This window comes from Bombina bombina, chromosome 3, assembly GCF_027579735.1.
Source record: "Bombina bombina isolate aBomBom1 chromosome 3, aBomBom1.pri, whole genome shotgun sequence".
In the NCBI taxonomy this organism is placed as follows: Eukaryota; Metazoa; Chordata; class Amphibia; order Anura; family Bombinatoridae; genus Bombina; species Bombina bombina.
This window is the reverse complement of record NC_069501.1, coordinates 859,314,511-859,386,599: the sequence shown is the minus strand read 5'-3', so window position 1 is coordinate 859,386,599 and position 72,089 is coordinate 859,314,511.

The window sequence follows — 72,089 nt, the reverse complement described above, 5'->3', positions numbered from 1 at the left end:
ATGAAATGTTCATGGTTGCCAAGAAACATGTTGTTTGCTTTACTTATATAAATATATCTGGAAACAACCTTCTTTCTTTTGCCAAAACTATTTCTTTTGAACACTATTTTCACATGCCCCCTAGGCATTATGATCTCGAATGCTGGAGAAGTTTGTTGGATTCTCAGTTGGCTAAAAAGTTGTGAGCTCTCATTCTGTGTTACTACAAGCACCAAACAAGTGCTTTTGACATTTTAGTAATTTAATTTCTGTCTACTGAAGTTGTTATTACAGAGCATTATGTGGCACCCTATTCATTCTTATTCTTTCAGCTTCTGTTCTAAACTTAATCATTTTCTCATGTCAACAAGAAGAGCAACATACAGTGGACTTCAATGTTATGGGCTGTCCTAAGACTACAAGTTTTGGCCAAAAGTAAACTTAGAAAAGCAGTTGAGCATGGCATGAAAGAGTGGGAGCTAGAAGAAACTGATCCAGACCATTACCATGCTGACCATGGGTATCCACAGAAATTATTCTAAACAGAGGGTGGGGGGGGGCAATATATGTATAAATATATAAAAACAGTGGTTGAAAATTATCCTAAAATGTTTCTAGTCAGAGGAATAAACTTACTAGTTTACTTGTACAAAATAAATATTTGAGTCACTATTTGCTAAACTTTACTACACATGAAAATATTTCTTTTTTTGAAAAGGGCATTTGTATGGGCATTGCCCTTAAAAGGGCAAATAGCTCATTTGCTGATGCCCAAACCCTAATCTAAAAAAAAAAACCACTAAAAAAACCCTTAAAAAAAAACACTAACCACCGACGATCCACTAACAGATTTTGAAGTCCTGCTTGAACGATCTTCATCCCGGCAGAGAAGTCCTCATCCAGGCAGCAAGAAGTCTTTATCCAGGCGACCTCTTCAATCTTCATCCAGACGGCATCTTCTATCTTGATCCCGGCGGAGCGGAGCAGGTCCATCCTAAAGACATCCGTGCAGAGCATCCTATTCATACTGTCACCGCCGTACACTGAATCTTAAATGCAAGGTACACGATTCAAGATGGCATCTCTTGCATTCCTTTTGGCTGAAAAATTTGAATCAGCCAATAGGAATAAGAGCTGCTAAATTCCTATTGGCTGTTCAAATTAGCCAATAGGATTTAAGCAGCTCTAATTCTATTGGATGATGAATCAGCCAATAGAATGAGAGCTGCTTATCCGCAGGGATGAAGATCGTTCAAGTGGGACTTCAAAAACTATAAGTGGATTGTCAGGGTTAGTGTTAGGTTTTTTTAAGGGTTTTTTGGGTGGGTTTTTTTTTTAGATTAGGGTTTGGGCAGCAAAAGATCCAAATGCCCTATTAAGGGCATTACCCATACAAATGCCCTTTTCAGGACAATGGGTAGCTTAGGTTTTTTAGATAATTTTTTTTTATTTTGTGGGTTTGGGGGGGTGGGGGTTTGTAATGTTAATAAGTATTTGTATGGTTTTTTTTTCACAAAAAGAGCTAATTTCTTTAGGGCAATGCCCTACAAAAGGCCCTTATGTGTGTTTTGTTTAATGGGTATTAGAATAGGAATAAGTTTTATTATTTTTGATAATTTGTTAAGTTATTTTGTGTAATGTATTATTTTTGGGGATGTTTGTTTTTAGAGGATGTTTTTGTAGCAAAAGAGCTGTTTAACTTAGGGCAATACCCTACAAAAGGCCCTTTTAAGGGCCCCTCAAAGGCCCTTATAAGGGCCCTTGGTAGTTTGGGGGGTGGGGGTTTGTATATTGTTAGGGGTTGTTTGTTTTTGCAGCAAAAGAGCTGTATAACTTAGGGCAATGCCCTACAAAAGGGCCCTTGGTAGTTTATTCTAGATTAGGCTTTTTTATTTTGGATGGGTTATTTTTTTAAAGGGTATTAGAATAGGAATAATTTTAATTTTTTTGGATAATTTCGTTTGTTATTTTGTAATGGTAGGTTTTTTTATTTTTTGTAATAGAAGGTTTTTTTTTTAATTTTAGGTTTTATTTCACAGGTAATTTTGTAATTATTTTAACTAGGTAGTTATTAAATAGTTCATAACTATTTACTAACTAGTCTACCTAGTTAAAGTAAATACAAACTTACCTGTGAAATAAAAATAAAACCTAAGCTAGCTACAATGTAACTATTAGTTATATTGTAGCTAGCTTAGGTTTTATTTTACAGGTATGTATTTAGTTTTAAATAGGTATTATTTAGTTAATAATTGTAAATTTAATTTATATCTATTTTAATTATGTTAAAGTTAGGGGTTGTTAGGGTTAGGGGTTGTTAGGGTTAGGTTTAGGGGTAGGGCTAGGTTTAGGGGTAGGTGTAGGGGTTAATAGTTTAATTTAGGTTGTTGCGATGTGGGGGTTGGCAGTTAAGGGGTTAATAGGTTTATTTAGTGGTAGTGATGTGGGAGGCCAGAGGTTTAGGGGTTAATAACTTTATTTAGTTGCGGCGCACACATACTTTGCATATACTGCATAGTGCACAAATACTTCGTATTTTTAATATTGGATTATATAGAGTGTGTACATACATTTGTGTGTGCGTTTGTGTGCACATGTGTATGCTCTGGAGAGTGTGTGATTGTGCGTATATGTAGATGCTATGGAGAGTGTGTGTTTGTGTGTGCATGTGTATGCTCTGTAGAGTGTCTGTTTGTGTGTACATGTGTATGTGTATGCTCTGGAGAGTGTGTGCTTGTGTGTACAAGTATATGTGTATGCTCTGGAGAGTTTGAGTTTTTGTGTACAGGTATATGTGTATGCTCTGAAGAGTGTGTGTTTATGTATATGTGTATTCTCTGGAGAGTGTGTGTTTGTGTGTACATGTATATGTGTATGCTCTGTAAAATGTGTGTGTATATGGATTAGGGGAGTTTGTTATGTTAGGCATTCCCTTGGTATTCATGAAAGTGGTAATTTTGCTGTACAGTGGCTGTCTAAACATTAAATATGTAGTGAATATCCCAAAACTGGTGAGATGCTTTTAGGGGGCCCAAAATAAATTCTTGCACTGGGGCCCTGTAAACATTAGGTCCGCCACTGATTTTTAATATGCGATGCCGTGCATGGCATTAAATATTTATGTACTTAAAAAAATATATAAAATAAATTAAAAAACAACATTTAAACAACATTTAATTAATTAATTAGTAAATATATTAAATTAATCCACAGTGGAGGAATGTATATATTTATTTACTTATTAGTTATGCTAGTGTACAGCCTGTAGAACAGTGTAAATTTGCTGTCCCCTCAAAATAACTCAACACACAGCCATTAATGTCTAAACCATTGGCAACAAAAGTGAGTACACCCCTAAGTGGAAATGTCCAAATTGGGCACAAAGTATCAATATTTTGTGTGGCCACCATTATTTTCCGGCACTGCCTTAACCCTCTTGGGCATGGAGTTCACCAGAGCTTCAGAGGTTGCCACTGGAGTCCTCTTCCACTCCTCCATGATGACATCACAGAGCTGGTGGATGTTAGAGACCTTGCGCTCCCCACCTTCCGTTTGAGGATGCCCACAGATGCTCAATAGGTTTTAGGTCTGGAGACATGCTTGACCAGTCCATCACCTTTACCCTCAGCATCTTTAGCAAGGCAGTGGTCGTCTTTGGGGTCATTATCATGTTGGAATACTGCCCTGCGGCCCAGTCTCCAAAGGGAGGGGATCATGCTCTGCTTCAGTATGTCACAGTACATATTGGCATTCATGGTTCTCTCAATGAACTGTAGCTCCCCAGTGCCGGAAACACTCATGCAGGCCCAGACCATGACACTCCTACCACCATGCTTGACTGTAAGCAAGACATACTTGTCTTTGTACTCCTCACCTGGTTGTCACTACACACACTTGACACTATCTGAACCAAATAAGTTTTTCTTGGTCTCATCGGACCATAGGACATGGTTCTAGTAATCCATGTCCTTAGTCTGCTTGTCTTCAGCAAACTGTTCGCTGGCTTTCTTGTGCATCATCTTTAGAAGAGGCTTCCTTCTGGGACGACAGCCATGCAGACCAATTTGATGCAGTGTGCGGTGTATGGTCTGAACATTTACAGGCTGACCCCCACCCCTTAAACTTCTGCAGCAATGCTAGCAGCGCTAATACGTCTATTTCCCAAAGACAACCTCTGGATATGACGCTGAGTGCATGCACTCAACTTCTTTGGTCGACCATGGTGAGGCCTGTTCTGAGAGAAACCTTTCCTATGAAACAGTTGTATGGTCTTGCCCACTGTGCTGCAGCACAGTTTCAGGATTTTGGCAATCTTCTTATTGCCTAGGCCATCTTTATGTAGAGCAACAATTCTTTTTTTCAGATCCTCAGAGAGTTCTTTGCCATGAGGTGCCATGTTGAACTTCCAGTGACCAGTATGAGAAAGTGTGAGAGCGATAACACCAAATTCAACATACCTGCTCCCAATTCACACCTGAGACCTTGTAACACTAATGAGTCACATGACACTGGGGAGGGAAAATGGCTAATTGGGCCCAATTTGAACATTTCCAATTAGGGGTGTACTTACTTTTGTTGCCAATGGTTTAGACATTAATGGCTGTGTGTTGAGTTATTTTGAGGGGACAGCAAATTTACACTGTTATACAGGCTGTGCACTCACTACTTTACATTTTAGCAAAGTGTAATTTCTTCAGTGTTGTCACAGTCACATAAACATATATAATAAAATATTTACAAAAATATGAGGGGTGTACTCACTTTTGTGACATACTGTATATACAGTATATATACATATATGTGTGTGTGTATATATAAAAAGAGAGAAGTGCTCAACCTGGGAATGAACAATAGCATAATAGCTTGTTCTATGGCTAGTTAACACCCAAGAAGCAGCCTCTTTTTGCTCAACATGTGCCTTTCCAAGAGAAGAGCCTTCCTGAAGCATATCAGTCTGATCCTGACAGTCCAGCCCCAAAATACCAGGCAATCCCTTTCTGAACAAGAGAAACAGCAAAACCCCAGACGTACATTTTGGCCTACTATGGGCCTTGTCAGTGAGGTGCAGCCATATCCCTCTAGGCAAACTGAGCAACGGGTCCACGTCTGGATTCCCGCATCACACTTAGGGAGTCTTCCCTAAGTGTCCTAATTTGCATAAATAAAAAGAGAGAAGCGCTCAACCTGGGAACAAACAATAGCGTAGTAACACCCAAGAAGTAGACTATTTTTGCTCAACATGTGCCTTTCACAGAGAAGAACTTTCCTCAAGCATATCAGTCTGATCCTGACTTCACAGTACAGTCCAGCCCGGAAATACCAGGCAATTCCTCTTTGAACAAGAGAAACAGCAAAACCCCAGATGAACGTTTCAGCCTATTGTGGGCCTCATCAGTGAGGTGCAGCCATATCCCTCTAGGCACACTGAGCAACGGGTCCACGTCTGGATTCCCTAATCACACTTAGGGAGACTTCCCTAAGTGTCATACTTTGCATAAATAAAAAGAGAGAAGCGCTCAACCTGGGAATGAACAGTAGCATAATAGCTTGAAATATGGCTAGTTACCACCCAAGAAGCAGCCTCTTTTTGCTCAACATGTGCCTTTCACAGAGAAGAACTTTCCTGAAGCATATCAGTCTGATCCTGACTTCACAGTATAGTCCAGCCCCAAAATACCAGGCAATCCCTCTCTGAACAAGAGAAAAATCAAAACCCCAGACGTATATTTTGGCCTATTGTGGGCCTCATCAGTGAGGTGCAGCCATATCCCTCTAGGCACACTGAGAAACGGGTCCACGTCTGGATTCCTGCATCACACTTAGGGAGACTTCCCTAAGTGTTATAATTTGCATACATTAAAAGAGAGAAGCGATCAACCTTGGAATAAACAGTAGCATAATAGCTTGTTCTGTGGCTAGTTACCACGCAAGAAGCAGCCTCTTTTTGCTCAACATGTGCCTTTCACAGAGAAGAACTTTCCCGAAGCATATCAGTCTGATCCTGAATTCACAGTACAGTCCAGTCCTGAAATACCAGGCAATCCCTCTTTGAACAAGAGAAACAGCAAAACCCCAGATGTATGTTTCGTAATTCTTTTATTAGAAAAATAATCATATATGCATATATACAAAATAAAATCATAATAACAAATGCAAACAAAATATATCTTGTTACAAAATAACTGAAATATTGACCCACCTTTTTGTCATCAGAAAAAATCAAAATGCAAACATAAAACTTAAATAATCACACACAAAAAAATTAAACATATTTCAAATACAGACAAAAACAAACTGGAGGGAAAAAAAACTAAAAACTAAATAATCCAATCCTTCCACTTCTTTGTTTTCCAGATGTCTTCAGAATCTAATTCCCCATATCGCCTCCTATCGAAAGAAAAATACAAAAATAACTTCCCAAGGATCATACCCACACAATTACCTACAGTAACTACCTCTTTCTTAAAAATCTAAATATTACGCACATCCCACAACACCTCCTTCACACAACATGCCAACAACCATATCAATCTTGCTTTCTCCTTTTCCACACCACTTCCACACAAACCATACATCATCATATTAAAAGTAAAAAACTGCACTCCAGTCAGACCCTTAATCATCCTTTTCAAACTTCTCCAAACATCCCTAGCATACTCCTAATTCCAAAACAAATGAATAACACTCTCGTTTTGACAACAACCATCTCTAGGACACACTTCTGAAGCCACTAAACGATGCATTCTCTAAAAAATCCCTTGTTGGCAAACACTTATGCACACTCATCCAACTAATATCTTTCTGCCTATTCATCAAATACTTATTACACACATTTTTCCATACCAACACACAAACTAGTTAACAATGGCTCAATAACACATACAAATAACACAGGAGACAAAGGACATCCTTGATGCACTCCAGATTTAACACAAAATTCCTCAGTCAAAAAACATTAACCTGGACTTGACTCACAATATCACAATACAAACATTTAAACCATCCAATAATCTTATCAGAAAAACCTAAACGTTCTAAAACATGAAACATAAAATCATGCACTACCCTATCATACGCTTTTTCAAAATCCTCAATAGCAACAGCAACAGACCTCATCCTCTCCCTCACATACCACAGTACATTACATAGTAACAACAGACTTTCAGAAATCTGACACCCAGGAACAGCACACACTTGCTCTTCACCCACAACCTTACCAATCACTCCACGTATTCTATTTGCCAACACCTTTGCAATAATCTTATAGTCAACATTCAGCAACGTAATCGGCCTCCAATTCCTCAAATCTCTCTTATCACCCTTTTTAAATAACAAAACAATCAAACCTTTTCTCATTGCAACAGGCAAAACATTCATTCTAAAAACAAACTTACAAACATCCAACATATACACCCCAATCAAATTCTAAAAACAAGCATAAAATTCAACAGGCAAACCATCACAACCAGGTACCTTCCCATACTTAAAACTCCTAACAACCTCTGCAATCTCATCCAAACTTAGATCCCTTTCTAACACATCATTATCATATGTTTCCAACTTATCCTTAATGTCTTCCAACAACTCCTTTTCCAATAAAACATCTCTTGTTTTTTCTTTATACAGCTCACTGTAAAACTCATGAACTTCACGCAAAACACCATCCGTACCATTAATTTCACACTCAACCTTTTCAAAAACACTAACGAAACCAGTCTTTCCTTCAAAAGATTTCTTAAAAATATATTTACTACAAGACTCATCCTTTTCCATTTTCTCCATTCTTGCCATAATAACAATTTTCTTTCCTTTTTCATGCATAGACTTTTTAATTATCTTTCTTGCTTCAGCAATTTCCTCATGCACATCAATACCACAATTTCACAATTCATACAAATACAACAACCTCAGATACCATTTATCATACAACTCCCTTTCCATTCTAGCTTTCTCGCAGCCTTTCTTAATAAAAAACCTCTTTATTTCCACCTTCAACCATTCCCACCACATAAGCACATTACTAAAATCACACTTTCTTTCACATCACCTTTCATACATCCAAACAAACTGACCCTTAATCTTCACATCTTCTAATAAATCCATTCAGTTTCCCCACACAGTGAGAATGTGACTACAGCTAGCAAGGAAGAAATCCCAAATTCATTAAGACAGCAACAGGCAATCTCGAGATGTTGAAGTTCATGAGCAGATTCCTACACTTCCACTGTAAGTAAATTACTGTAACAGCAAGGAATCACCACAGACCGTGCAACACCAGAGGACCGGAGCTTATGGTTACTCCCCAGCGCGAATCTGCCAATGGCCTGGGAGGTGGCCAGAGAATGGAGATTCTACCTACGGAAACTAAGATTTTAATGTAACGTTTGCTGGAATCTGTAAGCTTTGTGAGTCCCACAACAGACATTAGATACGGGACTGTCAGCTCCGCTCTCCTTACTACAGCCGTGGGACATATAATTTAATATATATCAGCTCCCTGGCCCCAGTCTGTGCCCCAAATATAAACCTACTGATACATGGACAATAACTATCAGAATTGGGGTTGCATAATGGCTGCGACTTGTGTTATGGTATGTAGGTCTGTTTGTTTAGTCCTCAGACAGACTTATAAGCTTATTTACTTATTTACCGCATTTTGGTTACCGGGCAACAAGCCCAGCTGTCATTGTATATGACGGCCGACGCACGAGACGTAGCAAAGTGATGGTCGGCTTTGGGGTTCCCCGCCTCCGGGGGGGGTTGGACAGCCTGCTGTTTTTAGTTAACAGGTGGGCGGTTACACTCCCCGACAGGCAGGCAAATTGTTAATGTGCATTATTCAGGTGGAAGGGGGTGTGTTTGTTTGCATTTATGTGATTGGCCAGCAATCCACAGGCAGGGATCCTGGCGGCCAATCAATGCTGGAGCTAGGTTTTAAAGCATGTAGATCTCGTGCTAATTTTATATGGCTACGAGTAAGGCTTAGGCCGAAACGCGTAAGCCGTGTGCTACAAGCTCCAGCACCAATCGTTATTTTCTCTCTGCTTTTTACCCGGGTAATGTGTACCCTTCACTTTGGTGATTTTGTGATTGTCCGCTTTTGGATTTACAAATAAAAACACATTCAACTGCTGCTGCTCGTGTGCTTCTCACTTCCTTTGTATGGAGACTTATAAGATCCTCTAGTCAGTTATTGTTCATTGATTCTTACCTACTTGTACACATTATTTAGATTCTTATGCATAGGATCTCTTTATTTGAAGATACCTAATCTGAAGCTCAAGGCAATCCTTCTGTATTTACTCTGGATATAAATAAAAAGAAAATAGTGTTCTCCAATATTGCAAAAATCTTCTTTTATTTCAATTCATAGGGTAGACAACAAACAGGTCACAACGTTTCAGGGTGATTCCCCTTAATCATTTGATGCATAGGCCTTCAATTTCCATTGCTTATATAGCTAATACACCTGTCATCAATTAAACACCTGTGAACACCTAAACTACAGATATCGCCATCTAGTGGATGAAAATTAATAAACACCTATATTTTAAAACAAACCAGAACAAAGATTGTCAAAATATAGTGTATACTTCTGTTACATTGTAGATGTATCATATTTGTGAACAACCATACAGACAATGTAACTAGTGATGTTGCGAACTTAAAATTTTCGGTTCGCGAACGGTGGACTCGAACTTCCGTTATTGTTCGCGAACCGCCATTGAATTCAATAGGCAGACGAACTTTAAAACCTACAAGGACTCTTTCTGGCCACAATAGTGATGGAAAAGTTGTTTCAAGGTTACTAACACCTGGACTGTGGCATGCTGGAGGGGGATCCCTGGCAAAACTCCCATGTAAAATTACATAGTTTATGCAGAGTCTGGTTTTAACCCATAAAGGGCCTAAATCACCTAACATTCCCAAATTGTTTGCAATAACGTGCTTTAAAACATCAGTAATGATGTTGTAACTATCAGGTAGTGTAAGGGTTACGGCCGCATCACAATGACAGAGCAAACTCCAAGTGTAACGCACTGCAATCAACCGCAAACAGTCCACTTGCAGAACCACGAGATAGGTAGATTTGATAGATAGATACATAGATTACATAGCTCAATTGATGCAATATACATATGATCGATACACTGCACATAGCTCAATAGATGCAATATACATTTGATAGATACAAATTACATCGATCAATAGATGCAATATACATTTGATAGATACGAATGTTATCGAATCAAAGATGCAATATACATTTTATAGATACGAATGACATTAACCAAAATATGTAATATACATTTTATAGATATGAATTACATCGATCAAAAGATGCAATCTACATTTGATCAATACGTTTGATAGTTCGATCGATTTGATATATAAATAAATCGATTTGAAATATATATAATTTCCCTGACAGAGTATAACAATAAGACATGTGGTCTGTGACCCGTGGTGTGTAAAGTAGTACTATTCTTAACATTTTACTACAACCTGTTACTCCCCCTATCGGTTAAGGTCTATATGGCCTTCATTTTTGGAACCGGGAGATGGAAGAAGATGATTGTTCTGTCCTCCTACTTCAAATTTGACAGAAACACAAGTGGCTGTCTCAAAACAGTCCGGACAGAAGATAGATCGATCGATAGGATAGATAGATATACATAGATTGATAGTTAGATAGAATCGATAGAAGAAAAATAGATAGATTTTTTAGATATATAATTACCCTGATAAAGTCTAATAATTAAACATGCGGTCTTGGACCCAACTAGGTTGTGTTAAGTAGTACTATTCTTCGCACTTTCAGCCCTGTAACTCCCCCTATTGGTGGAGGTCTATATGGCGGTTATGATTACCCTGACAAAGTATAACAAGACACGCGATCTGGGGCCCATGGTAATTTTGTTGTGTTAAGTAAAACTTTTCTTATCACTTGAATCCCTCTTACCCACCCTTTTGTTGGAGTTCTATATGGCCTGCATGATTAGCTTGACAAAGTATAATAAGAAAACATCTGGTTTGGGACCCATGGTAACTAGGTTGTTTTTAAGTAGTACTATTCTTAGAACTGTAATCCCTGTTACTCCCCCTATCAAGGGCGGTCTATATGGCCTGCATGATTACCCTGACAAAGTATAACAACAAGACACACGGTGTTGGACCCATGGTAACTAGCTTGTGTGAATTAGTACCATTCTTAGCACTTTAATCTCTGTAACTCCCCCTATTTGGGGAGGTCTATACGGCCTGGATGATTACCCATACAAAATATAATAATAAGACATCTGCTCTGGGTCTTGGACCCATGGTAACTATGTTGTGTTAAGTAGTAATGTCCTTAGCATTTTAATAGCTGTTACTCACCCTATCGGTGGCGGTCTATATGGCCTGCATGATTACCCTTACAAAATGTAATAACAAAACATGCGGTCTGGGACCCATGGTAACTAGTTTGTGTTAAGTAGTAATTTCCTTTGCATTTTAATACCTGTTAGGGGAGGTCTATATGGCCTGCATGATTACCCTTACAAAATATAATAACAAAACATGCGGTCTGGGACCCATGGTAACTAGGTTGTGTTAAGTATTACTCTTCTTAGCATTTTAATACCTGTTACTCACCCTATCGTGGGAGGTCTATACGGCCTGCATGATTACCCATACAAAATATAATAAGACATCTGCTCTGGGTCTGTGACCCATGGTAACTAGGTTGTGTTAATTAGTACTGTTCTTAGCATTTTAATACCTGTTACACCCTTTTGGGGGAGTTCTATATGGCCTGCATGATTACCCTGACAAAGTATAACAACAAGACACGCGGTGTGGGACCCATGGTAACTAGCTTGTGTTAATTAGTACTGTTCTTAGCATTTTAATACCTGTTACTCACCCTATCTGGGGAGGTCTATATGGCCTGCATGATTACCCTTACAAAATAGAATAACAAGACATGTGGTCTGGCACCCATGGTAACTAGGTTGTGTAAAGTAGTACTCTTCTTAGCATTTTAATACCTGTTACTCACCCTATCGGGGGAGGTCTATATGGCCTGCATGATTACCCTAACAAAATATAATAATAAGACATATGCTCTGGGACCCATGGTAACTTTGTGTTAAGTAGTACTGTTCTTAGCATTTCAATACCTGTTACTCACCCTATTGGTGGAGTTCTATATGGCCTGCATGATTACCCTTACAAAATATAATAACAAAACATATGCTCTGGGACCCATGGTAACTAACTAGGTTGTTGTTAAGTAGTACTGTTCTTAGCAGTTTAATACCTGTTACAACACCGAATGGTGGCAGATCTATCTGGCCTTCATGATTAGCCGCACCCAAACCCCAAAAAAAGCCAAGCGGTCTTAGACTAACACCCATGGCTAACTCGGTTGTTTCAAATAGTACTATTCTTAGCACTTTCATCCCTGTTACTTTCAGGCCTCTTGGGGGTGGTCTACATGGCCATCATGATTAGCCTAACAAAATACTACAATCCAACCTTTGCTCAGTCTTCATAGGCCCTTCATTGGCTGTATTTTGGTAGTACTGTTCTTATTATTTTAATGCCGGATACAACACCGAATGGTGGCAGCTCTATATGGCCTGCATGATTAGCCACACCCAAACCAAAAAAAAGCCAAGCGGTCTTGGATTAACACCCATGGCTAACTCAGTTGTTTCAAGTAGTACTATTCTTAGCACTTTCATCTCATCATCCCTGTTACTTCCAGGACTCTCGGTGGTGGTCTACATGGCCATCATGATTAGCCTAACCAAATACTACAATTCAACCTTGGCTCAGTCTTCATAAGGCCCTTCATTGGCTGTATTTTGGTAGTACTGTTCTTATTAGTTTAATAGCTGATACAACACCGAATGGTGGCAGCTCTATATGGCCTGCATGATTAGCCACACCCAAAACAAAAATAAAGCCAAGCGGTCTTGGATTAACACCCATGGCTAACTTGGTTGTTTCAATTAGTACTATTCTTAGCACTTTCATGTCATCATCCCTGTTACTTCCAGGACTCTCAGTGGCGGTCTACCTGGCCATCATGATTAGCCTAACCAAATACTACAATCCAACCTTGGCTCAGTCTTCATAAGGCCCTTCATTGGCTGTATTTTGGTAGTACTGTTCTTATTAGTTTAATAGCTGATACAACACCGAATGGTGGCAGCTCTATATGGCCTGCATGATTAGCCGCACCCAAAACAAAAATAAAGCCAAGCGGTCTTGGATTAACACCCATGGCTAACTCGGTTGTTTCAAGTAGTACTATTCTTAGCACTTTCATCTCATCATCCCTGTTACTTCCAGGACTCTCGGTGGTGGTCTACATGGCCATCATGATTAGCCTAACCAAATACTACAATCCAACCTTGGCTCAGTCTTCATAAGGCCCTTCATTGGCTGTATTTTGGTAGTACTGTTCTTATTAGTTTAATAGCTGATACAACACCGAATGGTGGCAGCTCTATATGGCCTGCATGATTAGCCGCACCCAAAACAAAAATAAAGCCAAGAGGTCTTGGATTAACACCCATGGCTAACTCGGTTGTTTCAAGTAGTACTATTCTTAGCACTTTCATTTCATCCCTGTTACTTCCAGGACTCTCGGTGGTGGTCTACATGGCCATCATGATTAGCCAAACCAAATACTACAATACAACCTTGGCTCAGTCTTCATAAGGCCCTTCATTGGCTGTATTTTGTTAGTTCTGTTCTTATTAGTTTAATAGATGATACAACACCGAATGGTGGCAGCTCTATATGGCCTGCATGATTAGCCGCACCCAAAACAAAAATAAAGCTAAGAGGTCTTGGATTAACACCCATACAAAAAAGAAGAGAGAGAGCGCACAAAGGATTCAAGTGTAGATTTTTATTCACAAAATTTGCACACATAAATAAGATGCACTTACTAGAAGTGAGATTAAAAAGGCAATCAAAGTTCAACTCTCTTTCCTCCACTTGAATGACCACTCCACACTGCTGCATAGGAAAGTCAGTGTCCCCGGATGTTGATCTGCACAAAACGGCTTCTGTAGCAGGGCTTTCCGGATGCCCTTGCTAGCTGCCTGTCTGCCAATGGGAGGGAGCGGGTCAAATAGAAGTCTGAGCGTCGGACCTGTCTGCTGGTTCCTAACGCGTTTCCCCCAGTCAGCGGCTGGGCTTTTTCAAAGGATAGAATCGAATATGTTTTTTCTTGCCGCCCTCTTCTTTTAAAGGGCAAGAGTCCAATTAGATTTGTGGGTATGTTTATTAGGCCAATCATAACGTCCATATAGTCCTATGTGTTGTGGTACACTGATGGCCAATCAGATAATAAAGGGCGTGATTTTTAGAACCAATAGCCATACTCCATATGTATATTTGTTTGTTTAGCCACACAGCAACAGCACTGTCATTTCTCAACAGCGTGTATTATAAAGAAAGCATTCATATTATAAACTAACATATATTTTTGAAAAGCGCAATATATAACTCACATGTAAACCTGAAATATAACATATCATATATATAATTATCGATCAGAAATATAATATATTGTTGGTCTGATATATTGCAGTGTTAATAATAATAGCTCTGGATCAGATTATGTTAGAATTGTATTATATTTCCTATTGACTATTAGAGCTAATTCTATACCTAATTGGAGATAACCTCTTTTATTTTCGATGGCCCATGATTGCCCCAAAAAAATATATATATAAGCTGTGATGTTATTGATATTATTAATATTTACAGTTTATGTCATATTGGACGCTGGCAGTCTATTTTATACTCCTGCAATAAACGTTTTTTAACCCATGTTGTCTCTTATTTGATATATATTACAACTACCTGATATGTACCATATTGTGTGTTCTAATATTAAAAATGCACATTCCTATAAAATTGATAAGTTTGGATCGTAATAAAGTTATTTAAAAGCATATATTAAACTAATGATGTTAAACATACACACATAATGAATCACATACCTGAATATAAATTATTTAAATCTAATCTATATTAAAAACATATTATTATTATTATATTATATTAATCTAAAAAATTAGAAAAATTAATAATTAGAACATTTTAAATTTTAAAATTAGTTAAGAGACAGTATAAATTAAATATTTTTATTAATTTATTTTTAATTTATTGTTTTAATTTTCATTTAAATGTTTTTATACATTTTTATACACTTTTATACAAATGCTGCTATGTCTATATTGAGACCATATGGTTGTAATGTGTTTAGTTTATAAATCCATTTAGTTTCCAACTTTCTCAATTCTAAAAGGCGATTAGGTTTAGTTGTAGGAACTCTATCAATAATTTGAACTTTGAGAGAGCTAGGGTTATGTCTGTGGCATTGTCATCTTTTTTTCTATATTGTGTATATATGTTCATTAACTCGCCGTCTTATTTGGCGTTTCGTACGGCCCACATAAAGTAGGCCGCACCCAAATTGCAATAAATAGACAACATATATAGATTCACAATTACTTCTAAATGAAATGTTAAAAGTTTCAGTTAATGAACTATTAGAAAATGTAGGAGCTCTATTGACATGTTTACACATGTTGCAACGGGATTTTCCACATCTCATGGTTCCCTTCCATTCACTCAACCAGGTTGTTCCTATTTTTTCGGTCCCTGTCTCACTAGCCTTATTTTTAATAGTGGGTTTCATTTTACTTGGAGCAAGAATATTCTTGAGGCTTTTGCCTTTCCTATAATTGATAGTCGGTTTGTCCCCCAATGATGGCCCTAAAATGGGATCTAATTGAAGTAATGGCCAGTGTTTTTTAATTATTTTTTCTAAACTTTTTGAGCCTTCATTAAAAGTTGTTATAAATCTCGGTGGATCTGGTTTCGCTTGTTCCGTTAATTTATTATGTATATGAGACCCTATTACATTTGATTTATCTATTTTAATATTTATATTTCTCTCTTTCGCAATGGCCCTATTTTTTGCAGCTTGTATTAATTTTGGTTCATAACCTTTTTCTAGGAATTTTTCTTCTAGAATTTTTGCTTCTATTTCAAAGTCAATTTCATGTGTGCAATTTCTTTTTATTCTTAGAAATTGACTATATGGAACATATATCCAACCAAGATTTTTTATGTTCGCTTTTGGCTTGTATATAACTATTTCGATCTGTGCTTTTGCGAAAAAATTTTACTGCTATTTTTCCTGTATTATCTGTGAACAGTACCAAATCTAAAAATTCTATTTTATCTTTTGAACAAGAATTTGTAAAAGTTAAATTAAAATTGTTACTATTAATATGTTTCATAAAATTATCTATTTCGGTCAAATCCCCTTTCCACAGGTTAATGACGTCATCTATATATCTACCATATGATACTATGTTACTTAAAAATGGATTATTATGCCAAATATATTCATTCTCAAACGCATTCACATAGAGATTGGCATAGGATGGGGCAAATGTTGTCCCCATCGCTGTGCCTTGGGTCTGTAGATAATATTTATCTTCAAACATAAAATAGTTATGTTGTAAAATAAAATTTATACTATCAATTAAAAACGATATATGTTTCATTGGGATTGACCATTTTAAAAGTTCCTCTTTTATCTTATTTGTGCCATTAATGTGAGGTATACACGTATAAAGGGAAGCAACATCGCAAGTTAGCCAAAACATGTCTTCTTCCCATTGTTTGCCCTCAAACCTTCTAATTACCTCCGTTGTATCTTTGATATATGCTTTCATATTTTTCACTATCGGTTGAAAGTAAAAATCAACATATTTAGATAGATTGTCACTGATTGATCCTATCCCGGAAACTATTGGCCTGCCAGGTGGATTTTTACTGTCCTTATGGATTTTAGGAAGGTGATATATAATTGCTATGTTTGGCTGGGTATTGAATATAAATTTGAACTCATTTTCTTTTATACTGCCCTCTATTTTAGCTTTATTTAAAATTTTATAAAGCTCTTTATTATATATTTCAGTGGGGTCTTTATCTAAAATTCGGTAGGTGTCCTTGTCCCTTAACAACTTAAAAGCTTCTTGCATATATTGTTCCCTTTTTTGAATTACAATACCCCCGCCCTTATCGGCGGGGCGTATTATTATCTCATCATTAGTCATACGTTTTTTAAGAGATTTCCTTTCCATAATAGTCAAGTTATCATTGTATTTATTTAAAAATTGATTTGCATTTTCCTTTTTAAATAACTCTTATATTTCATTTAAAACTAGTTTAGAAAAAGATTTCAAATGATCTCCCTGTGCCCCTACTGGATTAAAAGTTGATTTTCCTTTAAAGTGCGAGTGCTGAATTTCTGGTTCTGTTTCATGTATAGATATATCTAATGTATCGATGAGCTCATTGATATGATTTTCTGTACATTCAGCTGATGGATCATTTGAATTATGTGCTCCCAAAAATGTACTAAATGTTACATTTTCAGTTTCCAAACCCTTCAGTATGTTTAAGATACCTAGATCTGTGGCCTCCATATATGTGTTGTTAGCAACATTTTTGTTTAGGGGATTCTTAAGATAATACCTCTTCAAGGTTAACTTTCTCACATATTTGTGGATATCTACATACATCTAAAATTTATTTGGCCCTGCTTTTGGTGCAAACTTTAAGCCTTTTTGTAGGAGACTGATGTCATTAGAGTCTAAATTGACCTCTGCTAGATTAAAAATATCACTTTTGGTTTTATTTATTCTATTCTTAAGCGTCCTATTAGCCTGTATCTTTTTCCTCCTCTATTTCCTCTTATTCTCTTTCTAATGATCTTTTTCTTTGTCTTATTCGTTCTATTGGTCTTTCTTGAGGAGCATGGTTGTGTCCCTGTCCTAAAAATTTTTGATTATCACTTGCTTCTTTGGGTCTCGCTCCTTTAACTTCCCAAATGGATTCATCCTGTCTTTGAGAGTAATTGGTTAAAGGTTCATATCTGTTGTTTGTATCTATTTGTACTCGTGGGCTAGCATAAATGTTTGTTGTATAACTTGGTCTACGTCTCCATTGTGGATAATTATCCGAATAATTTGATTTATTTTGTTGGCATAAACCGCCATTGTATGTATTATTAGATTTTGTATTGTGGTATGTATTTTGTCTAGTTTGATTATTATTATTTATATGTTTGTTATATTGTCCTGAAAAAGTATTTCTACTGCTATATTGGGCATTGTACGTTCTTTCTGGATATATCCTAGTTTGTTGCATATGTATTTTTCTAGGTTCTTCATGGGACCTTGTTGAGAAATTATTTGTATTATGATTTGTTGTGGTATTAATTATACTCTCTGAATTTTTTCCATTTGTATCTTGTTTAGGATCCATTTTTTTATTGTATGTATATACCTTATTTTCTTTAAAATCCAGAATGTCCCTTTTTAATTTTTTCTGTTTACTAAATTGTAAATCCCTATCCAATTGACTCACCCTAAACTGAATACTTTTATTTCTGTTGATCCATTTCTCAACGTTTCTATATGGTTGAATTTTTGAAATAACCTCTTCCAATTCTATCTTTACCTTATTGAGTCTAAATTCTCTATATTTTATTAGTGTTTTAATGAATTTGTTAGAACACTTTTGAGCTGCTGTTTCCCACTCTGTAACAAATTCAACCTCATCTAATTCAAAAGCTGGTTGTTTTAATATACGTAAACCTCTTGGTATAACCTTATGAGTTAAGTAGTTCTCTAAAAGAATAAGATCTTGCCAATCCCTGGCATCCTGAAATTAAAGTTTTTCTAGATCTTTAAATAGTTCTTCTGGGTCTATTTCAGCTATATTGGGTTCTTCTATATTATGGTCCAGCAAATTTGTATTTCTTGTGCGGCTATCTCTATGTGGATTGTGCCCAAATTCTTTTAAAATGACATTTGCCATGACCTCTGACATAGGTTCAGACATTGGTTCAAATACTGGTTCAGACATAAGAGCAGCACTTACAGGATATATAGAATATAGAGGAAATACAACAGAAAAAAGTAAATTGTGCTATATGAACTAACTCAGTACCCAAAAGGATTATAACTGTGTATATATCTTGACAATAGTAAGTGAATCAAACACTAGTAATAATATATAAATAAATAAATATAGAAAAATATGTATAAAAATATATAAACAATCACAAATCTATCTTCTATAATAGATATTTAAAATTCTAAAATTACAAAAATTCTAAAAATACATAAGAACAAATTGATCAAAATGCAAAATCCACCATAGCACCTTAAAATAAATATATGGAGCAGCAAATATATATAGCAGTACCTTAAATATATGGAATAGCAAGTATATATAGCAGCACCTTAACTTAGCAGCTCAATATGTGCAAATTGATTATAAGGAATTTAACATTAAAAAAGCCACCTGTAGAACAAAAATATTGCACACTGTTTGTATTTGTAACAGTACCTCTAGTATTTTTCCATGAAAGTTCTCATAACTTTCCCATATAGAAAGTAAACCAAAAAAGTGCAAGATGATATGTCCCTTTAAGATGAGTAACACCACAAATCCTGTCCTGTGCAGCTCCAATCATACTGGGTAAATACAAACATCAGTCATAGGGATAGTAGTACATGCAAAAAAGAAGAGAGAGAGCGCACAAAGGATTCAAGTGTAGATTTTTATTCACAAAATTTGCACACATAAATAAGATGCACTTACTAGAAGTGAGATTAAAAAGGCACACCCATGGCTAACTCGGTTGTTTCAAGTAGTACTATTCTTAGCACTTTCATCTCATCATCCCTGTTACTTCCAGGACTATCGGTGGTGGTCTACATGGCCATCATGATTAGCCTAACCAAATACTACAATCCAACCTTGGCTCAGTCTTCATAAGGCCCTTCATTGGCTGTATTTTGGTAGTACTGTTCTTATTAGTTTAATAGCTGATACAACACCGAATGGTGGCAGCTCTATATGACCTGCATGATTAGCCGCACCCAAAACAAAAATAAATCCAAGAGGTCTTGTATTAAGACCCATGGCTAACTCGGTTGTTTCAAGTAGTACTATTCTTAGCACTTTCATGTCATCCCTGTTACTTCCAGGACTCTCGGTGGTGGTCTACATGGCCATCATAATTAGCCAAACCAAATACTACAATACAACCTTGGCTCAGTCTTCATAAGGCCCTTCATTGGCTGTATTTTGGTAGTTCTGTTTTTATTAGTTTAATAGATGATACAACACCGAATGGTGGCAGGTCTATATGGCCTGCATGATTAGCCGCACCCAAAACAAAAATAAAGCCAAGCGGTCTTGGATTAACACCCATGGCTAACTCGGTTGTTTCAATTAGTACTATTCTTAGCACTTTCATCTCATCATCCCTGTTACTTCCAGGACTCTCGGTGGTGGTCTACATGGCCATCATGATTAGCCTAACCAAATACTACAATCCAACCTTGGCTCAGTCTTCATAAGGCCCTTCATTGACTGTATTTTGGTAGTACTGTTCTTATTAGTTTAATAGCTGATACAACACCGAATGGTGGCAGGTCTATATGGCCTGCATGATTAGCCGCACCCAAAACAAAAATAAAGCCAAGCGGTCTTGGATTAACACCCATGGCTAACTCAGTTGTTTCAAGTAGTACTATTCTTAGCACTTTCATCTCATCATCCCTGTTACTTCCAGGACTCTCGGTGGTGGTCTACATGGCCATCATGATTAGCCTAACAAAATACTACAATCCAACCTTGGCTCAGTCTTCATAAGGCCCTTCATTGGCTGTATTTTGGTAGTACTGTTCTTATTAGTTTAATAGCTGATACAACACCGAATGGTGGCAGCTCTATATGGCCTGCATGATTAGCCGCACCCAAAACAAAAATAAAGCCAAGCGGTCTTAGACTAACACCCATGGCTAACTCGGTTGTTTCAAGTAGTACTATTCTTAGCACTTTCATCTCATCATCCCTGTTACTTCCAGGACTCTCGGTGGTGGTCTACATGGCCATCATGATTAGCCAAACCAAATACTACAATACAACCTTGGCTCAGTCTTCATAAGGCCCTTCATTGGCTGTATTTTGTTAGTTCTGTTCTTATTTGTTTAATAGATGATACAACACCGAATGGTGGCAGCTCTATATGGCCTGCATGATTAGCCGCACCCAAAGTCCAAAAAAAGCCAAGCGGTCTTGCACTAACACCCATGGCTCTTTGTTTTCAAGTTGTACTATTCTTAGCACTTTCATCTCATCCCTTACTTCCATGCCTCTCGGGGGTGGTCTACATGGCCATCATGATTACCCTCACCAAAATATAACAACAATACGTGCGTGCAGGGAACCATGGTAAGGTTACTTCCTTTCGCAAAATTGAGTATAACAGTTGCAGACAGAGGTTCTGACCCTGCATTATGGCTGCACCTCTCCCTAAAAGAGGCATGTGTTACAGAGTCTGTGGGCATGTATGCAAAGAGCTGGCCTGCCTAAGAGGAGCAGCAAGGCAGTACAGGTCGTTCTCCTTCAGCCGTTTTATACACTGTCCCACGGCCACGACCCTCAACAGCCACAACAGAATGAAACACCACATATGCCATCCTTTTGAACAATAGAGTACAGGTATGGCATTGATTTTAGTTACACAGGGATATTTATTATGAACCGTGAAATTGAAAACAAAAACAGGATTAGACACCCAGTACAGTACAGGTCGTTCTCCTTCTGCCTTTTTATAAGAGGGTCCCGGACCCTCAACAGAGACGACAGCAGTAAAGAGGACATATGGCATCCTTTTGAGCAATAGATGACAGGTAAGGCATTGATTTTAGAAACCCATATATAATTTTTTTGCAACTGTGAAATAAAAAAAAACATTGATTGGACACCCAGTACACTTCTTTCTCCTTAGGCCTTTTTATAAGAGGGTCCCGGAGCCTCAACAGAAACAACAGCATGAAAGAGGACATATGGCATCCTTTTGAACGATTGATTACAGTTAAGGCATTGATTTTAGAATCCCTGAGATAATTTATATGAACAGGGAAATAGAAAAAAAAAATGATTGGACACCCAGTACACTTCTTTATCCTTAGGCCTTTTTTTAAGAGGGTCCCGGACCCTCAACAGAAACGACAGCAGGAAAGAGGACATATGGCATCCTTTTGAACAATTAATTACAGGTAAGGCATTGATTTAAGAATCCCTGAGATAATTTATATGAACCGGGAAATAGAAAAAAACATTGATTGGACACCCAGTACACTTCTTTCTCCTTGGCCTTTTTATAAGAGGGTCCAAGACCCTCAAAAAAAACACCAGCAGGAAAGAGAACATATGGCATCCTTTTGAACAATAGAGTACAGGTACAGCATTGATTTTACAAACCCAGAGATAATTTTGGGCAAATGGGAAATAGAAAAAAACATTGAGTGGACACCCAGTACACTTCTTTCTCCTTAGGCCTTTTTATAAGAGGGTCCAGGACCCTCAAACAAAACACCAGCAGGAAAGAGGACATATGGCATCCTTTTGAACAATAGAGTACAGGTACAGCATTGATTTTACAAACCCAGAGATAATTTTGGGCAAATGGGAAATAGAAAAATACATTGAGTGGACACCCAGTACACTTCTTTCTCCTTAGGCCTTTTTATAAGAGGATCCAGGACCCTCCAAAAAAAACACCAGCAGGAAAGAGAACATATGGCATCCTTTTGAACAATAGAGTACAGGTACAGCATTGATTTTACAAACCCAGAGATAATTTTGGGCAAATGGGAAATAGAAAAAAACATTGAGTAGACACCCAGTACACTTCTTTCTCCTTAGGCCTTTTTATAAGAGGGTCCAGGACCCTCAAACAAAACACCAGCAGGAAAGTGAACATATGGCATCCTTTTGAACAATTGAGTACTGGTACGGCATTGATTTTAGAATCCCAGAGATAATTGTTTGGAAACGTGAAATTGCCCAAAAAAACCATGCTTGGACACCTACTCCAGGTCATTCTCCTTCAGCCTTTTTATAAGAGGGTCCAGCACCCTCAACAGAAACAACTGCAGGAAACACCACTACATATGCCATCCTTTTGCACAAGCGAGTACAGGTATGGCATCCATTTTAGAAACCCGGAGATAATTGAGAGGAACCGGGAACATTTTTCTAAAAATTTGCTGGGGCACCCATTACAGGTCATTCCCCTTCAGCCTTTTTATACCATGGGCCACGACCCGCAACAGGCACAACAGCATGAAACACCACATATGCCACCCTTTTGCACAATAGAGTACAGGTATGGCATAGATGGAACACAGAGATAATTTAGAGCAACCAAGAGATGGATAAAGATGCTTGGTCAGTCCTCCTCCTTCAAATTTGTGGCAATGCGCGTTCAATTTAATGGTCCACCAGATATGAGGGGTGTGCTAAGTTGTACTATTCGTAACAGTTTAATCACTGTTATGTGCCTTATTTATTTATTTTTTTGAGTTTTTTTCCCACAAAGCAGCAGCAGAGGCCAGAAAAATTAGGAATGTACAAATGACTGAAAAATTTGGGTATTGTTGTAGCAACTGCTGTAGCAGCGGCCAGAAAAATTGATGTTTGTAAAACATTTATAAAGTGCCCTAAAAGCTTGTGGCTTGAACACTAGTTGTTGGCGTATAAGTCAAGCAAGTCCTCCGGCTTTATAACAAAAAAAAAGGCCAGCCTGTGTACCAGTTGTAGCCCAAGCCAGCTCATCTCATCATCAGGCCTTTTTTAATCAAATGTATCGCCCAATGTCAGTCCCTTCGTGATCCATCCCTCATTCATTTTTATAAAAGTGAGATAGTCAAGGCTTTTTTGACCTAGGCGACTTCTCTTCTCAGTGACAAAACCTCCTGCTGCACTGAAAGTCCTTTCAGACAGGACACTTGAAGCGGGGCAGGCCAGAAGTTCCATTGCAAATTGGGATAGCTCAGGCCACAAGTCAAGTCTGCACACCCAGTAGTCAAGGGGTCCATCACTCCTGAGAGTGTCGAGATCCGCAGTTAAAGCTAGGTAGTCTGCTACCTGTCGATTGAGTCTTTCTCTAAAGCTGGATCCCGAAAGTCTCTGATGATGCATGGGAGTTAAAAAGTACGCATGTCCTCCATCAACAAGACGTCAGGAAAGCGTCCTGTCCTTGCCGCCGTAGTCGTGGGAGGAGGAGGAGGATTAATTTCATCTCTTCCCCTCTTACATTCCGGTGGTGCTGTGACATCACCCTTATACGCTGTGTAAAGCATAGTTTTTTATTTATTCTTAAAATGCTCCATCCTTTCCGACTTGTGGGAATTTGGTAACATTTCAGGCACTTTATGCTTATACCGGGGGTCGAGGAGCATGGACACCCAGTACAGGTCGTTCTCCTTCAGCTTTTTTATACGAGGGTCCCTCAACAGGCACGACAGCATGAAAGAACCCATTTGAACAAGGTTGGATGCCGAGCTAATCATGTCCCGTTCCTCGTCCTCACTGATCTCATTGAGGGTATCTTCTTCCCCCCAGCCACGTACAACACCATGGGTAACAGAGAGGTGACAACAACGAGCACCCTGGGATGCCTGTTGTGCTCTGTCTTCCTCCTCCTCCTCCTCCTCCTCCTCCTCCTCAAAGCCACATTCCTCCTCTGACTCCTATTCCTCACAATCCTCTTCCTGCGTTGCCGCAGGTCCAGCAAGCGATGCTGATAAGGCTGTTTGTGGGGGTGATGGACACCACAACTCTTCCTCTTCATGCTCATCTACTGCCTGATCCAGCACTCTTCGCAGGGCACGCTCCAGGAAGAAAACAAATGGTATGATGTCGCTGATGGTGCCTTCGGTGCGACTGACAAGGTTTGTCACCTCCTCAAAAGGACGCATGAGCCTACAGGCATTGCGCATGAGCGTCCAGTAATTTGGCAAAAATATCCCCAGCTCCCCAGAGGCTGTCCTAGCACCCCGGTCATACAAATACTCATTAACAGCTTTTTCTTGTTGGAGCAGGCGGTCAAACATTAGGAGTGTTGAATTCCACTGTGTCGGGCTGTCGCAAATCAAGCGCCTCACTGGCAGGTTGTTTCGACGCTGGATATCGGACAAGTGCGCCATGGCCGTGTAGGAACGCCTGAAATGGCCACACACCTTCCTGGCCTGCTTCAGGACGTCCTGTAAGCCTGGGTACTTATGGACAAATCGTTGTACAGTTAGATTACACACATGTGCCATGCACGGCACATGTGTCAACTTGCCCAATTTCAAAGCCGCCACCAAATTACTTCCATTGTCAGAAACAACCTTGCCAATCTCCAGTTGGTGCGGAGTCAGCCACTGATCCACCTGTGCGTTCAGGGCGGTCAGGAGTGCTGGTGCGGTGTGACTCTCCGCTTTCAGGCAAGTCAACCCCAAGACGGCGTGACACTGCCGTACCCGGGATGTAGCATAGAACCTGGGGAGCTGGGGGGGGTGCCATAGATGTGGTGGCACTGTGCAAGTGGGCACAGTATACGCTGTGAGACTGACAACAATAAGTCAAGCAAGTCCTCCGGCTTTATAACAAAAAAAAAGGCCAGCCTGTGTACCAGTTGTAGCCCAAGCCAGCTCATCTCATCATCAGGCCTTTTTTAATCAAATGTATCGCCCAATGTCAGTCCCTTCGTGATCCATCCCTCATTCATTTTTATAAAAGTGAGATAGTCAAGGCTTTTTTGACCTAGGCGACTTCTCTTCTCAGTGACAAAACCTCCTGCTGCACTGAAAGTCCTTTCAGACAGGACACTTGAAGCGGGGCAGGCCAGAAGTTCCATTGCAAATTGGGATAGCTCAGGCCACAAGTCAAGTCTGCACACCCAGTAGTCAAGGGGTCCATCACTCCTGAGAGTGTCGAGATCCGCAGTTAAAGCTAGGTAGTCTGCTACCTGTCGATTGAGTCTTTCTCTAAAGCTGGATCCCGAAAGTCTCTGATGATGCATGGGAGTTAAAAAGTACGCATGTCCTCCATCAACAAGACGTCAGGAAAGCGTCCTGTCCTTGCCGCCGTAGTCGTGGGAGGAGGAGGAGGATTAATTTCATCTCTTCCCCTCTTACATTCCGGTGGTGCTGTGACATCACCCTTATACGCTGTGTAAAGCATAGTTTTTTATTTATTCTTAAAATGCTCCATCCTTTCCGACTTGTGGGAATTTGGTAACATTTCAGGCACTTTATGCTTATACCGGGGGTCGAGGAGCATGGACACCCAGTACAGGTCGTTCTCCTTCAGCTTTTTTATACGAGGGTCCCTCAACAGGCACGACAGCATGAAAGAACCCATTTGAACAAGGTTGGATGCCGAGCTAATCATGTCCCGTTCCTCGTCCTCACTGATCTCATTGAGGGTATCTTCTTCCCCCCAGCCACGTACAACACCATGGGTAACAGAGAGGTGACAACAACGAGCACCCTGGGATGCCTGTTGTGCTCTGTCTTCCTCCTCCTCCTCCTCCTCCTCCTCCTCCTCCTCCTCAAAGCCACATTCCTCCTCTGACTCCTATTCCTCACAATCCTCTTCCTGCGTTGCCGCAGGTCCAGCAAGCGATGCTGATAAGGCTGTTTGTGGGGGTGATGGACACCACAACTCTTCCTCTTCACGCTCATCTACTGCCTGATCCAGCACTCTTCGCAGGGCACGCTCCAGGAAGAAAACAAATGGTATGATGTCGCTGATGGTGCCTTCGGTGCGACTGACAAGGTTTGTCACCTCCTCAAAAGGACGCATGAGCCTACAGGCATTGCGCATGAGCATCCAGTAATTTGGCAAAAATATCCCCAGCTCCCCAGAGGCTGTCCTAGCACCCCGGTCATACAAATACTCATTAACAGCTTTTTCTTGTTGGAGCAGGCGGTCAAACATTAGGAGTGTTGAATTCCACTGTGTCGGGCTGTCGCAAATCAAGCGCCTCACTGGCAGGTTGTTTCGACGCTGGATATCGGACAAGTGCGCCATGGCCGTGTAGGAACGCCTGAAATGGCCACACACCTTCCTGGCCTGCTTCAGGACGTCCTGTAAGCCTGGGTACTTATGGACAAATCGTTGTACAGTTAGATTACACACATGTGCCATGCACGGCACATGTGTCAACTTGCCCAATTTCAAAGCCGCCACCAAATTACTTCCATTGTCAGAAACAACCTTGCCAATCTCCAGTTGGTGCGGAGTCAGCCACTGATCCACCTGTGCGTTCAGGGCGGTCAGGAGTGCTGGTGCGGTGTGACTCTCCGCTTTCAGGCAAGTCAACCCCAAGACGGCGTGACACTGCCGTACCCGGGATGTAGCATAGAACCTGGGGAGCTGGGGGGGGTGCCATAGATGTGGTGGCACTGTGCAAGTGGGCACAGTATACGCTGTGAGACTGACAACAACAAAAAAGACAGATGTTTTAAAAATCACAAATTGTTAATTTTTTAAAATATTAAAAGTACTGTGACAACAAATATGATTGTTGGCACTAGTTGGCAAATGGGCCTGTCTGGCACACATGCTGGGAGAAAGGAAACTGCAATTCAATGGCACTAGGAGACTGAAGAATCACAGTCAAAACAGTTATGATTAACAAAAATTCCAATCCTGTTACAATAAATATGATTGGTGGCACTAATTGGCTAGTTGGGACTGGCACACAGGCAGGCAGGCAGGAGGAAAATGCAATTCAAGGGCACTAGTAGACTGCAGATTGACTGTCAAAACAGTGATGATTGACAATTTTTGCAATACTGTTAAAAGAAATATGATTGCCGGCACTAATTGCATAGTTGGGCCTGGCACACAGGCTGGCAGGCAGGAGGAAAGTGCAATTCAATGGCACGAGCAAACTGAGGATTCAGAACAACAATCAAAAATGTTTTAATTTTAATTAGTAACAATACTGTGACAACAATTATGATTGATGTAAATAGTTGGCAAGACGGCCTGGAACACAGGCTGGCAGGCAGGAGGAAAGTGCAATTCAATGGCAAGAGCAAACTGAGGATTCAGAATAATCAAAAAAAAATATTTTTAATTAATAACAATACTGTGACAACAAATATGATTGCTGACACTAATTGGTTAGTTGGGCATGGCACACAGGCTGGCAGGCAGGAGGAAAGTGCAATTCAATGGCAAGAGCAAACTGAGGATTCAGAACAACAATTACCAAAAATTTTAATTTTTAATTATTAAGAATACTGTGACAACAAATATGATTGGTGTAAATATTTTGAAAGTAGGCCTGGCACACAGGCTGGCAGGCAGGAGAAAAGTGCAATTCAATGGCACGAGCAAACTGAGGATTAAGAACAACAATCAAAAATGTTTTAATTTTAATTAGTAACAATACTGTGACAACAATTATGATTGGTGTAAATAGTTGGCAAGACGGCCTGGCACACAGGCTGGCAGGCAGGAGGTAAATGCAATTCAAGGACACTAGGAGACTGAATACTGACAGTCAAAAAAGTGATGATTGACAATTTTTGCAATACTGTTAAAAGAAATATAATTGCTGGGAATAATTGGCTAGGTGGGCCTGGCACACAGGCTGCAAGGCAGGAGGAAAGTGCAATTCAATGGCACGAGCAAACTGAGGATTCAGAACATCAATTACCAAAAATTTTAATTTTTAATTATTAAGAATACTGTGACAACATATTTGATTGGTGTAAATATTTTGAAAGTCGGCCTGGCACACAAGCTGGCAGGCAGGAGGAAAATGCAATTCAATGGCACTAGGAGACTGAATATTTGCAGTCCAAAAAATTATGATTTTTATTTTTTTATATACTGTTACAAGAATTATGATTGGTGCCACAAAATGGCTAGTTGGGCATGGAAAACACGCTGGCAGGCAGGAGGAAAGTGCAATTCAATGGCACGAGCAAACTGATGAATCACAAGCGATCAATTTGGAATTTTAAAGATTAACAATACTTTTACAACAACTAGGATTGGTGGCACTAATTGGCTAGTTTGTGCCTGGCACACAGGCTGCCAGGCAGGAGGAAACTGCAATTCAATGGCACTAGTAGACTGAATATTTGCAGTCCAAAAAATTATGATTTTTTATTTTTTTTTATACTGTTACAAGAATTATGATTGGTGCCACTAATTGGCTAGTTGGGCCTGGCACACAGGCTGGCAGTTATGAGTCGTGGATGGTAGGTAGGGCAGCAATTTAACACAGTATGCTGTGTAAGTGACAAAAACACAGGCCTGATAGAAAATTAAGTTAGATTACACTAGCAAAATATTTTAAAATGTTAGATTTTAATATTAAAATTATGTTAAGAAGTGCAATGCACATATGAGTGGTCGCAGTGGCTGGCTGCTACGTAGGGCAGCAATTAACAACAGTATGCTGTGTAAGTCAGATAGACAGTTAGACACAGGCCTGATAGAAAATAAAATTAGATTACACTAGCATAATAATTTAAATACTTTTTGGGGGGAATTTAAAGAAAAAGGTTAAGCACATACATATGAGTCGTGGCTGATAGCCTTGGAAGGGCAGCTATTAAAAACAGTAGGCTCTGTAAGTCAGATACACACACACCTGATAGAAAATACTATTAGATTACACTAGAAAAATGATTTAAATTATTTTTTTTTGGGGGGGGGGGATTAAAAAATGGTTAAACACATATGAGTCGTGGCTCATAGACTAGGGAGGGCAGCAAGTAAACACAGTAGGCTCTGTATGTCAGCAAAACACACAGAAAATGATATTAGATTACACTATCAAAAAAATTTAAACTTTTTTTTTTTATATTTAAATTAAGGTGAAGAAGATATGAGTGGTGGCTGCCTGGCACAGACCAATTAACCAAAAGACTGAAAAAAATGAGGTATATTAATGTTGTGTGAGCCTGACAGACACAGGACTGATAGAAAATGTAATTAGATTACACTAGCAAAATTATTTAATTTTTTTTTTAAATTTAAAATGTTATAAACGGATATTAACACTGGTGGCTGGCACAGAGCAATGAACCAGAGTATATGCTGTGTGACACAGGCCTGATAGAAAATGAAAAAAAATTACACTAGCAAAATAATTAAAATTTTTGGTTAGTTAAATTTAAACTAATGTTGTTAGGGAGATATCAGTGGTGGCAGCAATCACAGCATATGCTGTGAGCCTTAAACACACAGGCTGAAAGCCAAGCAAATGCTAATAAAAATACGAAGAAAAAAAAAAACGGCACGAAATATAGCCCTAAAAAGGGCTTTTTGGGGTGCTGTCCTTGCAGCAGAGATGAGCGGAGTCCTTCTGGACTGTAGTGGACACTAAATGCACTAGCCTAGCTATGTATTTCCCTATAATGTCAGGAGCATAAACACAACACGTCCACTCACTAAGAAAGCAAGGTCGTTTTGAGTCTAAAATGGCAGCTTCCGAGTAGCTGGGAGGGTCTGTGAGGGAGTGTCTGATGTTGATTGGCTCTAATGTGTCAGACGGCTGTGACATACAGGGTCAAAGTTTCCTCAATGATGACACATAGGGGGTGGATTGAACATCGCCATGTGTTCGCCCGCAACCGCGAACGCAAACAAGCTATGTTCGCTGTGAACCGTTCGCGGGCGAACAGTTCGGGACATCACTAAATGCAATCAAATGCAACACAGCAAATATAGAATAAATTTAATTTACAAATATCAATTGTATATATTTATAGAAATAGACTACAGATAAGGTAAGTTCAGTAGAAAGCAGACCAATTAATCTCTTTATTTATGCTTTTTGGCTCAAATGTATAGTTGTGGGAACAAATTCTATTTTTCAAACATGGCAATTTTTTTGGATAGAATTTTGAGACCCTTGGTGGAGCAGTCAAACACTTTTATTAAAGATACTAATGACTTCTTAAACAAACTAAATGGTGTCCAGCTCACCACAGATACATTTATATTGTTTAGTTTAGATGTTACAAATTATTCTGCAACTTCTGGAATTTATTTTATATAACAATTATTTTCTTTTTGAGAGTACATTTTTCCTTCATTTACAGGGTACGGCCATGGGATCCAATGTCACCCCCAATTACGCAAATATATATATGAATGTTTTTGAAGAGAAATTTGTTTTTGAGAACAGGCTTTTTAATCAATGTGGTGCCACTTGGTGGCGCTACATTGATGACATCTTCGGTGTATGGGTGGACAACATTGGATCCCTTGAGCATTTTGTTAAAGAGTTAAATGAATCTACAATTAACATTAAATTTACACTATCATATAGTGAAGTTCAATTAGATTTTTTGGATGTCACTGTCATGAAGGATGCTTTTGGTTTTAACACTGACATCTTCAGAAAAACCATGGACCATAATAATTTACTACATTATCGTACCGCACATCATCCAGCCCTGATTAAGTCTTTACCTCGTAGCCAAATGCTAAGCGTTAAGCACATTGTCTCAGACAATGATGTAGTTTAATCCAGATTAGAGGAAATGGGTGAGAAATGTTTTGAAAGGGGATATCCCAAACAACTAATTGATAAAGTCAATAATGATGTTCAGCTAATTCAGAGAGCAAGCTTACTTAAATCTAAAGGGCCCAAAAATTACACAAAAAGAATGTGCTGCATCTCTGAATTTTCCAAGCAAAGTACAATTATATCAAAGACCATACGAAAACATTGGGATATATTGAGTCAATGTAATCCCAGTATAGAGGAATTTTAATCATTTCCAATGCCAGCCTATAAGAGGAGTAAGAAATGCTTTAGTGAAGGCAGACTTTGGTGGGGGTACCACTAGTACGCAAAATCTCTAAGAAAAACTTAGGTTGTTTCCTGTGTTTGGGCTGTATCAATTGTAGCTTCATTATTAAAAACCCATTTTTTTCACATCCTCACACTGGTCACAAATATGACTTCCATGATCATTTTACATGCAACTCCAGTTTTGTTGTATATCTAATTAAGTGCCCATGTGGGCGTGTCTACGTGGGTGAATCCACTAGGCGCATTCGCGATCGCATAACTGAGCACAAAAGCAATATTAGATGTAAGGTTGTTATGGCTCCTGTAGCATCTCACTTTTTTAAACTAGGCCATCAGGTCAATCAACCTAGGTACCAAGTTATAGAACAAGTAAAAAAAAAAAACAGAAGAGGAGGGAATAGAGAGCTGCTTTTAAAACAAAGGGACGGGAGACTTACTGGATCTTCCAATTACATACAATAGAACCAAAAGGCATAAATAGAGAGATTAATTGGTCTGTTTTCTACTGAACTGACCTTATCTGCAGTCTATTTCTGTAAATATATACAATTGATATTTGTAAATTAAATTTATTCTATCTTTGCTGTGTTGCATTTGGTTAAATTGTCTATATGGTTGTTCACAAATATGATACATCTATAATGTAACAGAAGTATACACTATGTTTTGACAATCTTTGTTCAGGTTTGTTATAAAATATAGGTGTATTTTAATTTTCATCCACTAGATGGCGATATATGTAGTTTAAGTGTTCACAGGTGTTTAATTGATGATAGGTGTATTAGCTATATAAGCAATGGAAATTGAAGGCCTATGCATCACATGATAAAGGGAAATCACCCCAAAACTTTGTGACCTGTTTGTTGTCTACCACATGTATTGAAATAAAAGAAGATTTTTGCAATATTGGAGACCACTATTTTCTTTTTATTCCTATTGATTGGTGAATTTGGCAGTTCTCATTGTGGAACTCTAATTAAAGGAGTGTCTTGTTTTACATTTGTACTTTTGGATTTTTATATACTGCTGTATTCCGTGCACACCCATATTTTAAAATGCTTACTGATGAAGCAGTGGATTTCAAAGTTTTTCATATACTGACTTTGAAGCCTCCAGAATTACTACATGCTCCAGAAGTTTTTTGCACACAGCACCTGCGGATATTTCCAGTACCCAGTGTCACGCCATTGCACCACTCTGGCTGTTGCCAGGGACGTGGCGTGCACCGCTCTGACTCTGGCTGTTGCCAGGGATGCTGTGCTTGCTGTCAGCGTGCGGTGATGATGTCATCGCCAGACATCAGTTTCTCCCTTTGCCGGTTGGTCCCTTTGAACTCCTCTTGGTACGAATCGGCGCCTATGTAAGTACCTGCAGTGCTTACAAACACTGCCCAAGTATAGGAGTTACTTTGTGTGCTCCTGGGTGTTGTGTTTTCTGGACTGCTGGATTGTTATTACATTACTGAACTCTGCCTGTCTGACCACTCTGCCTGCTTAACCCCTGAACTGCTGGATTGCTACACAGTTGCTGAACTCTTCCTGTCTGACCACTCTGCCTGCTTAACCCCTGAGCTACTGGATTTCTACACTGTTGCTGAACTCTGCCTGTCTGACCACTCTGCCTGCTTAACCCCTGAACACAGCCTGTCTGGTAGTTCTATTGGTTTACCCCTGAACTGTTATACTGCCGGATTTCCTTTTGTTTCTGACTCCTGCCTGTTCCTGGTCCTTCTATTAGTTTACCCCTGAACTGCTCTACAGCTGGTTTGTCTTCATGTTGCGGCCAAGGACTACCCTGCCTACTGTGAGTACTGCTTACCTCATTTTACAAACTTTCTCTGCTCTGGCATATTTCCTATCATTCCACTTGACGCCGGGATAAGAAAACTACTGGCCAAGTTTGGTCTGATAGAGGAATATCCCACGAGCGTTACACCCAGTATGAAAAACTGACCAAGAAGTATCTGGCATATCATATGACTTACATGCCACAACCTTGCCACAACATGCCACAGCAGAGTATTTCAGGGTAAAACGCATTTCTAGAGGCCTTAGGATGAATACACACACTACACTGCACAAAGAAAATCAGGAATATTGTCGCAAATTTGAGCAAATACTTAACAAATTTTCACTTGATATTATTGTCCTTACGGTGGAATACCTTCAAAAGGTCATTAACAAACTTAAAGATTCTATCACTACATTTAGAAGCTTATGAGAAATTTCTCACAGACAACAAGAATATCTTCACTGACCTTCATAAAAACATTGAGGAAAGGAAAAGATCAAAGTTCCTATGAGATGAGCAGGACTACTCATCAGGCCGGGTGTATCGATGGATCTTCGACCCCCAAGGCAGAGATAGATGAACCAGACGTTAGACATCCTCAACCAACAGCAGTGCTGAATCCTCAGATTTTTCTCAGGCAGATGCACTTCAGACAAGGGGGCAGGAAACATCACCAACATTGAGAGGGGCAATCAGCCCATGTCGAAGGATGGCAAGCAAGCACCACATTGCACCACAAGAACATGCAACAAGATATAGTTGTGAACATTTTAGATTTCAAGTTGTCTGCAGCTGAATCAGAGTTACTACAGAAAGGTCTGTCATTTTGCCCACTTAATGACTGTAACTTTTTAAACTTGAATAAGAATTTATTTAGATTTTTCAGGAACTTAAGACTTAAGTATTGACACTCAAATTTGCCCAATGACCCCATAAGTAATAGTTCTAGGGCTGTGGATTCAAAAAATTATATTGTTAAAGATTCACATGTAAGGGTTAATTCTGATTCACCATCTAATCTACTCAGCATTAAACATATGGGTTTACGCAACAAAAGTTATTTTTGCCCTACTAATACCAATCACAGTATTGAGATGTTGGAACGTCTGGTTCTTGCTGACATACTGTATGTAAATTACAACTAAAGGTGAATAAAAATGTTCACATCAATAAAAAAGATCTGTACCTGTTAATATCACAACAGTGGATAAAGCAGCTTTGAAAGCTTACAGTCGAATAAAGAGTTAATTCTGAAGCCTGCCAATAAGGGCAGAGCCACTGTTGTGCTTACCAAGTCAGATTATAGAAGCGAAATCTTACAACAATTAAACATGAAAAATGTCTATGCCTAGGTTGTCTCTAACCCTATTTCAAAAATTGTTAAAGAAATTTCTTTTCTGGTACAACAAGCTTTACAGAATGCTATTATTGATGACAAGACCTCTAAATATCTCATTGCTCCATTAACACCTTTTATGTATGTGCTCCCCAAGATTCATAAGTCTTTGACTTCTCCACCAGATCGCCCCATAGCATGAGGGAACAAATTCTGTTTTTTCAAACATGGCAATTTTTTTGGATAGAATTTTGAGACCCTTAGTGGAGCAGTCAAACACTTTTATTAAAGATACTAATGACTTCTTAAACAAACTAAATGGTGTCCAGCTCTCCACAGATACATTTATATTGTTTAGTTTAGACGTTACAAGTCTATACACTTCAATAATACAAGAAAGTGGTTTGGGGGCTGTGAGATATTCTCTTATTTTTATGGGCACTCATAGCATTGATCAGATCCATTTTATTCTGCAATTTCTGGAAATTATTTTATACAACAATTATTTTCTTTTTGAGCCAAAAGGCATAAATAGAGAGATTAATTGGTCTGTTTTCTACTGAACTGGCCTTATCTGCAGTCTATTTCTGTAAATATATACAATTGATATTTGTAAATTAAATGTATTCTATCTTTGCTGTGCTGCATTTGGTTACATTGTCTATATGGTATGATTTATTAGATGTTGTTCACAAATATGATACATCTACAATGTAACAGAAGTATACACTATGTTTTCACAATCTTTGTTCAGGTTTGTTTTAAAATATAGGTGTTTTTTTAATTTTCATCCACTAGATGGCGATATATATAGTGTAGGTGTTCACAGGTGTTTAATCAATGACAAGTGTATTAGCTATATAAGAAATGAAAAATGAAGGCCTATGCATCACATGATTAAGGAAAATTACCCCGAAAAGTCGTTACCTGTTTGTTGTCTACCACATGTATTGAAATAAAAGAAGATTTTTGCAATATTGGAGACCACTATTTTCTTGTTATTCCTATTAATTGTTGAGTTTGGCAGTTCTCACTGTGGGACTCTAATTGGAGGAGTGCTGGTCTACATTTGTACTTTTTACTCTGGATATAGCCATCAAAGTTCGTATTCATTAGTTACCTCAAAAATATTAGATAATGTAGTGGGTTAGATACTGCTCACTATCCTTTACCCTTTATAATCAATATAACTCATTAGCTCTTGATATACTTATAACAATGCCTTAGTCTTTAGGGGTCTGCTGACTGTAATTAGTAGATGCTAACCCCCCTTTTTCAAGTAATAACACTAGCTAGTTCGATTTTATTACCTGCACTTTACTCCTACATCCCTTGATTAATGCTATTCAGGCATATATACACGTGTATGTGTAAGACTTTTAGGGACAATGCTAGAAGTATTGTAGCTGGGATAAGAACTTCCTTGTGTTCTGATATTCAAAATGAGTCAACCTTATTTGTTATAACATTTCAAAATGGTTCCCAGACTCAGTCCCCAAAACATTTTCAAAATTACATTTTGAACTTGTATGCTAATATTCTAGGAGGACCCATATAGAAAACTCTGCTAATTAGTGGTTGGAACTAATACTACCTTGGAGCAGCAACATGCAGACATATTATTTATGCCACAGTTTTATAGGAAGATCTAGCAGCTAGCATTTTTCTAATATCGAGTCAAGGTATGCTAGGGGGTTACAGCACCAATTTCTCCACACATCTCTAGAACAGTTGTGCACTTATTGAATGTCGGTTGCTATCTAACTTTTGGGCACTTCAAGTCACCTTTTGTATATTTTATTTGCTTTATCATATACTAATCTCCCTTTTAATCTATCTGGGTCCAAAAGTGACCACTCCATAAGTTAGTGCTCCTCTTTTTGGTTACATAAGGTCCTCCTGTGTCTTTGGAGGAATTGAACATAGAAAATAATGTAAAACAGATTGACCTTGCATTCTATTGGCTGATTGGAACAGCCAATAGAATGTGAGGCCAATCCTATTGGCTGATTGGATCAGCCCATCGGATTGAACTTCAATCCGATTGGCTGATTGCATCAGCTAATAGGATTTTTTCAAACATACTCTCTTCTGCTGCAGATCCCAAAATGAGGCTTGTGACAAAAATGAGCAGTGACTGGAATAGTCCATCCAGACTTGGCTATGGGGGTGCTAGGCTGTAAAAATGGCCAGCAGGACCATGATAAACATAGCAACGAAAAAGGAACAGCCGCACTAATAAGGCACCAAGGAGAAGGGCTGATAAAAACAAAAATTTATTGGAACAGTTTAAAATAAGGTATGTGGCAGGCAAACATCCTGACTAGTTTCGTGCTCACAGGAGTGCTCCTGTGCTCCTGTGAGCACGAAACTAGTCAGGATGTTTGCCTGCCACATACCTTATTTTAAACTGTTCCAATAAATTTTTGTTTTTATCAGCCCTTCTCCTTGGTGCCTTATTAGTGCGGCTGTTCCTTTTTCTTTAATAGGATTTTTTCAACCTTAATTCCAATTGGCTGATAGAATTCTATCAGCCAATCAGAATTGAAGGGACGCCATCTTGGATGACATCATTTAAAGGAACCTTCATTCGTCGGTTAGTCGTCGGCCAGGAAGGATGCTCCATGTCGGATGTCTTCAAGATGGAGCCGCTCCTCGTCGGATGGAAGAAAATAGAAGATGCCGCTTGGATGAAGACTTCTGCCCGGCTGGAGGACCTCTTCTGCCCAGATCGGATGAAGACTACTGCCCGGCTGGAGGACCTCTTCTGCCCAGATCGGATGAAGACTTCTGCCCGGCTGGGTGAAGATGGATCAAGGTAGGGTGGTCTTCAAGGGGTTAGTGTTAGGTTTTATTTAAGGGGGATTGGGTGGGTTTTAGAGTAGGGTTGGTTGTGTTGGTGGTGGGTTTTAATGTTGGGGGGTTGTATTTCTTTTTTTACAGGTAAAAGAGCTGATTACTTTGGGGGAATGCCCCGCAAAAAACCTTTTTAAGGGCTATTTGTAATTTAGTATAGGGTAGGGAATTTTATTATTTTGGGGGGCTTTTTTTATTTTATTAGGGGGCTTAGATTAGGTGTAATTAGTTAAACTTCTTGTAATTTTTTTATTACAAGAAGTTTTTAGAGAAGAGTAGAGGGCCTAGAACAGAGCCTTGAGGTACTCCAAAAGGCAGAGGCAATGGAGAGGATGAGTAGCCAGCAAATGAGACATAAAAGGACCTATTAGAGACGTAAGAGCGGATCCAGGAGAGGGCAATGTCACAGAGCCCAAGGGAGCTGAGAATCCGTAGGAGGAGGGGATGGTCAACAGTGTCAAAGGCAGCAGACAGGTCAAGTAAGATAAGTATAGAATACTGGCCATTGTTTTTAGCAGAAAGAAGATTGTTAGTAACCTTGGTGAGGGCAGTCTCAGTTGAGTGTTGTGGACGGAAGCCAGATTGCAGGGGGTCAAGCAAGTTGGAGGATAGGAAGTGTGTTAGGCGATCGAAAACTAGTATTTCCAGGACTTTAGAAGCTAGCGGAAGCATTGATATGAAGCAGTAGTTTGCAGGAGAATTGGGGTCGAGGGAGGGTTTTTTGAGGATGGGGGTGACCCCCCATCCTCATGTTTGAAGGATGATGGAAATGAACCAGTAGTAAGGGATCGGTTGAATATGTGAGTAAGAGCTGGGGTGAGGGTAGAGGACAGAGAAGGTATTAGATGTGAAGGGATAGGGTCAAGGGGGCAGGTAGTGAGGGGTGAGGAAGATATTAGGGAACTCACTTCATTCTCAGTGGTTGGGGGGAAGGTACTGAGAGTGTTGGATGGGGTGACCGGGGGCAGAGATGAAAGGTTGCAGTCTTGTGGTGGGATGTAACTTCTGATGGTAAGTGTTTTGTTGAAAAAGTAGTCTGCCAAGTCTTGAGCACTAAAGTCAGATGAGGGAGGTGGTGCAGGTGGATAGAGGAGAGTGTTGAAAGTGGAGAAGAGAGTTTAGGGTTTGGGGAGTGAGAAGATATGAGAGAAGAGAAGTAGTTTTGCTTGGCTAAGTGAAGGGCAGAGGAGTAAGAATAAAGAATGAACTTATAGTGTAGGAAATTGGGTTCAGAGCGGGATTTCCTCTAGGCACATTCAGCAGCACGGGAGCATTTTTGTAAATAGCGTGTTTGCTGAGAGTGCCAGGTCTGGAGCTGACAACGTGGGGTTTTGCATATTTGTGGAGGAGCAAGGGTGTCGAGTGCAGAGGAGAGAGTATTGTTATTATGGCTTGTAGCAAGGTCAGGGCAGGATACCGTGGAAGTGTGGGGAAGGCGTTTTTGAATAAGGTTAGAAAGTTGGAGAGGATCCACAGTGTGCAGATTTCTACAGGTGCGGAGGTGGTGGGTAGAAATAGATTTAGCCTGTACATTGAGATTATAGGTGAGTAGATGGTGGTTTGAGATGGGAAATGGGCGACAGGTGACATCAGAAGGGGAACAGAGGTAGGAGAATACGAGATCAAGAGAGTGTCCATCACGGTGAGTAGGGAATAGGGTGGATTGTGAAAGACTAAAGGAGTTTGTGAGTGAGAGAAGTTTAGAAGCAGCAGGGGTAGATGGGTTATCAATGGGGATTTTGAAGTCCCCTAGGATTAGAGCAGGTGTATTTGTAGAGAGAAAGTGAGAAAGCCAGGCAGAAAAGTTGTCAAGGAATTGGGAGGTTGGTCCAGGGGGGCGATAGATAACTGCCACCTTGAGGGAGAGGGGGGAGAAAATGCGGATGCAAGGGAGTACAAAGGAGGAGAAGGAGAGAGATGGATGAGGATGGAGGTGCTGATAGGAGCAGGAGGGGGACAGTAAGATAATTGTAATAATAATTGTATTTAATTTAGTTAATTGTATTTAATTGTATTTAATTTATTTAATTATAGTGTAGTGTTAGGTGTTATTGTAACTTAGGTTAGGTTTTATTTTACAGGTACTTTTGTATTTATTTTAGCTAGGTAGTTATTAAATAGTTAATAACTATTTAGTAACTATTCTACCTAGTTAAAATAAATACAAACTTGCCTGTAAAATAAAAATAAACCCTAAGCTAGCTACAAAGTAACTATTAGTTATATTGTAGCTATCTTAGGGTTTATTTTATAGGTAAGTATTTAGTTTTAAATAGGAATAATGTAGTTAATGATAGTAATTTTAGTTATATTTATTTAAATTAGATTTAAGTTAGGAGGTGTTAGGGTTAAACTTAGGTTTAGGGGTTAATAAATGTAATATAGTGGCGGCAACGTTGGGGATGTAGGGGCAGCAGATTAGGTGTTAATAAGTATAATGTAAGTGGCAGTGTCGGGGCAGCAGAATAGGGGTTAATAAGTATAATGTAGGTAGCGGCGGTGTAGGGGGCAGCAGATTAGGGGTGTTTAGACTCGGGGGTTATGTTAGGGTGTTAGGTGTAAATGTAACTTTATTCTCCCATTAGGAATCAATGGGATATCGGGCAGCAGCGAACATGAGCTTTCGCTGCTTTCAGACTCAAAATTGTTTCCTATGAAAACCAGGTACACTGGGCAGGAATAGTGCCTAGCGTACCTGGTAGAAATTTGATAAGTAGCAAAAGTAGTCAGATAGTGCCGAATTTGCATTCGGAACATCTGTAGTGACGTAAGCATCGATCTGTGTCGGACGTTGACAGGCAGATTGTATGTTACGTCACAAAATTCTACTTTTGCCGTTCTGTAGGCTTTGATAAATAAGGCGAACCAGGCTCGCCATAAATACGCTGAGGAATTCCAGCGTATTTGCGGTTGATGGCTTGATAAATAGGGGCCATGGGCTTTATTGCGAGGTTTTGAATCGTCTGACTTACCACTGATTAATTAAGTTGAAAGTAAACATCATTGCTTGAGTGCAATCGCAATTTACGCTAGAATGATTACTGCGACATCAGAGCTCTGGTTAACTGTTTTGCAAAACTAAAAAGTAGCACAAAATACATAAAAAATACTTTGCAAAGTATAGTTACACTCATAATAACAATATCTAATAAAAATTATTCACAAAATGTATTTAACAAAAAAAAAGTTATAAGGGCTCAAAGATATGAGGTCTCAGGTGCTAGGAAAAAAAGGCAGGCAAATGACTTTAATGTCTAAGGGGCCGATTTATCAAGTGTTGGGCAAACATAATCCACTGTCTGTTTAGCGCACACGAGCATATGCGATCAGGTTTGTGCTAGAGTGGGTTGACTTAATTGGGGGAATACGTACATGCAAGCAATATTCTAACTTTGGCTCTTTGCGCTTGTCAAGGATAGCACACAAGCAAATACAGTTTACTTTTAACTTGTAGTACCAGTGCAATTCGATGCATGCAAAAATCGTACTTCAAGCGCAATTAACGCTTATGGAGTGTTAATTAGTGCTCCTGTCATATCACAGTAATTCTCAATCTCTATACTTCATGTTTTCCACGTTTCACTGTCCCTTTAAACATAATATCACATGACCGTTATGCCTTTATAAGCCCTCCTCTCTAATTCATCGATGCTTGGTAATTTGATTCACATGAGGAGTGATCACAACTTTCAAGAAGCTCTCTCCATTTTCGTCAAGTTGTTTTCTAACTTTATATCTGCAAAGTTCTCTTCAATCACAGGACAGCATACTTCATTCTGAAACGCTATCTGACATACAGCGTGTCTGCAGTAGTTCGGCGTCTGACGTCATCAGCACTCCGGGAGTCAGTGTCGCAGCTCCTCTCTGTTGCCGGATTCTACACTGCTTCTCAGGACAACTGAATTGCTAGCAAGCAAAGTCTTCACAAGTACACGCTGGTCATGAAGTGTTGGGTATCGTACTAAACATAAAGTTATTGCTGTAGTTACGCTAATTTCATATGTTCCTAAGACTGTATATACTAACAAATCAAGCTTATACATATACGTTACTAATGGAAAGTGTGCATGTTTAACATCTTCTGCATATATCCTGGTTATTTCTGCATACAATACACTGCCATAACAATTCTGCTGCATTCATAAATAAGGTTGCATATGAACTTTACTAACCTGAACATTTAAGCATCGTACCTGAGTGATAAGCTACAATCTATTTAAAGAGATACTAACAGAGCTTCAATTACATAAAGTTATAATTTATTCTATATCCAAAGAGATTATCTATTGTTTAGCAAATGCTATTATATTACTTAGGAGAGTATTAGCACATTCACATTGTTGTGCATATCTCCAGCAACTAAAGATAGTTGTTATTTACTTTTGACCTAAACAGGTCACCCTCAGTCAATGAGCAGAATACGGTTCCTAGTTTATCAAGGTACCTAGGTTTGGTGTGAGACTGAGTGGAGTAGATACAACTGGGTTCATATTAATTATATAATAAATCCTCACATATTACCAAGCCACCCTTAACCCACTTGTATCTATAATGGATGTTACTGAATTGTCCAACCGTGTTGGAACCCTTTCTCAAAATATGGATATAATGATCCAGGGTCTTAGGGACCTCCAAGTTGAAAATCAGGAATTACGAAAATATATTAGGGATCATGTACCTGCTCAAACTTTACCATCACCTCTTGTTTCTCCTGAGCCACAAATATGTCCACCTGAGAGATTTTCTGGAGACAGAACTCAATTTAGAGACTTTAAAAATTCATGTACTTTATTATTTTCATTGAAACCAAGAACCTATCCTACCGAAAGGGTTAAAGTTCTAACGGTAATTTCTTATCTCACTGGTGAAGCCAAGGCATGGGCTAATGCATACTATGAGAAAGAAGATCCTATCTTAAACTCATTAGAATCATTTTTTAATGCCATGTCCCTACTATATGAAGATCACGACAAACAAGCTTCAGCAGAAAATTCTATCAGACATCTGCGACAAGGTAGACGCCCTGTAGAAGAATATATAACTGATTTCAAAAGATGGGCACCTGACACACAGTGGAATAACCCAGCTTTGACAAATCAATTCCGTATTGGATTAGCGGATGCTCTAAAAGATGAATTGGTACGTGTGGTTATTCCTAAGGACTTAGAAAATCTTATGACCTTGTCTATATCTATTGATCGTCGTTTGAGGGAAAGGAAGATTGAAAAAGGGTCATCAGAATTTTCCACCAAGAAAGCCTATAGCTCTCATTCAGTTTCCACTGTCCGTTCAACAGATGAGCCTATGGAGATAGGTTTTGTCAAAGGTCCTCTTAAACCTGAAGAAAAGGCTAGACGAAGACAACTTAATCTTTGTTTATATTGTGCTGCTAAGGACCACGGAGTAAAGGAGTGTCCAATTCTGTTAAAATCAAAAAAGGGTAAGCAAGAGATAGCTCATTTAAATGAGACTGTTATAAAAAACTCATCTCACTTTACTCTTTCTGTTTGTCTACAGTGGGATCAACATCAACTTAAAGCCCAGGTGGTAATCGATTCAGGAGCAACTAATAATTTCATTCATTCATCCTTTGTTGAAAATCACAAGATTCCTATAATTAAAAAATTAATTGCATTACCTATTCGAGTTGTTGATGGTTCTTTTATCAATTCAGGTCCTGTTACCCATCATACAGATCCATTATCATTAACATTTTCATCAGGTCACTCTGAATTGTGTACCTTTGAGGTTATTCATTCTCCTTTGTACCCCATAATTCTAGGACTTTCATGGCTAAAGAAACATCAACCAAACATCTCATGGAATAGTGGTACTATTTCCTTCGACTCACCATATTGTAAAAAACACTGTACACAATCACAAACTATATTACAGGTTGATATCACAAATATACCAACAGAGTTACTCAGATTTTTATGATGTTTTTGATAAGGTTGAGGCTCAATCTCTACCTCCCCACAGACCCTACGACTGCCCTATCGATTTAAAACCAAACAGTAAAATCCCTTATGGTCGTATATATCCACTCTCTGAACCAGAACTGCTTCATCTCAAAGGATATCTTGAGGAAAATCTAAAGAAAGGTTTTATTCGGCCTTCTACATCTTCAGCTGGTGCCGGGATCTTTTTCGTGAAGAATAAAGATGACAGTCTCAGGCCTATAATTGACTATAGACAACTGAACAACTGTACAATAAAAAATAGATATCCTTTACCTCTTATTCCAGAACTCATAGAGAGGTTACAGGGTGCTACCATTTTCACCAAACTGGATTTAAGAGGTGCATATAATTTAATTAGAATTCGCAAAGGTGATGAATGGTTAACTGCCTTTCGCACTAGGTATGGTCTCTATGAGTATTGTGTCATGCCTTTTGGTTTGTGCAATGCACCTGCAACTTTTCAGTTTTTCATTAATGATGTTTTCAAAGATTTACTTGACACATACATTGTCATTTATTTGGACGATATTCTCATTTATTCAAATTCCAAAGAGGATCACATACAACATGTCAGAACAGTTCTTTCAAGATTAAGACAGAACAACTTATATGTTAAGGCAGAAAAATGTATATTCAATTCTGATACTATTTCTTTCCTGGGGTATCATATTTCACCAAAAGGAATATCCATGGAGGACAACAAAGTACAAGCTATCACTAACTGGCCTATTCCAAAAAATAAGAAAGAGCTCCAGAGATTCCTAGGATTCTCAAATTTTTATAGAAAATTTATTAAAGGTTTCTCTACTATCGCAAAACCTCTCACACTACTCACCCGAAAGAATAACAAATACCACTGGAACCAACAGGCAGATGATTCTTTTAACGCTCTCAAACATAGTTTCATTACCGCTCCAATTCTACAATTCCCAGATCCATCGAAACAATATACATTAGAAGTAGATGCATCCGAATTTGCAATAGGAGCCATTCTGTCTCAAAGAGATTCTTCTACCAACATGCTTCATCCTGTTGCATATTATTCTCGGGTTATGAATTCGGCCGAAATTAATTACCCAATTGGGGAAAAAGAACTTCTAGCCATCAAGGCTGCATTAGAATTTTGGAGACATCTATTAGAAGGCGCAAGATTTCCAATCATCATATTTACAGATCATCGTAATCTACAATATCTAAAAACTAACAAAAGTCTTTCTTCCAGACAAGTCAGATGGAGTTTATTCTTTACTAGATTTGATTTTATAATCACTTATCGTCCAGGAGTAAGAAATACAAAGGCAGATGCTCTATCTAGATATTCAACTCCATTAACTGAGAGTTCTGAACTAAACTCAATAATACCACCAGAAAAATTCATTGGCCTCTTAGTGGGGAAAACATCTATTCTCAAAGAACAACAACAGAATGATCCATTGATTAATGATTCTAGGATTCATAAAGGTAATGATGGATTTTTTTACCATGGTCATGCACTGTATGTTCCAGAATCTCTTAGGAATGACATTTTAGCTATGGCACATGATATTCCACTTTCAGGACATCCTGGTTTCAAGAAAACTCTTCATTTAATTCAAAGGGATTTCTGGTGGCCGCATATGATTCAGTCTGTAAAACAGTACATACAAGGGTGTGCTGTATGTACCAAATGTAAATCTCAAAGAATTCACCCTTATGGTTTACTTCTATCTCTTCCAATCGCTGACAGACCTTGGCAAGATATTGCCCTAGACTTCATTGTCGATCTACCTCCCTCTTCTAACAACACAGTCATCCTGGTTGTTGTGGATCTCTTTTCAAAAATGGCACATTTTATACCTATTCACACTTTGCCAACAGCTTCAGAAACAGCAGATTTGTTCATCAAACATATTGTCAGATTGCATGGGTTACCTAAGTCTATTACGACTGACAGGGGTACACAATTTACCTCTCGATTTTGGACACAACTCTGTTCTAGTTTGCATATTGATCGCCGTTTGAGTTCAGCTTACCATCCTCAAACAAACGGTCAGACCGAAAGGACTAATCAGAGTTTAGAGCAATATCTAAGATGCTACTGTACATTTCAGCAAGACAACTGGTCTTCTCTTCTACCTACTGCTGAATTCTCATATAATAACACCATTAATTCATCTACCAATACAACTCCATTTTTCATTAACTATGGGTTTCATCCCTCTTATCATCTTCTTCAAAGATCAGAAAGTTCTTGTCCCTTGGTAAATGACACTGTGAATACAATTGCTGAAGGATTCATTCAACTAAAACAGATTTTACTACAATCTCAAGAAAGGCAAAAACGTTATTATGACTTAAGGAGAACGAAACCTCCTGAGTATAAGGTGGGAGATCTAGTTTGGTTGTCTTCTAAACACTTGAAGCTTCACATTCCCAGTAAAAAGCTTGGTTCTCTGTTTATTGGTCCTTACAAAATTATTAGGATTGTTAATGCTAATGCTGTCACTTTACAACTACCAAGTTCTTTTAAGATACATCCAACATTTCATGTATCCCTTTTGAAACCTTATGTTCCAATCAGAGATCAAGTCTTGACAACTCAAGTTCCGACACTCATTGAGGATGAAGTATCATATGAAGTTGATTCCATTTTGGATTCTAGATTCTATAAGAATTCTCTACAGTATTTAGTTCGGTGGAAAAATTATTCATCAGAAGAGGATTCTTGGGAACCATCCACTAACTTATCAGCCCCTAGATTGGTATCTCTGTTTCATCGCAGACATCCAGACCGTCCCAAACCCTGATCTGCGGAGCAGATCGTTAAGGGGGGTGTCCTGTCATATCACAGTAATTCTCAATCTCTATACTTCATGTTTTCCACGTTTCACTGTCCCTTTAAACATAATATCACATGACCGTTATGCCTTTATAAGCCCTCCTCTCTAATTCATCGATGCTTGGTAATTTGATTCACATGAGGAGTGATCACAACTTTCAAGAAGCTCTCTCCATTTTCGTCAAGTTGTTTTCTAACTTTATATCTGCAAAGTTCTCTTCAATCACAGGACAGCATACTTCATTCTGAAACGCTATCTGACATACAGCGTGTCTGCAGTAGTTCGGCGTCTGACGTCATCAGCACTCCGGGAGTCAGTGTCGCAGCTCCTCTCTGTTGCCGGATTCTACACTGCTTCTCAGGACAACTGAATTGCTAGCAAGCAAAGTCTTCACAAGTACACGCTGGTCATGAAGTGTTGGGTATCGTACTAAACATAAAGTTATTGCTGTAGTTACGCTAATTTCATATGTTCCTAAGACTGTATATACTAACAAATCAAGCTTATACATATACGTTACTAATGGAAAGTGTGCATGTTTAACATCTTCTGCATATATCCTGGTTATTTCTGCATACAATACACTGCCATAACAATTCTGCTGCATTCATAAATAAGGTTGCATATGAACTTTACTAACCTGAACATTTAAGCATCGTACCTGAGTGATAAGCTACAATCTATTTAAAGAGATACTAACAGAGCTTCAATTACATAAAGTTATAATTTATTCTATATCCAAAGAGATTATCTATTGTTTAGCAAATGCTATTATATTACTTAGGAGAGTATTAGCACATTCACATTGTTGTGCATATCTCCAGCAACTAAAGATAGTTGTTATTTACTTTTGACCTAAACAGGTCACCCTCAGTCAATGAGCAGAATACGGTTCCTAGTTTATCAAAGTACCTAGGTTTGGTGTGAGACTGAGTGGAGTAGATACAACTGGGTTCATATTAATTATATAATAAATCCTCACAGCTCCACTCGTAATCTGGCCCAAAATGTTTGGGATTTTTTAATACCTTATATTGTAATGTCTTCACATACTGAACCCTAAACAGTGAGATAGACATCTATCAAGGTAAAATCTAAGGTTCTAAAAACAAATTAAGGAACTCTCTGAACAGGCGAGACTTCTTAGATCATGTCACCTGAGTGGAGAGCTTTAGATCATTAGGCCCAAGGTTATGGACTGGGAAAGGTTCAAATGTGTATTGTATTTGTATGTGTACTGTATTTGTATGTGTATGTGTGTATTTGTATGTGTATAGATATATGCGTGTATATGTGTATGTGTGTATTTGTATGTGTATGTGTGTATCTGTATGTGTATGTGTGTATTTGTATGTGTATGTGTACTGTATTTGTATGTGTATGTGTGTATTTGTATGTGTATAGATATATGCGTATATATGTGTATGTTTGTACATTTATCTGTATGTGTATGTATGTGTGCAGTGTTTTATGTGAGGGGTCTAGGGTACCAACACTATCTGTCATCTTGTGTGAGTGCGCTCTAGACTTTCATTTGAGGGCTAATATATTACTTTTAACTTCTAATGTCAGCTCAAAGTAAAAGAGTTAACGACCTGTGTTAGCACACAATAGCGCTGATATTTTTTTTTACTACTCTTGTTTATCTTACTTCCTATACTGCGGCTAACTGGGGACCTATAGAAATTAGCACCAGTTTATATTAAAGGGACAGTCTACACCGGAATTTTTATTGTTTTAAAAGATAGATAATCCCTTTATTACCTATTCCCCAGTTTTGCATAACCAACACAGTTATATTAATATACTTTTGACCTCTGTGATTATCTTGTATCTATACCTCTGCAAACTGCCCCTTTATTTCAGTTCTTTTGACAGACTTGCAGTTTAGCCAATCAGTGCCTGCTCCCAGATAACTTCACGTGCACGAGCACAGCATTATCTATATGAAATACATGAACTAACACCCTCTAGTGGTGAAAAACTGTTAAAATGCATTCTGAAAAGAGGTGTCCTTCAAGGTCTAAGAAATTAGCATATGAACCTCCTAGGTTAAGCTTTCAACTAAGAATACCAAGAGAGCAAAGCAAAATTGGTGATAAAAGTAAATTGGAAAATTGTTTAAAATGACATGCTCAGTGTCAGGGGGTCTACATTCCAAAGAATGCACTCCAGCCTCTCTGAAGGGAGGAGAAAAACAACCATATTCATAATTAAATTATATTCTTTCTGGAGGAAGGACAAAGTAAAATATACAGAGGTACATTAAAGGAAAATAAGGCATTGTTTATAATGCTTAAAGGGACAGTTTACTCCATTGTTTAAAAAAGATAGATAATGCCTTTATTAGCCATATCCCAGTTTTTCACAACTTACACGGTTATATTAAAATACTTTTTACCTTTGTGATTATCTTTTATGTGGGCCTCTACAGACTGCCTTCTTATCTCAGTGCTATTTACAGACTTGCATTTTAGCCAATTAGTGCTGACTCATGAATAACTAAATGGAAGTCGGCACAATGTTACCTATATGGCACACACGAACAAGCAACCTAAGATAGAATTCTATCAGCCAATCGTAATTCAAGGGACGCCACTTACAAAAAAAAAAGGTTTTTGTTTTTTTTGTAATTTAGTTAATTGTATTTAATAAATGTAATTTATTTAATTGTAGTGTAAGGTTAGGTTTTAGTGTTTTAGTGTAACTCAGGTTAGGTTTTATTTTACATGTAATTTTTTATTGTAAATCACTTTTAAAAGCTTTTGATAAAGACGGCTGGGTCCGTTGAAACGCATTGGGCAAAATAAATATACTATTTTAAACTTGAAAATCTGTGAAATCCTTTTTTACACAAAGAAAGAGCCGGATATTTAAAATATATGCTGTGAGTATATACACGGCTTATATGGTGTCTTAATTTGGTATCATAGAACAATCCTTCTACTCTGATCTTAATCCCCCTTAAACTTCTGCTGAATCAGAGTTAAATTTATTTTCACACAAAATTTTGATTAGGTTTATTGAAAATGCATATTTTTATATTTAGTTTGAAATATTGTCACCATCTGGATTTTTTACTCTTTTCTTGATGTTAATATTTGAAGTGAGGTATACATATAAACTAAACCTAGACTTAGCTTACTTTAAATATAAACTATACATTTTAACCAATGATGAATGTGAATGGATAAAATGTTCCAGCCTTAAAACGTTTTGACAATTTATGTATAAAGTAAAAAAATAAATTAAAAAATAAATTTTATCACTCAAGACTGTAAGATCTGCAAGTCATATCTGACTGGAAAATCTGTTGTGTTCAGTTCAGTAACCAATGAATATTTATCTATGCCTCTCAATTAATTGTGTCTCCTAGAAACAGCACTAACCTCTCATTCCTTGGATACTGTCTCCCAGGATGAAAGCTTTATTAAAATTGTGTGAAAACCGTGATTAAAAAATACATTTACTTACAGAATTATAAAGCCAATAACTAACTGTAGTGTCACGATTTAGGAAATAATATTAATGTAAACTATATCATTCTTTCCTTTATTTAAAAAAATGGTTGAAAGTATTTACTGTTGTCAGTCTAATAAGTCTGTAATATATTTTGTTATATTTAGATTAACTGAGCATATGAGAACGTATTATCTTTATCATTACACCATGTGACTGTAAAGTTAGAAAAACTTAAAGGTTTATAAACATCAGATTTGCATTACTGATTGTGCTTGCACTTGCAAAATGTGTCTTTTAAAGATTATCATTGTCATACATTAGCATTGTGGTAGCATTCTGTGCAGAAACATCTCCAGGAACCATATACAGGTAGGCATACAGTAAAAACTAGAAGGGCCACTAAAAATTGCGAACTGCTTGTGCAATCTCCCTGCAGATTCATGGCCAATCGGCCACTAGCAGGCGGTGTCAATCAGCCCGATCGTATGAGATCGGGCAGATTGATGTCCGCAGCCTCATAACAGGCTGAATAGTTAAGGAGCAGCAGTCTTAAGACCCCTGCTTCATATAATTACTGTTTCCGGTGAGCCTGAAGGCTCGCGCGGAAACAGGGGCATCAGGGGCCATTCAACCTTTGATAAATCGGCCCCAAAGCCTTTATTACCCCCTAACCATAGAAATATACCATAAGACCCTCATCTGAATGATAGAAGTCCCATCTTTCAAATAAGGAATTTCATGTAAGTATAACTGTCAAGTGATTGTCATAGTAATAATGATCACAACGCAGCAAATGCCAGCCTCATTTTGTTGTGCTGTTTATGTTAGATCTCATGGATCCATGTCCTCAAAATAAACAAAATCAAAATAAATAGGAGAACTGGTTAAGTTTAAAAGTGGATGACGTTTTGTAAAATACTATGACCTCCTAGATTACAATTTAAGCATAAAAATGGTTTCATTATGGTGCTCTAATCGCAGGAGTGCAATCCATAGCGCTTAGATTTTTACTTTCATAAGTGCATAATAAGTGTGCTAAGGTGAAGGTGCATTAAAACAAAAAGCTTTAATCTATGCATATATATTATTAAAAAGGTATTAACAGTCAGGTAGATTACAAGTTATGGGCGCAACGGGGTGCAAAACGAACACAACAAAAGTTGCGTTATTTTACACTACATTGCACTGCCATTACAAGTTTTAAAACAGCCGGCTTGTGCGTGCGATATGGTTGCGTTGAGCTCCATACCGCACAAAATACAAGCGCTGTTTTGACGTGCTCATGCATGCTTTCCCCATAGACATCAATGGGGAGAGCAGGTTAGAAAAAAACCTAACACCTGCGATCGGGGAATGAAAAGCTCCGTAATGCAGCCCCATTGATGTCTATGGGGGAAAAAAACACCCTAACATAAACCCCAAGTCTAAACACTCCTAATCTGCTGCCCCTGACATCACCGCCACCTACATAATGTTATTAACCCCTAATCTGCCACTCCCAATATCGCCGCCACCAAAATAAATGTATTAACCCCTATTCCCTGGCACCCCAACATCATCCACACTATAATAAATCTATTAACCCCTATTCCGCTGCTCCCCGACTTCGCCACCACTAAATAAAGTTATTAACCACTAAACTTCTGGCTCCCACATCACTACCACTAAATAAACCTATTAACCCCTAAACTGCCAGCCCCTCACATCGCAACAACCTAAATTAAACTATATTAACCCCTAAATCTAACCCTAACCCTAAACCTTACCCTAACACCCCCTAACTTTATCATAATTAAAATAGAGCTAAATTAAAGATACAATTCTTAACTAAATAATACCTATTAAAAACTTAATACAAACTTATCTGTGAAATAAGACCTAAGCTAACTACAATATAACTAATAGTTATATTGTAGTTAGCTTAGGTTTCATATTTATTTCACATGTAATTTTGTATTTATTTTAACTAGGTAGACTAGTTAGTAAATAGTTATTAATTATTTACTAACTACCTAGTTACAATAAATACAAACTTACCTGTGAAATAAATCCTAAGCTGCCTTACACTAAAACCTAACATTACAAAAAATAAAAAAACACTAAAAATTAAAAAAACTACCATTACAAAAAGTAACAAACGACATTTTCCAAAACAATAAAAATTATTCCTATTCTAATACCCTTTTAACAAAAAAAAACACCCCAAAATAAAAAATCCTAATCTATAATATACTACCAAGGGCCCTTAAAATGGCCTTTTGTATTTCCTTAAAATGGCCTTGTGTAGGGCATTGCCCTAAAGAAATCAGCTCTTTTTCTACAAAAGAAAAACAAACACCCCATAACAGTATACAAAACCCCACCCCCCAAACCCACAAAATAAAAATAAAGCAAAACCTTACACAAAATAACAAACTAATTATCAAAAATAATAAAAATTATTCCTATTCTAATACCCATTTAAAAAAAAACACCCCAAAATATAGAATCTAATCTATAATAAACTACCAATAGCCCATAAAAGGGCCTTTTGTAGGGCATTGCCCTAAAGAAATCAGCTATTTTTAAATAGCCCACTAACATTACAAACCCCCAGCCCCCCAACCCACAAAATAAAAAAAAAACAATCTAAAAAGAACCTAATCTACCCATTGCCCTGAAAAGGGTATTTGTATGGGCATTGCCCTTAAAATGGCATTTAGCTCTTTTTCTTGCCCTTAAAAGGGCATTTAGCTTTCTAAAAAAAAAAAAACTCAAAAAAACCCTTAAAAAAACCTAACACTAACCCCTCTTTAGGTACTCACAGTTGCTGAAGTCCTGCTTGAAGGATCTTCATCCCGCCGGCTCCATCTTCATCCAGGCGACTCTATCTTCATCCATGCGGCATCTTCTATCTTCATCCCGGCGGTGTCTTCTATCTTCATCCCGGCGGCGTGGAGCGGGTCCATCCTGAAGACATCCGGCGCGAAGCATCCTCTTTATATGGTCGCCGCTGTATACTGTATCTTCAATGCAAGGGAGCCTTTTCAAAATGGCACCCCTTGCATTCCTATTGGTTGATTTGATTTTGGAAATTCAAATCAGCCAATAGGATGAGAGCTACTGAAATCCTATTGGCTGTTCAAATCGTTTGCTATTTTTCACAATTTAGTGTTTGTTAATTTTTGTAATTTTGTATTTTTTATTTTTTGTAATTAGATACTTTGTAATTTTTATAGTAGTGTTAGGATTTTTTTTAATGTGTATTTTAGTTTTCTTTAATTTGTAGTTATTTTAATTTTAGTTTAATAGTTATGCAGGTAGCCCTCAGTTTACGCCGGGGATAGGTTCCAGAAGGAATGGTTGTAAATTGAAACCGTTGTAAATTGAAACCCAGTTTATAATGTAAGTCAATGGGAAGTGAGGGAGATAAGTTCCAGGCTCCTCTCAAAATTGTCATAAGTAACACCTAATACATTATTTTTAAAGCTTTGAAATGGAGACTTTAAATGCTAAACAGCATTATAAACCTAATAAAATAATCACACAACACAGAATATATAATTAAACTAAGTTAAATTAACAAAAACATTTGCTAAACCGCATTATAAACCTAATAAAATAATCACACAACACAGACTTCACTTGCATTTTTCTGCAAACAGTTCTTTCTATGCATTCCAATCTGGACTGATTTATAGACAGGAAGATCTTGTTCATTTGAAATCTGCTTGATAGCTCAGGTCTGGTTAAACTGCTTAATTTCAGCTTGCTTGGCTTTGCTGCAACACAAGCGGACAGCTCCACCTACTGGCTATTTTAATCAACGCACTGCTTCTCAATGCTTTTCAATAGCAGTCACATGACTGGAAAAAAGGTTGTTATTCTGAAACGGTGTAAATTGAACCGTTGTAAAACGAGGGCCACCTGTATTAGTTTAATTGTTAGTTTAAACTTAGTTTCTTTAATTTGACAGGTAAGTTTTAATTTAATTTGATAGGGACACAGAACCCAAATTTTTTTCTTTCGTGATTCAGATAGAGCATGCCATTTTAAGCAACTTTCTAATTTACACCTATTATCAATTTTTCTTCGTTCTCTTGCTTTCTTTATTTGAAAAAGAAGACATCTAAGCTATTTTTTTGGTTCAGACCATGGAAAGCACTTTTTGGTTTATTGGTGGGTGAATTTATCCACCAATGAGCAAGAACAACCCAGTTTGTTCACTAAAAATGGGCCGGCATCTAAACTTACATTCTTGCATTTCAAATAAAGATACCAAGAGAATGAAGACAATTTGATAATAGGAGTCAATTAAAAAGTTGCTTAAAATTGCATGTTTTATCTGAATCCCAAAAGAAAAAAATTGGATTCAGTGTCCCTTTAAGATAGGGAAATTGTAATTTTAATATAAATTTAGGGGGGCATTAGGTTTAGGGGTTACTGGTTTAAATTAGTTTTTTGCGATGTGGGGGGCTTTCGGTTTAGGGGTTAATAGTTTAATTTAGTCTATTTTGTTGTGGGGGGCTTGCGGTTTAGTGGTTAATAGGTTTATTATAGTAGAGGTGGTGTCGGGGAGCGGCGGAATAGGGGTTAATAACTTTAGTATAGTTGGGGCGATGTGGGCAGACGGAAGATTAGGGGTTAATAATATTTAAACAGTGTTTGCAATGCGGGAGGGCGGCGGTTTAGGGGTTAATAACTTTATTATAGTGGTGACGATGTTGGGGAGCGGCGGAATAGGGGTTAATAAATTTTATTAGTGGCGGCGATGGCGGGAGCGGCAGATTAGGGGTTAATAACTTTAATATAGTATTTGCAATGCGGGAGGGCCTCGGTTTAGGGGTTAATAGGTAGTTTATGGGTGTTTAGTGTACTTTGTAACACATTAGTTATAAATTTTATGTAACAGTTTTGTTGCGTAAAACTCATAACTACTGCTCTCCGATGGCGGTACGTGCCGGTATAGGCTGCAACACAAGATTTTTAGCCTCAACCGCAAAACTCGTAATGGCTGTGCTATGGAAGTCCCATGAAAAAACATAATTTTTGCAACTGCAGGACTGACGTTGCGTTACAGGCTAAAAGGCTTGCAGTACAGCTATACCGACAAGACTCGTAATGGCTGCGTTGCTGATTTAACACAAACACACAACTCGTAATGGCTGCGTTAAAACACAAACACAACTTGCAATCTAGGTGAGTGATTTTAAGGGTTATGATATATGACTAGGTGGTGGTCACACACATATATACATACATAACTCACCACTTGTAATATAAATGATGATAGCGCACACTGTACTAGGGCACGCTAAAATAAGTGTTGGCTTTTATAAAATTCTCTTGTATATAGGCTTATATATTTTATGTTGGCTGTATATAGGCTTATATATTTTATGTTGGCTTTTTATTTCAAGAGATTCAGGAGAGTCACTGTGGAAAATAATTAGCATCATCTGACTTCTTTAAACTGTCAGAATTGCATTAGTAATTCAATTGAGTTGATATCTCTTCTAAATCTTAGTGAACATGCCAGTGGACTGGATTCCCTAAACTAGATCTTTAATCAATTAGTAACTCCAATTCTAGTGTTATTGCACTGACTGTTTTCACTAAAGTCTTCTGAAAGAATGGAAGAAATTTGTTTTATAAGAGATATTTCTAAAAAAAATTATGAACCAATGTCATCTCTTTGTAAACCTGATTAAAATAATTTAGATTTTGCTGTTTTTTTATCAGGGTAAAAATGCTTATTATTATTTTTTAGCTATGATTGAACAGGTAGTGTTTGTATCTGTTTGGTGAAGTTGCTTCCTAATGTTATCCAATATTGTGGCATTAATGACAGTGACAGCATTGCGCTTCCTAAATATCGCCCAACATTTACCTTTTATGTCTCCCATTGAAATCAATGGGAAGTGCTAAAAGAGAATTAGCGCTGCATGTACACTATACAAAATATTGTTTTACTGCTGCCAAGCATTGCCCAAAACTTATATTTCTCACATCTAGACATTAAGGCACAAAGAGTAGGCAAAATAGTGTGGTTACGTGAAACCAAGTGCCTTTGTATGGTGTCTAAAGTAAACATCTTTTTCACGTGTAAAATTATACTTTTGCAATCCTGAGAAGTGATAAGTAATCTGAATGCCATTTTTATAAGCATGATAGTATAATGTGCCCTTATATCTTAACAACAGGTCAAACACACAAAAAAAGGTATTTTTGGAACTTTTCTGTTGAAAATGCGTTCAATGCTGCAGGCTTTTAATGCACAAAAGCATATTGTTTTGTCATCACCCAAGAAATTAGCTGACCAATTTAGGCAAAGGCCGATTTTTTTTTTTTTTTTTAAATTGCCAATAGATTGTATTTAAGACTATATTTTTACTTTTTAAATGTTATTAGTATATTTTTTTATGTTTTCTGTCACTCACTTGATTGAAAACATTACTTTTCCCTATTTGACAAGTCTTCTTAAATGGTATTTTTACATTTCTCATACTGGGAATCATTAAACCGCCAAGTTATGAAGTTTAAGATAAGTTGCAGAACTTACTTTACAGGCCAAGATTTAAAGGGACAGTAAACCTAAAATATAATGTTATATAATTCTACACATAGTGCAGAATTATATAACATTATATTAGTGCTATCGTTATAAAACTTAATATAACCTTTTAATTTTTTTAAAATATGGCAGTTTTACAGACCTGCTCTCTGCTCTCTGCTGAGCGGGTCTGATTTTATTCCACAGCGCATCGGGCCAGCTGTATAGTCACAGCCCGGCCCGACCGCGCCATAACACTAAGTGCAGCTCGCTCCTGCTGTCAGACAGAGCAGGAGCAAGCTACACTTAGTGTTATGGCGCGGTCGGGCCGGGCTATGACTATACAGCTGGCCCGATGCGCTGTGGAATAAAATCAGACCCGCTCAGCAGAGAGCAGAGAGCAGGTCTGTAAAACTGCCATATTTTAAAAAAATTAAAAGGTTATATTAAGTTTTATAACGATAGTACTAATATAATGTTATATAATTCTGCACTATGCGCAGAATTATATAACATTATATTTTAGGTTTACTGACACTTTAAGAAGAAAAAACTCTCTCACTGTACAGACAGTGTTTTCAAAAAACTTACTCTAGCTGGATAGTGTTTTCAAAAACTCACTCACAGTACAGTGTTTTCAAAAACTAACTCTCACTGTACAGACAGTGTTTTCAAAAGCTCACTCTTACTGTATGGACAGTGTTTTCAAAAACTCACTCTCACTGTATGGACAGTGTTTTCAAAAACTCACTCTCACAGTATAGACAGTGTTTTCAAAAACTCACTCTCACTGTATGGACAGTGTTTTCAAAAACTCACTCTCACAGTATAGACAGTGTTTTCAAAAACTCACTCTCACTGTATAGACAGTGTTTTCAAAAACTCACTCTCACTGTCCAAAATGGGAGATCCAAACCCGCTTATACCGTAAAGAATGAGAAATATAAAACTCCCTCTCTTGTGCAGAATGAGTATTGTCTGATCACGGCTGGAAACAAATATGACAGAATGGCAAACACTTTACTCCCAATCACGACTATGCATTGCTAAGAGAAATCCTGTTCCTATAGATGATAGTACTGTATTTTACCGTCCTGAAAATGGGAGTTTGGAATAAAAAATACATTGTCAGGATTTCTGGTTTCCTGAGGTTTACTTAAAAATCATATTAGTTGTAAAGGATATCACATATGTGTATATTAAATACCACTACCAAATGACTATACTATACAAATGATAATATGGGGGAGATTTACCAAGCAGCGGATGCTGCTATCTCCCTGTGTAGTTTCCGTCTCGCCAGAAACTGAAGTTAAGAAGCATCGGTCGTAGGACTGCTGCTCTTTAACTTGTCCGCCACCTTTTAGGTGGCGGACTGCAATTATCCCAATCAGATACGACTGGGGTTATTGACATTCCCTGCTAGCGGCTGAATGGCCGCGAATGTGCAGGGGCGGCATTGCACAAGCATGCAGGGCAGACATGATTTGCTATAGCAAATCATGTCCGCCCCGGGTTTGATAAATCTACCCCTATGTCTTGTATTGTAAACTTGGCGTAGACAATGCAGGATTTTGAGAGCCAAAATTGTTTGTTGGGAGTACTCATTAATAATTCAAATAGTGTAGCCTGGTCCTTTTAGCTGTGGAATTCTACAAATGAAAATTTCCCCTGTAAATATGTTGTTAATTTTTATAACTTTGGATTGTGATTAGCTAAACAGGACAGACGTACTGGGTAATTTTTCAACAAACCCTGTACAAACCCTGTTCAGAAGGCATGCAGACAATCATGCTATAGCGGAGCTGTTTTAGCTGCACAGTAAGCTTTATCTGTATCTTGCGCAGTATACCACACTCATTATTATTATCATAAGTTAATGGTAACGCTGCAAGTCTGACAGATAAGACATCAGGAATCGAAGAGGTCTACCACTTCACAGGGGTCTAAGTCAAATCCTCATATCTAGGAAAACTCTGCAGCTCACATACTATACCGTTCTTATCTACAGAGGGCATAGTTAGATCAGCCCCTCCAGTCCTAAACACCGGTGCTGCAATACAAGCCTAGGGGCACACAACATATTTTAGTTAATCCCAGCACTGTGTACAGTTATTTTTACTAGTGACTTTGTACTAAGGACAAGTGTTTTATCATCTAACACCTGGATTACCATATCATCGCTTTTCTCACCAACTCCTAAGGATACAGCCATAAGAGTTGCATATTTGTTTGTTACTTACCTCATGTCGATTGAGGGTTTTTAATGTAAGCGCATATGATTATGAAATAAATATATTTTCTGTGTCAAAACAATATTATGCTATGTGCTTTTGCTTTCTTTCCATGAACTACATCTTGACTGCACTCTGAGGGGAAGGAGATTCTCACCACCTAGAGGCATTACCTCCTCCTAAAGTACAAGAATCCAACATTCCTACCACCATTGCAAGAAAGATATAACAGACAGATTAAAGTCTACCCTAAGAGAGTCCATGATCTTCATTCTGGTAAAGAATTTGAACAAGAAGGACCCATTCGTACAATAGGCCTCCAAGAACAGCACCAGGACAAAGGAGAACTATCCTAGTGAATCATCTTTAAACCTGGGCACATCGCTTACCTCATACGATTGAGGTCACAGCTGGTAAGCAGAAATTTCACTATTGAATCCACAAACTGTGATGAAATTCAACGTCTAAGACTATTTCCACTCTTTGTTCAAAAACATATATATTTTTATATATTTTTGGACCTATTTATCGTTTACAGTATAGCTGAGCGCCTCTACCTCAAGTTGAAATTGTTCTCTTTATATACTAAACCCTGTACAACGTTGGTCGTTATGCCCTTAAGGACCAGCAACGTACCCTGTACATTGCTGCAGTCCTGGGCATCTCTCTGCTGCAATCTTACTCAAAATAGCGATATTGCACTATTTCTGCAGTGCCCCATGAGTGAGGCAATGCAGAAATAGATTTGCCCTCTCTGCATCGGACGGTGGTGGTGCCAATCATTGGTGGGTGGGAGCCTTAGCAGGGAGGCGGGTGGGCGGGCCATCGCCGTTGCGGCATCCGGATCCTGTCCGTGATCCTGTAAGGAGGTGGGGGCGGGGCTTGGGAGCGTGAGTGTGTGGGCGTGTGTGCATGCATGCACACAGTATTCACATTTACCGGTCCGAAACTGTATAAGGAGGGAGATGGGAAAGGGAAAGGGAGTGGGAAAATGTTTTGGAAAGGGATCCAGGAGGGGGAGGGAGTAGGGTATTGAGGGGGGAGCAACACTACAGAAAATAGGGGGATTCTATTTTTTTATTTAAAAAAAGGGCACATTTGTTAGGAAAATGGATACTGGCAGACAGCTGTCAGTACCAATGGAGGCAATAGGTCAAGGGGGGAGGCTTAGAGAGCTCTTTGGGGGGGATCAGGGAGGTTGGGGGCTAAGAGGGGATCCTACAAGGCAGAATATTTTTTTTTTTAATTAAAAAATAAAAATACCCTTATATTTTAGTGCCTGCAGACTTTCTGCCAGTACTTAAGATGGCGGACAATTGTGGGGTGGGTGGAGGGAAGAGAGCTGTTTGGGAGGGATCAGGGGGTGGGATATGTCAGGTGGGAAGCTAATCTCTACACTAAAGCTAAAATTAACCCTACAAGCTCCCTAATTAACCCCTTCACTGCTGGGCATAATACACGTGTTGTGCACAGCGGCATTTAGCGCCTTCTAATTACCAAAAAACAACGCCAAAGTCATATATGTCTGCTATTTCTGAACAAAGAGGATCCCAGAGAAGCATTTACAACCATTTGTGCCATGATTGCACTAACTATTTGTAAATAATTTCAGTAAGAAACCTAAAATTCTGAAAATGATCAATACATTGGGTTGTCTACTAAAATATATATATATATATATACATGTGAAGGGTTATTAAGGGATTCCTGACAGATATCAGTGTTCCAATGTAACGATCGCTAATTTTGAAAAAAAAAAAAATGGTTTGGAAATAGCAAACTGCTACTTGTACTTATTGCCCTATAACTTTCAAAAAAAGCAAAGAACATGTAAACATTGGGTATTTCTAAACTCAGGACAAAATTTAGAAACTATTTAGCATGGGTGTTTTTTGGTGGCTGTAGATGTGTAACAGATTTTGGGGGGCAAAGTTAGAAAAAGTGTGTTTTTAAAAACTTTTCATCATATTTTATATATTTTTTATAGTAAATTATAAGATATGATGAAAATAATGGTATCTTTAGAAAGTCTGTTTAATGGCGAGAAAAGCGGTATATAATATGTGTGGGTACAGTAAATGAGTAAGCGGAAAATTACAGCTAAACACAAACACCGCAGAAATTTAAAAATAGGCCTGGTCCTTAAAGGGACATTATACACTCATTTTTTCTTTGCGTAAATGTTTTGTAGATGATCTATTTATATAGCTCATAAAGTTTTTTGTTTTTTTAAAATGTATAGTTTTGCTTTTTTTTCAATAACATTGCTCTGATTTTAAGACTCCTAACCAAGCCCCAAAGTTTTATGTGAATACTGTCAGCTACCTTCTCCAGCTTGCTCCTGTTTGTGTAAAGGGTCTTTTCATATGCAAAAGAAGGGGGAGGGGGGGAGTGTCTTATTTGCCACTTGCAGTGGGCTTTCCAGCTACCTTTTCAACAGAGGAAACCGAGAGCTTCTAAGTAAGTTTTTAAACGGTTTTATACTGGATTTTTATATCAGTATCTGTGCATCTTATTCTTTATAGTAGTGTCTATTACATGCAGTTATATAAAAATGAGTGTATACTGCCCCTTTAAGGGAAGGAAATGGAAAAATGGCCTTGTCCTTAAGGGGTTAAATCTTACAGCGTATCTGCAAATCACATTGAAAACAAAACACTTTGTATTCTCTTTTCTCTCTTAAACCCACTTTTCTGCTTTAATTTATAAAAAGAAAATGGGTATAAAAAGTGTCAAACATCATTTGAAAGAAAATGTATACGTTGTTAAATAAGTATTGGGTTAAAATAATGCCTTGCTTAACAATGGCATTGCACTTGGTTACATTATGTATTGATACAAAGGTACAAAGCTTGTCATATTATGTATGCATTACTGATTTTACCAGCACGGGTGTAGCAATTGAAGAGGCAGACGATGTATGGATAATTTACAGCTTTAAGAGCTTTTATCATAAAAAAAAACACATGCTTAAAAATATAGATTTAATTTTTTTTCTTCACTATTCTCTCCATTCTGTTTAAGATTTTCAGAACATAAACTGCAGGTGTAGAATTATGGTAACCTAGTTAAATGCTAAAATAAACACAAAAAAAGATCTCTTACTGTGCAAGTTAAGTCATTGGCATTGTATTACATGTTGCATAATTAATTAAATAATCAAATTCTTTTTATTGCCACAAACAAAAACATGAAAAGGTTTCCATGGCAACAAACCCCATTTAATAAGGTGACGTATGGCTGCATTTAAAGATATTGAAAAGCAGGCTTTAAAATAAATCAAATGTATTAAATACTCAAAACTTGTTTTTAAGATGTAGTCTGATTCATTATTCTAATTGACATTGACCTTTTTAAATGATGTCAGTGCATTCAGTATGCTTCCAAAAAAGGAAAATAGATATACTGTATATAATTTGTTAGTTTTCCCACAGAATTTCATAGCTCAATTAGTACCTGACAATATTCAGTAGTCAATCCTCTAAACTGGATCCACCATCATTTCTGGGTGGTTATCCTATGCAATACTCCTATAATTTTATTCAGGGATAGGCAAGGTGTCCGTACACGGACACTGGTGTCCGTGACTGGCCCTTGCAGTGTCTACTGCCCATTTGACTGCGGGGAGGGAGGAGTAGGACAGATGAATGCTGGTCCTGACTCCTCCTTGACACACGCGATGCCACATTTCGCATGGGTTGTGACCACTCCCACGTGATGCTGCATAGTAGCGGGAAAATTACTGATTGAGAGTGAGAGAGAGGGAAGATTCAAGAATCAAGCAGCCACTGTGTCCCTGGAGCTTTATATGCAAAGGTAAAGCACTTTAACCAGCACATGAGGTTTATTATAAGTAGTATTTAATTAGAAAGAAAAGATATACTAAGGTTGTGATTCAAAACCTTAGTATATATTTTCTTTCTGATTAAATAATAGGAAAGGGATAATATGTAGTGTGAATAAAGTTAGTGGCTTGTCAAAAGACTGCTAGCGATATTGAGTTATGGAATAAATAAAGCCTGAGTGAAATACTGGATGTGTATCTGTATCTGTATAATAACACCCAGCACTATACAACAACACAGTGACACTGGCACATGCGCATAGCCTGACAAATGCTGGTTATAGGGTCAGTAGTATCTGCATCAGTATAATAACTTTCAGCACTATATAATGTCACAGTAGTGACACTGGCATATGGGTATAGCCAGAGAAGGGCTGGTTATAGCATCAGAGGTATCTGCATCAGTATAATAACACCCAGCACTCTATAATGACACAGTAGTGATACTGGCACATGGGTTTAGCCAGAGGAGTATGCACTATAAATAATTTAAGCGGCACCAGGATCCAGTTGCTTGTAAAAACTGCTTTATTTTCAGTAGTGTGCAATCTTCAAACAAAGCAGGAGAACTTTCGTGACAAACAGTGCCTAGACGAACTCACATGAAATGACAACTTGCTGACATGTTTCGGCCCTTATGGCCGTAATCTTAGCTAAAGTGTCTATCTTCCCTTTACCTTTTAAACACCTGTGCTCATAGTGATTGGTTAAAATTTAATTCAGTGGGTTGGTCTATTGTGGCACCTGCATTAACTATTTCCTTACTCTACTCAAAACTGTCAGCTTCGTGTTGCTTAAACCTCAATGAACCATGAACCATAAATATATACATATATACTTCTCCTCTGCTACATCACTAATAGTCTAAAGTAACTTCATTTATATTTATAATTAAATGATGTGACAAAAAGAGTTTGGATCCTATGTTGAACTTATAACTAGAATAGATAATAAAAATTGCCATATTGGCAAGATTAGTAACAGTTTCTATTACAGTATTCTATTTCATACTACAAGTTCAATCCAAACAAAGTATATAGAGGATGTAGTGATATTTGTGTTCAAAACACAAAGTAGAGAGACAAAAGACAAAAGACTAATAAGAGAGGCGCTCTGGACACACAGGAACCATTTGGCTTATTCCCAAAAGTTTATCAAATCAAATTCAGAATTCAACCCTAAGGGAACCCTGGTTTTCAGCCTGTGTATCCAGAACACCTCTCTCTTAGCTAGCAAATTATCTCTATTACCCCCTCTTTTTTTACACCTCACTTGTTCAATAACCGTCCATTTTAATGAACTTACATTTTTGTTATGTTTAATTTTGAAGTGTTGTACTAGGGGGGGGTTGTGAGCTTGCCTGCTTTTATGTGGGTAATGTGCTCCCGAATCCTCTTTCTTGCTTCCCTGGTAGTAAGACCTGTATACTGAATATTACAGGATTCGCAAGTTAGTAAGTAAACTACATACGTTGACCTGCAATTCAAACAAGAATGGTGTCTGAAATGTTCTCCTGTGGCTGTGCTGGTGAAACCCTCACCTGCTTGTAAACAGCCACATGCTATGCATGGGCCATAGTTACATTTATAGACACCAGTGTGTCTTAGCCAAGATGAACTGGAACTTTGGTTCGCCCTCAATTGTGTCGGCGCAACCATATTGCCAATGGTCATGCCCTTCCTATATGCAAACCTGCACCCTTTGGACACTATTTTTACAAGTCCCTCATCTGCTGTTAGCATATGAAAATGTTTGCGTATAATATTGCAAACCTGATGGTATTGTGCACTATACTTCGTTACAAAAGTTATTTCTCCAAAATTTGATTTCTTCAAATCTGAATCCTTTTGTGTAAGGAACTCTTTCCTTTCCCTTCTAGAGATAGTTTATCTTACTCTTGCAACCTCCTTTCTCTCATAACCCCTACTGCAGAGACGGTTCTCTAGATCCAAAGATTGTCTTTCGTATTCTATCTGGGTTGATCAGTTGCGCTTTAACCGTATGAACTGACCCTTCATCACGGAATAGAATACCCTTTTGGGGTGACTACTCTTCGAGTGAAGAAGTGTGTTCCCTGTAATTGGTTTTCTGTACACTTTTGTGTGTATCTTTCCCTGTTCTCCTAATAGAGTTACATCCAAAAAATTAATATGGGTCTTCCCAAACTCATGGGTTAGTTTAATACCTGTTGTGTTGTTGTTCAGATCTCTTAAGAATTCTTTCAGTTCTATCTCTTGCCCTCCCCAGATGATTAGAAGATCATCTATATATCTTCTGTAGTATATTATCTTGGATTTCCAGGGACCATCAACCCCATAGATGTGGGACAGCTCCCACCAACCCATGAATAAGTTGGCGTATGAGGGTGCAAACTTCGCCCCCATAGCAGTCCCACATCTCTGGAGGTAATGGACCCCTTCAAACTCAAAAAAGTTGTGGGTTAAGAGGAATTCCGTTACCCTGAGGATATATTGACAAAATAGGGGACTATAATTTGTAGCTCTTTTTAGAAAAAATGCAATTGCCTCCAGACCTGCACTATGGGGGATGCTGGAGTACAGATGGAGGCCTAGACTTAGGAGGGGAGCGGACACTCGACGGAGGCCTAGAAAGGAGCCAGAGAGGTTACCCACAACGCTTAACTTTTGGCAATAAGCACGAGTGCTCCCTGTGGATGGGCCAATACAGTACTACAGGCAGAGGAGAACCGGATAGCCCTCAGGAGTCGGTGAGTAAAGCGGGATAAAATCCCTTACGCAAGATATTTATCCAGCACAGAAGTATATTTTGTTACATATCTCTACTCTGGTGCTCACACACAAGTGACTATTCTTTAGCCAGAGGAGGGCTGGTTATAGGATCAGTGGTATCTGCATCAGTATAATAACACCTAGCGCTATACAAAGGCACAGTAGTGACACTGGCACATGGGTATAGCCAGAAGAGGGTTGGTTATAGGATCAGTGGTATCTGCATCAGTATAATAAGTTTCAGCACTATATAATGACCCAGTAGTGATACTGGCACATGGGTTTAGCCAGAGGAGGACTGGTTATAGCATCAGAGGTATCTGCATCAGTATAATAACACCCAGCACTATATAATGACACAGTAGTGACACTGGCACATGGGTATAGCCAGAGGAGGGCTGGTTATAGGATCAGTGGTATCTGCATCAGTATAATAACTTTCAGCACTATATAATGACCCAGTAGTGACACTGGCATATGGGTATAGCCAGAGAAGGGCTGGTTATAGCATTAGAGGTATCTGCATCAGTATAATAACACCCAGCACTATATAATGACACAGCAGTGACACTGGCACATGGGTATAGCCAGAGGAGGGCTGGTTATAGGATTACTGGTATCTGCATCAGTATAATAAAACCTAACACTATATAATGACACAGTAGTGACACTGGCACATGGGTATAGCCAAAAGAGGGCTGGTTATAGTATAATAACATTCAGCACTATATAATGACACAGTAATGACACTGGCACATGGGTATAGCTAGAGGCTGGCTAATTATAGGATTGGTGGTATCTGCATCAGTATAATAACACCCAGCACTATATAATGACACAGTAGTGACACTGGCACATGGGTATAGCTAGAGGCTGGCTAATTATAGGATTGGTGGTATCTGCATCAGTATAATAACACCCAACACTACATAATGACACAATAGTGACACTGGTACATGGGTATAGCCAGAGGAGGGCTGGTTAAAGTATCGGTGGAATCTGCATCAGTATATTAACATTCAGCACTATATAATGATGTTTTTAAAGGGACAGTCTACAGCAGAATTTTTATTGTTTTAAAAGATAGATAATCCATTTATTACCCATTCCCCAGTTTTGCATAACCAACACTGTTATATTTATATACTTGTTACCTCTGTAATTATCTTGTATCTAAGCCTCTGCAAACTGCCCCTTTATTTCAGTTCTTTTGACAGACTTGCAGTTTAGCCAATCAGTGCTGGCTCCCAGGTAACTTCATGTGCATGAGCACAGTGTTATCTATATGAAACACATGAACTAACACCCTCTAGTGCTGAAAAACTGTTAAAATGCATTCTGAAAAGAGGTGGCCTTCAAGGTCTAAGAAATTAGCATATAAACCTCCTAGGTTACGCTGTCAACTAAGAATACCAAGAGAACAAAGCAAAATTGGTGATAAAAGTAAATTGGAAAATTGTTTAAAATGACATGCCCTATCTGAATCATGAAAGTTTATTTTGGACTAGACTGTCCCTTTAATTTGAAATGTACCTTGGTGACCTTCACTAAGGTCTTTACTTTAGAAAATGTCCGCCACAGCCTTGGTTCATGCCTATCCCTGATTTTATTTATGATTGAGGTGATTGCATTTTATTCTGAAATCTGTATAACTTCAGTAGGGAATTTTGCTCCTCATTCCACTTAGTTTTGGGTTGGTTTTCTTTTTTTAATGTTTTCCTTTATTACCTTTAAGTGTTTGTGGATGTTTTTGTAGCCTGTATCTTGATTGTGTGGTTTCAGAGGCAAATACCAATTTTTTGTTGGTAGCTGTTGCATCCTTTTTACTAGGCTGCAGGTGGGTTTATCTTGACATGGCGTTATGTCAAGAAGTTACTTTTTATTTCTATGCTGTTGAAAGCAATTTAATTTCATTCAACATATTTGTTTAAAGGGACAGTCTAGTCCAAAAAAAACTTTCATGATTCAGATAGGGCATGTAATTTTAAACAATTTTCCAATTTACTTTTATCACCAATTTTTCTTTGTCTCTTGGTATTCTTAGTTGAAAGCTTAACCTAGGAGGTTCATATGCTAATTTCTTAGACCTTGAAGGCCGCCTCTTTAGAAGGCATTTTAACAGGTTTTTCACCACTAGAGGGTGTTAGTTCATGTATTTCATATAGATAACACTGTGCTCATGCACGTGAAGTTACCTGGGAGCCATCACTGATTGGCTAAACTGCAAGTCTGTCAAAAGAACTGAAATAAAGGGGCAGTTTGCAGAGGCTTAGATACAAGATAATCACAGAGGTAAAAAATATATAAATATAACTGTGTTGGTTATGCAAAACTGGGGAATGGGTAAAAAAGGGATTATCTATCTTTTAAAACAATAACAATTCTGGTGTAGACTGTCCCTTTAAGTATGGATTATAATGCCCTCTTTATGGTCACAGGTTTTGCCTGCTCCTACCAAGCAGAACTGAAGCCTTGCTTTCAGGGAATAGCACAAACCGTTGGGTTTCATTATATTATGTATTGTTATTTATTCTCTTCGGTTTATATTTGTGACCTATAGGTTATTTGTTTCTGTTGTATGATGTAGATTACAGGACTGACATGTTTGTTCAATGTAAAGAGATTGGTTGAGTGATTCTCTAGCCTTTCCTCAGTGGAGTTGAACTCATGGGTGTATTTTGTTTTCTGCAGATATACAATTAGTGTCACCTTATACTGAGATCCATTCCAGTCTAATAAAAGAGACATGCTAAGTGACTTGCATTCATTTAAGATGGGCTCTTAAATTAAAATGAATTCCAAACAATTTGAAACCTCAGTTATTTTGTGGTTTTTAATGCATTCACACTACATGAATTCCCCTAATCCTTTGTACGTGGGCAATTAAACAGTGGTATGCTAATCCATAAAAAAACAATTTTTTTTTCTATTTCATCAACCATGATTTCTTTTAAAGTCAGAGGGAAATAATGACGGGTAGATTTTAAGACCCTGTGTACCAGGTGCTGAACCAAAAATGGGCCGGCTCCTATGCTTACATTCTTGCTTTTTCAAATAAAGATAGAAAGAGAACGAACCTTTTATAATAGGAGTAAATTAGAATCTTTCTTAAAATTGTTTGCTCAATCTGAATCATGAAATAACATTTTGGGTTTTGTATATATTTAAATAAATATTACTGTATATATCTGATATTTTTTTGGTAAAATATATATCTATACATACATATATATATATATATATATATATATATATATATATATATATATATACTGTATATATATGAATATCTATTAAAAAGTACATAGAGCATATTCCCCTATGTGAAGAACATTGGAATGTAAAATATCTACAGTACATACACAGTTAAAAGCATTATTAAATATTAATAGTCAATAAAATGCTTTTCACGGTATTTGATTGCTAACGGCTCTAATGTAAACACACACAAACACACACATATATATATATATATATATATATATATATATATATATATATATATATATATATATATATTAATGTATATTTACTGTACATATTTAGCATTCCAATGTTATTTACTTACAAGATAATGTCCTTTTTATTGTAAATACATATATATATATATATATATATCTGTATATACCTATACCCACATATCTAATTCTAGAGATATATAGGTATAGATATGTATTTTACATTAGAAGTATTTATATATATATATATATATATATATATATATATATTACATTATTTTCAATGTGAAGAATATAGGAATGTAAAACTATGCCTTTTGCACATTGTGTTTTGCAATTTCGATCTTAACGCAGTTGGGTTGGCACACATGAAAACAGTATTCTTAAGGCGTGTTATTTAAATATTGTGCGCTATCTCAACCGCGTTAAGATCTAAATTGCAAAACACAATGTTCATAATTCTTATTTTACATTAATATGTTCTTTACATAGAAAATAATGTACTTTTTATTATTAAAGGAACACTGAAACAAAAAAAATAAATCTTTTGTGATTCAGATAGAGCATGCAATTTTAAGCAACTTTCTAATTTACTCCTTTTATCAAATTTTCTTTGTTCTCTTGCTATCTTTATTTGAAAAAGAAGGCATCTAAGCTAAGGAGCCAGACAATTTTTGTTCAGACCTCTGGAAAGCACTTGTTTATTGGTGGGTGAATTTATCCACCAATCAGCAAGAACAACCCAGGTTGTTCACCAAAAATGGTCCGGCTTCTAAACTTACATTCTTGCATTTCAGATGAAGATACCAAGAGATTAAAGAAAATTTGATAATAGAAGTAAATTAGAAAGTTGCTTAAAATTGCATGCTCTGTCTGAATCACGAAAGAAAAAAATTGGGTTCAATGTCCCTTTAAATATATATATATATATATATATATATATATATATCTGATACTGTCCATGTAAAATACATATCTATACCTATATATCTATAGGAATAGATATATAGGTATATATATATATATATATATATATATATATATATATATATATATATATATATATATATATATATGTATATATATATATATATGTATATATATATATATATTTATTTATTTAAGAATAAAAAAGGGCATTATAATGTGAAGAACACTGGAATGTGAAATATGTTCAGTATATATACAGTAAAACACATAAATACATAAATAAATATGTACACACATATATAAATATATATGCATTAACAGTATGCAGATATTTAAACATATGTATGTATGTATGTATCTCTATGTTAAAGCCCTTTGTCTGCCTTTTTTTCCCTAGTACTGAGACCTCATATCTTTGAGCCCTTATAATTTTTTATGCAATTGTTGTTTTTTTATTTTATCAGGCAGTGTTATTATGCATGTAATTGTACTTTTAAGGGTATTTTTGATGTTTTCTGTGCAACTTTTTTGTCTCACGTATCAGTTTTGTAGTTCAAATGTCCAGCACCTCCACAGAATTTGGTGCACGCCAGTATTGCACTCTCCTATATATGAGATAAATGTAGCAAAAAGGCAGCACCTTTTTTTTTTCAAATTTTTTTTTTTTTTTTCAAATTTTTTTATTTGTTTTAACCAGTATAACATTGTCTGGGGATTCGCAGATCCCCTGCACATTATAGTACAAATCATATCATAGAGTACTAGAATGGAATACAAACAAACAAAAAGGAAAAAACCATTAGAAAGGATACAACTGAATCATTGAAGTATCAGACATAGAAGTCAGTACATTGCTGAGAAATTATCAAAAGGGGGAGGGAGGGGGGGGGGAGGGAAGGGAGGGATTCATCCATATGGGGGGAGAGGGAGGGGGAGAAATGAAAGGCACCTATCGGGGTTCGCCTGAGGCGGGAAATATGTGCGTTACTATACCCTGACCTGGGGGAGCCATGTGGTGTCATGTATTTCCGTCCAGTCGGCCCAGACCATCTCAAACAGGTCGCTTTTGTCCAGACTATAAAATATATCCCTTTCCATAACCTGTAGGTAGGCCATGTTCCTAAGGATATCGGACCAGCAAGGGGGGGAAGTTTTCTTTCAGCATCTAGCAATACAGGTTTTGACTGAAGTTAAGAGGTAAACACAAAAGATCTGTTGATGTTTGGGGAGGGCGTGTAAGTTTAAGTGTAGAAGTGCTGTGGCAGGGCTTTTGGGCAGTTGTATCTTGAGAGCAGATAGAGTGCGGAAACATAGACTCCACAAGTGAGATAACCTGGGGCATTCCCACCAGATGTGGAGCATGCTCCCCTGGGCCCCACATTCCCTCCAGCATTGTGGGGGGGACGTCGGGAACATCTTGGCTAATCACACTGGGACCAGGTACCATTGAGAAATGACTTTGTAGTGCGTTTCAAACATTGTCACACAATGCAAAGATTTTTTGGTCAGGGTAAGAGACCCTTGCCAGGCACCAGCCGAGATTCTAGTATGGAGGATAGTGTCCCATTTGTTCAAATGCGGGGCCAGGTCCGGGGGCGTCGTACCCTCTAGCAGACAGTAATGTCTCGACAGAGGCTTGTGGAGTCTACGTCCACCTTTCCAAGTAGATTCCCATGGAGTAAGTGGGCGAGAAGCGGAGGGGAAAAAACCCCAACTAGATAGGAAACTCTTGATCCTAGTAAGCTCGAAGTGGAGGTAGGGTGGGACATCTTTACCAAGGCTGTCCCTAGACAACTTGAGATAGCCATCTCCACTGGTCGCAGACCAGAGATCCGAAACTTGTGTCACCCCCATTCTAGCCCATGTGTTGGGGTGTGTCTCTGGGAGGCCTGTAAAGAGGCCAGGGATAGAGGTAATTGGGGAGGGATGCGGCGCGATCAACTTGCGGTGCCGGATCTTATCCCAAACCGCCAAGCACTCTACGATTACAAGGTTGTGGATGTTCAAGGTTCTACGACTGTGGACCGGGGTCCAGATTAGATCTTTTAGATAGATATCAAAGGGCAGTGAAGCTTGTTCGATGTCCCTCCACCTGTCTTGAGATTGCAGAACTCCCCACTGAGAGATATGCGTGAGCATGGCTCCCTCATAGTACTTTATTATGGATGGGGAGGCCAATCCCCTCAAGTGAACCGGGAACTGGAGTGTTTTATGGGCTATCCTAGGGGTTTTATTCTGCCAAATGAATTTGGTGCACTCGCTTTGGAATTGCAACAATAAGTGGGAGGGTACTCTAATTGGTAGGCACCTAAATAGGTAGGTGAGCCGCGGGAGGAACGACATCTTGAGAGAGGCTATGCGGCCCATCCAAGAAATGCTCTTGTGATCCCAGGTATT